This window comes from Lactuca virosa, chromosome 2 (genome assembly GCF_052849685.1).
Source record: "Lactuca virosa cultivar CGN04683 chromosome 2, Lactuca_virosa_CGN04683_v6, whole genome shotgun sequence".
Taxonomy (NCBI): Eukaryota; Viridiplantae; Streptophyta; class Magnoliopsida; order Asterales; family Asteraceae; genus Lactuca; species Lactuca virosa.
Window position 1 is genome coordinate 190209923 of NC_136427.1, and position 72089 is coordinate 190282011.

The 72089-nt window shown below is 38.0% G+C and overlaps 3 protein-coding genes and 1 long non-coding RNA gene across 5 annotated transcripts; 1 reads left to right on the plus strand and 3 right to left on the minus strand.

Moving 5' to 3' along the window:
• Window positions 1-23668: 23668 nt before the first annotated feature.
• LOC145158074 (uncharacterized) lies at window positions 23669-26956 on the minus strand. Its single transcript, XM_079077020.1, has 8 exons — window positions 26773-26956; window positions 26587-26679; window positions 25180-25301; window positions 24817-25074; window positions 24529-24639; window positions 24341-24439; window positions 24005-24262; window positions 23669-23899 (listed from the first exon to the last, which is right to left on the minus strand). The coding sequence occupies exons 3-8, from the start codon at window positions 25252-25254 to the stop codon at window positions 23783-23785; spliced, it is 918 nt and encodes a 305-aa protein (XP_078933146.1). The 5' UTR covers window positions 25255-25301; window positions 26587-26679; window positions 26773-26956; the 3' UTR covers window positions 23669-23782.
• Window positions 26957-31229: 4273 nt separating this feature from the next.
• LOC145156685 (uncharacterized) lies at window positions 31230-32600 on the plus strand. The gene is made up of 3 exons (XR_013736857.1): window positions 31230-31365; window positions 32024-32164; window positions 32278-32600. It is a non-coding gene; the product is annotated as an uncharacterized LOC145156685 (long non-coding RNA).
• A 10222-nt stretch (window positions 32601-42822) lies between these two features.
• On the minus strand, window positions 42823-43341 carry LOC145158075 (uncharacterized). Its single transcript, XM_079077022.1, has one exon. It carries the CDS (start codon window positions 43339-43341, stop codon window positions 42823-42825), a length of 519 nt encoding a protein of 172 aa, XP_078933148.1.
• Window positions 43342-53813: 10472 nt separating this feature from the next.
• Window positions 53814-56102, minus strand: LOC145156686 (uncharacterized). 2 transcript variants are annotated; one of them, XM_079075967.1, is made up of 2 exons: window positions 55938-56102; window positions 53814-55105 (listed from the first exon to the last, which is right to left on the minus strand). In XM_079075967.1, the coding sequence occupies exon 2, from the start codon at window positions 55094-55096 to the stop codon at window positions 53945-53947; it is 1152 nt and encodes a 383-aa protein (XP_078932093.1). In that variant the 5' UTR covers window positions 55097-55105; window positions 55938-56102; the 3' UTR covers window positions 53814-53944. The 2 variants fall into 2 exon arrangements, with proteins under 2 accessions (XP_078932093.1, XP_078932094.1); XM_079075968.1 differs by having other exon boundaries at window positions 55933-56102.
• Window positions 56103-72089: the final 15987 nt, after the last annotated feature.

Genomic DNA, 72089 nt, shown 5'->3' on the forward strand with positions numbered 1-72089 from the left:
ATCAATGACATCAGCCAGGAGATACCCTCTCGTACTCAACGCGATCATCCGATCGAAAATGTCATTGGCCAGCTGGGTGAGGGTGTTAGAACAAGAAGTCAGAGTGGAGATGTTAATACATGTCTCTATTCTTGCTTTATCTCTCAAATTGAGCCAAAGAATGTTGAAATGGCTTTGAATGAGCCCAGTTGGGTAGAGGCTATACACGAAGAGTTAAATCAATTTGAAAAACTCGGGGTTTGGACGCTGGTTGAACTACCTAAGGGCAAAAAGTATCTTGACACACGATGGGTATATCACAATAAGCAGGATGATTCCGGAATCATAGTGCGCAATAAGGCGAGATTGGTGGTTCGTGGGTTCAGACAGATCGAGGGTCTTGACTACACTGAGGTTTATCCTCCGGTGGCTCGCTTGGAGGCTATCTGTATCTTCCTTGCATACACTTCCTACATGAACTTCACTGTTTACCAGATGGATGTCAAGACAGCCTTCTTGTATGGCAAAGTGAAGGAAGAAATCTACGTTGATCAACCCCCTGGGTTTGTTAACTCGAAGTTTCCCAATCATGTCTACAAGTTGGACAAGGCGTTGTATGGGTTACATCAAGCTCCTCGAGCGTGGTATGCAACTCTCACAAAGCACTTGCTCGAACATGAATATTCTCGCGGCACTATCGATCAAAGTTTGTTCATCAAGCATGTGGATAATGATCAGATTCTAGTCCAGATCTATGTTGACGACATTATCTTCGGGTCTACAAGTTCATAGCTTTGCAAAGAGTTCGAAGGAGTGATGAAAAAGAGGTTCGAAATAAGTTCTTCAGGCGAAATGACCATGTTTTGGGGCTTCAGGTCCAACAAAGATCAACCGGAATCCTGCTTCATCAAGCAAAGTATGTGGAGGATATACTTGAGAAGTTCGGGTTTCAAGACGCAAAACCTGCTTTGACGCCAATGGCCGAAAGACCCCTGCTGACTCCAGATACTGATGGCGAATTCGTAGATCAAACTCACTACAGATCAATGATCGGTTCGTTGATATATCTAACTACAAGCCGACCAGACATCATGTTTGCAGTTTGTCAATGCGTATGCTATCAGGCTAATCCTAAACTTTCACATCTTATTGTTGTCAAAAGAATCTTTCGATACCTCAAAGGCAACCCAAAATTGGGTCTTTGGTATCCGAAAAATTCTGAATTTGATTTATATGCATTTGTTGACAGTAATTATGGAGGCTGTGAGCTTGACAGAAAATCTACGTCCGGAGGGTGTCAATTCCTTGGTGACCGGCTAGTGTCTTGGCAGTGCAAGAAACAGCACACCGTCTCAACCTCAATAGCAGAAGCGGAATATGTTGCTGCCTCTGCTTGTTGCTCTCAAGTTATATGGATCCAACATCAGCTATTGGATTACGGTTTGAATTACTTAGAAACCCCTATATTCTGTGATAATGAGGCTGCAATTCAGATTACTAAAAATCCAGTCCAGCATTCAAAAACCAAGCACATTGACATCAAAATTCATTTCATCAGAGATTGTTATGATCGTTCACTCATTCGGCTGGAACAAGTTCCTACTGCTAATAATGTGGCGGATCTGTTCACAAAGCCGTTTAACAAAGCTCGATTCGATGTGCTTGTGAGCTTTTTGAAAATGATACGTTTTGAGGACTAATTTTTGTTTTAGATTAGTTTAAATTTGCGCATTTTAATTTCATTCTCTCCCATGCACAAATTTAGGGGGAGAAATAAACAAAAACCAAACAAAAATTTAAAAATTCAAAATCCAAAAACATTAGAAAATCAAAAAATCAAAAATATGTTGCTAATAGTTTTTGTTTGTAGGTGATGTGTTGGGAAGTGATATAATCATGTGATAAAAGGCAATCTGAATCTGTGTAAGGTACCAAAAGTTTGATTGTCTAAGCTCTGTGTTCGATGCGTTGGTAGGCACAAAGTTCTCAAAATAGACTTGACTAGGATCAGATGAACTTAAGAAATTTAGAGACCTGACAAATCTTGACCAAGATACTTCCATTTAGCCTGACAATACGACGCTTGGGTAGGTTGAGCAGAGAGATATACATGGGAATCTGCGGATACATTAAGTGGTCTATATCTAGAACTGTGGATTAACTTTTCCTCGATGTGCGGATTTTAACCTTAATTCCGGTATTGACGGGGCAACTCGGGAATTCCGATAAATTAGGTCTGTAGAAAGTTATTTTCTTTCTTTCTTACTGTCAGTCATATGTTACCTCCTCTGTGTGATTGAAAGATCCGACCTGGACTGCAACATATGCAACTCTGTCTCTCTACATCTTCTTCTATGCCATTCTTCCTACCTGTTAGTCATATACTGTCTCCTTTGTGTGATTAACAATCCGACCTGGTACACAATATATGCAACCTTTTACTTCTCAATCCCTCTAAACTCTAGTTAGTCATATGTTTCACTCTCTGCGTGATTAGAAGAGATCTAACCTGAGTGTACAACATATGCATTCTAAATCTGACTTCTTCCTTAATAATTGTCTGCTCATCTGAAGTAAGGAGTATTCCAGGAAGTCCTTGATTATTGGGGTATGTCAGGAAGATGGAAACACGTTCTAGTACAACTAAAAATTGAATATTTATAGGTTGTCTGTAGATCTCGCTGCTCAATTTAGGTGGACAACAATATCCTTGGTCGTCGTCAGCTGAATGGTCCTTAGGAAGTTTATCTAGGATCACAAGATCAAAATGTCTTGTCACTTATAGCATGTCAAAAATTTGTCACAATCTTTCGTGCTTAAGTGGACCACAATACCAGCGATCGACCAGACATGGACATGAAGGTAGAAATACCGATAAGCGGATTAAGGCTGTCTAACAACTTTAATCCCTATATCACAAAATATTATTAGTATTGGTAAATGAGAAATTAGTGTTGATTCATTTCAATTTCAATTTTAATTTTAAATTTTATTTTTATTATTTTATTTTATTTTGCTAAGAAAACCAGAAAATTTTTAATTTTTAATTTAGTTTAGTTTAAAAGTCTTAGATTTTATTTTATTTTATTTTATTTTATTTTTTATTTATTTTTAAGTTCTTGAAATTCATCAATTTTAAAAAGTGTATTGGGGTGTTGGGCTTGAGTTCATTTGGGTTGCAGCCCATTTTCAAGGGGAGTATATAAAGGGGGTTGGCCGGACTCACTTCCTCCCTTCAGTTTCTTGAGTACGGCCGCACACCCGAAAACGCTCTCTCTCTCTCTCTCTCTCTCTCTCTCTCTTGAACCATCAAAACTCGATTTTTCTTGAAATTAACCTCTCATCTATGTAAGTACGATCAAATCGATCCTCATATTGGTGTTCTTGAGCTTAATCGACAATGAATCCACAGTTTATTGAAAGAAAATTGAATTTCGACAGCATTGGAGCGTGTGCGGTCGCACACCCGTGTACGGTCGCACACTCCGTGTACGGTCGAACATTCCGTGTGCGGTCGCACACCCGTGTACGGTCGTACATCACGTGTGCGGTCACACACCACGTTTGCGGCTGGACCTTTGTGTACGGCTGTGCACCCAACTTTGCCCTAAAAATTTGAAATTTAACCTATGAAAACTTAATTTAATTGATTTTTGGAAAAACACTTGATGTTTATTGATGAATCTTTTTGTGTTTTTCTCAGCTCAATATGGCAAGACCCGAATTCACTAAAGTTCACAACTTAGCCATCTTCCTTGTTGATCCTCCAGAGGCTCACTCCGAGTTTCAATTCATAGTCAATGGATTAAGAAGATGTTGCCTGTCCCATGCTCTCATCACCAGTCCAATCATCTTTCAACAACTGGTTAAGGAATTTTGGAGAAGCGCAGTTGTGAAAAAGGACAATAAGGGTACAAAATTTCTTGAAGCCTCTGTACGTGGAAAGAAAGTCTTGGTTACCGAGCGGATCATTCGAGAAACTTTGCAGATCGGTGATAAGTCTGAATTCCCAATGGAGATTGATCTAGACAGGGCTCAAGAGATTCTGAACCAAATGCGTTATGAAGGAACATTCCCCCCCCCCCCCCTCCCCCACTCTCAAGAAGCTATTACCGCCGTGCTGGAAATATTTAGCTCATGTGTTTGTGGGTTGTATTTCTGGTCGGAGATCAGGAGCTAATGAAATATCTCTGGTCAACACCGGAGCGATTTCCGCTTTAGCCTCTGCGATAGACTTCAATTTCTCAAAGTTTGTCTTGCATGAGATGATTTTGAACATCGAAGGAAACAAAAGGGATAAGTTCTTCATGTACCCAAGATTCCTTCAAGTTATCTTCAATGTCAAGCACCCTGAAATCGAAAGAGGAGGAGAGACTCTGGATCTCAAGTCTATTGGCTCAAGTGCTTTTGGTCTAATGAAGCAAAATTGACCAGGAAAGGTTAATTTTGAAGGGAAATATCCACTGATGAAGTTTGGAATTTTTGCTGAAGAGAGTGAACAATCTGAATCCGATGCTCTTTCTAGCCCCGCGGAAACCGAGGAGATTGTTATCTCGGCCTCTGAACATGAAAACGAGGAAGGTCGTGTTTCCCCTGTCGCAATCGTGGAAGAGGAGCATGACCAACTGCGTGATGTGGAGGTTCAGAGTAACTTTGATGTAGAGGGTGGTGATGAAGAAAATGATGGTGATGATGATTTTCTCAAAGACATGGATTTCTCTGGCTTCGACAATGAAACAATCCCACTTAATCTTGATCTTGATCATGAAGACCTAGGTCCAAGTTCAGAGTTTCTTGACAGGTTCTTTTTCAATGACAATGAAGTTGTTCAAACAGCAACTGAGTCTAGGATTGCTGATGACGTTCTTAAAGCAATGCCTCCTACATCAAGATCGATGGGAGAATCTTCAAGCCATAAGGATGCAGTTTTAGGGATTCCTCCCTCTGATATAGCTATTCCTACATCTGTACCATCTTCTAGTGATCTGACATAGACACAGACCTTTCTGCCTCCTGTGAAAAGAAGGCGTCTTGATCCGAGGCAGGGAGTGCTTATTCAAGATCAAGCACCTCCAGCTCCATCCACAGTCGTCACCACAACAGTTACTGCACCACCCGTACTTACCCAACAAGGACCAAGATCTATGTATGAATCTGGAGGATCTTCAGCTGTCCCATAATACTCTCCCACAAGGCCTTCGCTAGATGAAGCCTCAATTAGGCTAGCAAGGCACTTGGCTCAACATAGTCTAGGACCTTCCTCACGTGGAAAAGGAATACCTATCGAGGAAGGTTGTTCATGGAATGTTGATTCTGATGTGCCCTCTCTCAAAGAAGAAATTGGCATTCTAAAACAACAAAATATTGAGAAGGACATTTTACTTGGAAAGCATGATGTCAGGATCGCTGAGCTTGAAGCAGAAAATGCATTGAAGTCAAAACAGATTTCCGAGTTGCAAACTAATCTTGGATTCGTGACTGCTTTCTACTTCAGCTTGAAGAACAAATTGTTTGAAGCCTTTGGTGACAAGTTCAAATCCTTGTTTCAACAGCCTCATGACATTGATGATCCTCCCACTGCTCCCGTTCAGGCTTCCGAAGACGAAATTCCTGTTGACCAACCTCCCTCAAGAAGAACAAGAATTGTCGATCGATTTGAAAAGGGGCCTGTAAATGACATTCCACGAATCAAAATCAAACATGGCCAAAGAACAGTCACAGCTGAGCAGAAGGAAGGCTTGCTTTTCTTAAAAAGTTCAAATGAGAATCGTAAAGCAGATGAACCTCAACTCATAGTGACTGATCTTAAAAGGAGAAAATTTGGTGATCAATATGGTGATCGTACAGGGATCAAGATGTGGGGCTATGATCATGAGCTTAAGTTGTGGGTGGTTAAGAGGAATTCTGGAAATCTAGAATACTACAAGAACATTCATGACTTCAACTCCTTGACGAAGGTTGATCTCTCTGAACTCTCAAGGGCTCCATTTCACAATCCTTCTCAAGATCCTAGTATTTCCAACTTCAAGCAGTTTTTGGATAGACATGTCAGGGATAACTTTCCAATGATGAAGACTGCAAAAGCGTTGGTTAGAAAGGACAAAGATATCATTGACCCTAAAACTAACCAACCTATGAAGATAATGTTATGGCCAACTACTAATCAAGTGAAGGAGATTCCAATTCCACAACACTTTAGTGATGGATATCTTGATGACATGGAATTTTGGGCCTATGATGATGAAACAACAACTGCTGCCATAAAGTTCAAAAGAAGAGAAGGAGTTCTGAGGCTCATTAGCGCTAAGGATCTCCTGAGATTCAGAGAGAGAGAGACATTCATACCTTGGCCTGTCATCAAATCATATGTAGAAGGGAGGTCATGGAAGCTGCTGCAAAAGAATTCACCGGAATGGTTGCCACGATCATCAATGAAAAACTTTAGATGGGATCTATGGGAAAATCTGACCTAAGGTTGTTCGAGAAACCAAGTGATTGAAGGCCATGTCTATGTTGGCTACAAACCAAGGGGGAGATTGATAGGTCATAATATAGTGGTTTGGGCTAGGCATCTATCTTGTAAAGGTCTTGTTAGGGTCTTGGGGTTAGTTACAGTGGTTGTATCTTTGTTGTGGCTATGTGCGGTCGGACACGTGTGTACGGCCGTACACACTGTGTGCGGCCGCATACACATGTGTGGCTGTACACTCATGTGCTGCTGGGTGTGCTATAAATAGTAGGTGTCTGTATCAGTCTTAGGTGACGTATGTGTGTGTTTTCCAAGGTGTATTTGACGTTTATATGATATAAATGTGTGCATGCTTGGATTGATTCTATCTTCTACTCCTTCTACACTCTGATTTATTGCAATATCATTTTATCACTGATTTGGATCTAAAGAATCAGGGACTAACAATTTTTTAATAGCATATCTTCTTTTTTACATTTTTTAGCTTTCTTCTTTTTTCGCCTTGAAGTGGATGCTACATCTTTTGGTTTTGTAGGATATGTTGATCTATTGTGGCCCTTTTCTGTACACATGGTACATCTCATAATTTTACCTGCTTTTGAAATAGTATGCCTTGCTTTCCCTCTCAGATTGATCCCTTTTTTCCTTTTAAGGGTTGGCCTTCCTGGTAACCTTCTTTTTTGGGGAGGCAATGGCTTCGTGTAGGGAACTTCAGGCTACATGGAACTACCATTAAGTGGATTAATGGTATGGATGTAACAAGTCAAGAACATGGTTGTAGTAAACCATGGTGCAATATAATCCTCTGCATTCCTGTTGAGGTATGAAATGGTTGCCAGTGCATGCACACATGGGATACCTGATACTTGCCAAGATCAACACCCACAAGTCCTATTGCTAAGGTCCACAACATATCCATCATTTCCAAGCCTAACCTCATATTTTGTATCCCAGAAGGTACAACTCCCCAAAATCTGTCCACAAAAATAATAAGGTTTATTAATTTCACATTTGTTAATAATACTTATAAAATAGAAGTTATAGCATACCGTTGATGTCTCTTTAACTTTGATATCTTTAATCTTATAGATGGACATATTTTTAAATTACCCCAACTTTGTCCCTCTAGCAACATTTTATACATCCTCTCCATTGAATAAATCTAAATCTCTTTCAACATGGTGAGGAGTGGTCTCTTCCTAGCAAGATCAATAACAAAGTTGAAACTTTCTAATATTCCATTCTCATAGGCATCACAAGCCCTGTCCACTTCAAAGAATGCACATCACCAACATTTAGGGTCCCTTTCCATGAGGTGTTCATACGCCATAGTGTAAAAAAATTTTATTTCATTCATTTCTGCCTCAATTTTAGGCTCAGTAGTACTTCCAACAGCATCCCAAAACAACTTCCTATATTGTTCACCTTTGAATATTTTCTTGAAGTCAGCATAAATGTGCCTAGCACATTGTCTATGCTTTTAGTGTTGGAACCTTTTCTTTGACGGCCTCTATTAATCCCTAAAAGAAAACATGAAATAGGGTTGAATAACAGATGACATAACAAAAAAAAATCAAATGAAACAAAACATAACACAAAATATACCTTGTGTTGGTATGATATGAGGTTCAGTCCATGATCAAGTCTCATTTCAATGTCATCCAGCAGGAGGTCAAGAAATCACTTCCATGTTTGCTTATTTTCAACTGCCACCACAGCCTGTAACATCCCATTTAAAATATAATAATGAAATAATAAACCCGAAACCCCGAGAAGTAATTTTTATTATTATTTAATCATTATTATAATCCAAAACCAAATAATAATTAGCTGGGAGTTGGTTTCGGGAAGCCAAATGACAAGATTTGAATCTCCAGGGCTTAAAGTTTAATTTTGGGACTTAATTTGTAAAGAATTTATTGAAATAGGAGCTAAAGAGTAACTTTTGGACCTATGTTAAAAAGATTTTGTAGAAAAAGGGGCTGTTGGGTAAGTATTGGACTGGATTTGAAAGAGATTTTAGAAGGCAGGGGCTAAATCGTAAATTTCAGATTTATTTTGAAAAGATTAATAGAAAGAGGGGCCATTGTTGTTATTATGTGGAGAAAGTTTCATGGGGCTCGGGGTATAAGACCCGTCACCCCGGTAAACCCTAACCCTAACTCAAAAGTTCACCCGTCATGCGTGAAGTCAGCCGCCACCCTCACAATGGACTTCCGCCGCCGTCAACCTTACATCTCCAGCACCGGCCGCCGCATAGTCGAGTTCGAACGCCAAGAGTCACCGTCGTTTGTTTGCTGCCGTTGTAGCACTACCGCGTCGCTTATGTTGGAGACGAAGCCACAGTGGAGTTTGTGTGGCCGTCGTTGCTGTTGTTCTGATCGTTTCCCTTCCTCCTCTGTCTTCCTGTCGACACACCACCACCATTACTCTCGTCGCCGGCGAAGGCAAGAGTTAGAACGATACTGTGGTCGTGGGAGGGACCGGTTGAACCGGCGGCTGTTGGGTCTCGGTGTTGTCGTCGCCGTCATGCGGCTGTTTCACCACCACTGCCACCTCTCTATGATTCCCCCATCTTCTGCCGCTATTAGTCGCCACTGCTGCCTCAATGATAGGTCTTCGTCCGATGACACCATTATTACCCCTTTAGCCACCGTTGTGGCCGCTAGGATTCCTCCTCTGTCTTCCTGTCGACACACCACCACCATTACTCTCGTCGCCGGCGAAGGCAAGAGTTAGAACGATACTGTGGTCGTGGGAGGGACCGGTTGAACCGGCGGCTGTTGGGTCTCGGTGTTGTCGTCGCCGTCATGCGGCTGTTTCACCACCACTGCCACCTCTCTATGATTCCCCCATCTTCTGCCGCTATTAGTCGCCACTGCTGCCTCAATGATAGGTCTTCGTCCGATGACACCATTATTACCCCTTTAGCCACCGTTGTGGCCGCTAGGATTGCTGCTGCTGTCACCGCGCACCACCAGTGGGTGGTTGCGTCCAGATTTCCGAGCAAGGGTGTGTGGATGTGTGATTCTGTTTCTAATGCACATGTGTGTGTGGTTTGGCCAAAAAACTAAGAAAAAGCCACCACCACCACCGCCGACCAACACACGGTGGTTGTGTGTGTGTGTTTATCTATTTGGTGTGTGTGTTTACTTTGGTATAAAGAACTGTAACATGTGATTACAAAGTAGAATAATGAAAAGAAACTCAAAAACCACCACCGTAAGGTGGCGGCTGCCGCCACCAACCGCCATGTTGGGTGGCGGTATACCTCGTTTGCATTTTGACTCGTTTGGGATGCTTGGACAAAATGGGCCCAATGAAACCCTAGTGGGCCCAATGAATCCCAATTGACCTGAAAGCCCAACAATTTGATTAATGGGCTAGTATTTGAGTTGCAAACCCTAACGCCTTGAAACCTTAATTTTGGGATTATCGGGACCGCACGAGAATTAATTATTAAATCTAAAATAATAATTAATAATCATTGGAAAATTAACCTAAGGCAATATTCGAATTAATGGATTAAGTCCTTAATGGGTTAAGTAAGAAACACTTAACCCTAATTATCATTTCATGTGGAAATCCTAATTTCACTTGGGCCTTGAGTTGGGCCTTTCTATTGGGATTTGGTGATTAGACTATTAATGCGCTTTCCAAGAATAAGTAAATGAACTAAATAATTGTATGGGTTTTCGGATAAGTCCCATGTGAGAGTCTTGGACCCAATTTGGAAAATTGGGCCATAGATGGGCCATAATTGGGCCTTTATGATTAAGAGAGATTGGGCCCTAGGAATGCCAAGTATTTGGACCAAAATAGGTGGTTGGGCCTTAAGTTAAGGCCCATGTCAAGGGTTGGGCCCAATTTGGAAAATTGGGTCATATGTTGGGTTTTGGCCCATTACTTGGTATTGGGCATTTGGAGTGTGAGTTGGACCTTAGGCTTGGAACCCACTTATTAATTGGGTATTGTTTTGATGTTGGCAGTTCGGGAATCTGTCAACAAGCAGCTAGAGTTTCATCTGCAGGACTTCAGCAGTGCTATGTCAGTTATCCTCACTATACTCAAGGGTCTAAGGCACCAAGGCCGGCCCTTTTGGATTGCTATCTTGATATGTTATATGCTATTATGATCTGTTAGATCAATATCCTGGTAGATAGGATGTTATATGTTTCTATGATCCGTTAGATCAGTATCCTGGTAGATAGGATGTGATATCCTGTTATGATCTCTTAGATCGGTTTGTCTGTCTATAGACTGTTAGGTGATTATCTGATATATGTGCACATGTTTGATTAGTGGTTGAGGCTTATCTGCTTTGTGCGAGAGCCAATAGACCTGGGCATTCCAACCCGATGGTTGTGGGCCGAGAGTATTCCATCCCGAGGATGATTTGACTCGTAGTATGTGGGCATTCCAACCAGATGGTTGTGGGCCGAGGGTATCCCATCCCGAGGATGACCGGACCCGTTATATATATATATATATATATATATATATATATATATATATATATATATATATATATATATATATATTGGCATTCCAACCTGGGGTATTCCATCCGAAGGGATGACTGGACCCGGAGGTTGATTAGGTCTGGGGTATTTTAACCCGATGGTTGATTGGACCTGACATATTTGTCATTGTACACGGTGATACTGGGCTGCTTCGTGCGTCAGTGAACAGACCTGGGGTATTCTATCCCGATGGATGATTGGACCCATAGTATGTTGGCATTCCAACTCGATGGTTGAGGGCATGGGGTATTCCAACCTAATGGTTGATTGGACCCATAGTATGCTGTTTTTGATTATATGTGTATTGTTGTGTGTATGAGTATTTTGGGGGAACTCACTAAGCTTTGTGCTTACGGTTTCATTTTATTGTTTCAAGTGTTTCAGATGACTCGACAAGGCGAAGGCGTGACCGTACACATCCTCATGTTTTGGACTTATGATTTCTGGGATACTCTGATATTAAACTATTTTGAAAACATTTTTTTAAATAACTAATGGCTTTTAGATGTTTGAAAAAGTTTTAAATTGGCTTGATTTTTATGGGTGTTACAAGTTGGTATCAGAGCCTTGGTTTGAGTGAATTGGACAAACACTCGTGTGAATCCAGTCTCAAATCGAGGAAGGATTTTCAAAATGATTTCTAAATGGTTTTCAAAATAAGTAAAGGAGGATGCAGAGTGTACGATCAGCCGGAGCCAATAAGTAGACCCCAAAATACCGTACGGTTATTTGATATTGTGATATGATAGAACAACATGCTGGTACTAGGCTAGGGATCTTCAGGAATTGCATGATATGATTGCCTGATTACATGATTCCTGCTAGCCTAGAGTTTTCCTTATATGAAATTGACATCATTACTGTAATTGCACATTGTATGCATCATAAGTTATACATAATTAAGATCTTATAGGCTGAGAATATTTGGTTTAGCTTTATTTCTTGTTCCTTGTTTGGTTGTGGGCTTAGAGTAGGACCGAGTATTCGGATGTCTATGGGGTCCAACGTTATGTATGGCTAGCATACACTAGTGCTGCAGGGTTGGTGGAAGTTTCATGGATGGGTGAGTTGTGTGAGGCCGGTAGGTCAGTTGTTAGACAGTTAGCCTTCCTCTAGGAGTGAGGATTGAGCGCTCGCCATGATCATGTATATTGTTAGGCCATTATGATGATACTTGAGACAAATATGGGTAGGTGTGGAAGGTAGTATGGGCCCATACTACTGAAAGCACAGGACCCATACGCATAGCAAGAAAGTCACAACTGTTGGATTAGATGTGTAAGTCCATAACTATATTGGGTATGTACTTGACCCGGTTGGCATGGTCCATTTGGGTTGCATGGCATTGCAACATTTGGATAGACTAAATAAGAGAAAGGACACTTAAGGTTTATTAATATATTATAAGTTCTAATATATTAATAATATTATTTAATTAGTATTGATCAAGAATTAGTTTAGAATTAATTAAGTGATCAAAAGGAGACTAATTATATATATGGGGTTGATTGTGTAAATCATCTATTCTTATATAGTGGGCTAATGATCCATGGTTTATTGAATTGGGCTAAAACCCATAAGGTGCTCCATGGATAGTCCATAGAGGTTATGAACCCATGGATCATGGAATATGAAAAGCCATGCACATTAGGGTTTACATGGAGTAACCCTACATGTGGCACACTATATAAGAAGCTCTATGGCTATCAAAATCAGCCACTAAGTGAAGATTAAGAGGGCTAGCCGATTTTGAGTGTTAGTGAACTTCTCTCAAAGTTATTCTAAGTGTTGTGGTGTTGTGTGAGACATTTGAGGCATCACACTTGAGGTGCTAGGCTCACAAGGTTCTCAAGGAATCCAAGCAACAAGAAAGGTATGTTCTTCTATTAGCATTTATGTTTTAAAGTTCCCAATGCCATGCTAGTTAGGTTAAGAACCTTGGAAAATCAAATTTGCATGTATCTTAGTAATACATAGATCCAAGGTTTCTAGGGTTGCATGTACACCTTAGGAGTGTTAGAATGCTCAAAACCCTTCAACAACCCCTAGGGTTGGGTTGGGAGTTGGTCCCCAGTCATTATATGGATTATCAGAGATCTTTCTGGTGTCTTACCAGAATGGTGGTTACGAGACGTCTTGAGACCGGATCCAGGTTATGATCGGGAGCTGGCATCCAGGATAGGCCAGCATTTTCAGAGGACCGTGTCAGTGAGATCATCCAGGAGGAGGTGATTGGGGTTGTCCGGGGACAGTTTCCGGAGATGCTTGGGTCTATTAAGACCGCCATAGTTGAGTATTTCGACGAGCGCTATGCAGCCATTGTCGAGACGGTTGTCGCGACACCTATAGCAGCTGTAACGACGGCAAGGGGAGGAGTTTGGCGACAGTAGGTTGTATTCCAGCTCGGGGTAAGCTAGTCGCAGGGGTTGGCGACAGTATTTCAGCGCTGGTGAGCGCGGGTGAGTCGATGAGGCATGAGTAACTTTTGGACCTATGTTGAAAAGGTTTATTGAAACAGGACTTAATTTGTAAAGAATTTATTGAAACAGGGGCTAAAGAGTAACTTTTGGACCTATGTTCAAAAGGTTTTGTAAAAGGAGGGGTTGTTGGGTAAGTATTGGACTGGATTTGAAAGAGATTTCAGAAGGCAGGGGCTAAATCGTAAATTTCATATTTATTTTGAAAAGATTAATAGAGCGAGGGGCCATTGTTGTTATTACGGGGAGAAGTTTCATAGGGCTCGGGGTATAAGACCCGTCACACCGGTAAACCCTAACCCTAACTCAAAAGTTTACCTGTCATGCGTAAAGTCAGTCGCCACCCTCACAATAGACCTCCGCCACCGTCAACCTTGTATCTCCAGCACCGGCCGCTGCTTAGTCGAGTTCGAGCGCCAAGAGTCACCGTCGTTCGTTTGCTGTCGTTGTAGCACCACCGCGTCGCTTATGTTGGAGACGAAGCCACAATGGAGTGTGTGGGGCCGCCGTTGCTGCTGTTCCGATCGTTTCCCTCCCTCCTCTATCTTCCTGTCGACGCACCACCACCATTACTTTCTTCGCCGGCGAAGGCGAGAGTTAGAATGATACTGTGGTCGTGGGAGGGACCGGTTGAACCGGCGGCTGTTGGGTCTCGGTGTTGCCGTCGCCGTCATGCGGCTGTTTCACCGCCGCTGCCACCTCTTCGTGATTCCGCCATCTTCTGCCTCTATTATTCGCCATTGCTACCTCAACAACGGGTCTTCGTCCGATGACACCATTATTACCCCTTTAGCCACCGTTGTGGCCGCTAGGATTGCTGCTGCCGTCACCGTGCACTACAAGTGGGTGGTTGCGTCCAGATTTCTGAGCAAGGGTGTGTGGATATGTGATTCTGTTTCTAATGTGCATGTGTGCGTGTGGTTTGGCCGGAAAACTAAGAAAAAGCCACCGCCACCACCGTGAGGTGGTGGCTGCCACCATGCACCACCGTCGGCCACCACAAGGTGGTTGTGTGTATTTATCTATTTAGTGTGTGTGTTTATTTTGGTATAACGCACTGTAATATGTAATTAGAAAGTAGAATAATGAAAAGAAACTCAAAAACCACCCCCGTAAGGTGGTGGTTGCCGCCTCCTACCGTCACCAACCGCCGTGTTGGGTGGCAGTGTACCTCGTTTGCGTTTTGACTCGTTTGGGGATGCTTGGAGAAAATGGTCCAATGAAACCCTAGTGGGCCCAATGAAACCCTAATGGGCCCAATGAAGCTCAATTTACCTGAAAGCCCAACCATTTGATTAATAGGCTAGCATTTGAGTTGGAAATCCTAATTATGGTTTGGAAAACCCTAATACCTTGAAACCCTAATTTTGGCATTGATCGGGACCGCACAAGAATTAATTATTAAACCTAAAATAATAATTAATAATCATTGGCAAATTAACCTAAGACAATATTGGACTTAATGGATTAAGTCCTTAATGGGTTAAGTAAGAAACACTTAACCCTAATCGTCATTTCATGTGGAAACCCTAATTTCACTTGGGCCTTGAGTTGGGCCTTGAGTTGGGCCTTTCTATTGGGATTTGGTGATTGGACTATTAATGGGCTTTCCAAGAATAAGTAAATGGACTAAATAATTGTATGGGTTTTAGGATAAGGCCCATGTGAGAGTCTTGGGCCCAATATGGAAAATTGGGCCATAGATGGGCATAATCGGGCCTGTATGATTAAGAGAGATTGGGCCATTGGAATGCCAAGTATTTGGACCAAAATAGGTGGTTGGGCCTTAAGGTAAGGCCCATGTGAAGGGTTGGGCCCAATTTGGAAAATTGGGCCATATGTTGGGTTTTGGCCTATTACTTGGCTATTGGGCCTTTGGAGTGTGAGTTGGACCTTAGGCTTGGAACCCACTTATTAATTTGGTATTGTTTGATGTTGGCAGTTTGGGAATCTGTCAACCAATAGCTGGAGTTTCATCTGCGGGACTTCAACAGTGCCAGGTGAGTTATCCTCACTATACTCAAGGGTCTAAGGCACCAAGGTCGACCCTTTTGGATTTCTATCTTGATATGTTATATGTTGTTATGATCCGTTAGATCAGTATCCTGGTAGATAGGATGTTATATGTTGCTATGATCCGTTAGATCAGTATCCTGGTAGATAGGATGAGCTATGTTGTTATGATTTGTTAGATCCGTTTGTCTGTCTATAGACTGTTATGTGATTATCTGATATATATGCACATGTTTGATTAGTGGTTGAGGCTTATCTGCTTTGTGCGAGAGCCAATAGACCTGGGCATTCCAACCCGATGGTTGTGGGCCGTGAGTATTCCATCCCGAGGATGATTGGACTCGTAGTATGTGGGCATTCCAACCAGATGGTTGTGGGCCGAGGGTATCCCATCCCGAGGATGACTGGACCCGTTATATATATATATATATATATATATATATATATATATATATATATATATATATATTGGCATTCCAACCTGGGGTATTCCATCCGGAGGGATGACTGGACCCGGAGGTTGATTGGGCCTGGGGTATTCCAACCCGATGGTTGATTGGACCCGACATATTTGTCATTGTACACAGTGAGACTGGGCTGCTTCGTGCGTCAGTCAACAGACCTGGGGTATTCCATCCCGATGGATGATTGGACCCATAGTATGTTGGCATTCCAACCAGATGGTTGAGGGCCTGGGGTATTCCAACCCTATGGTTGATTGGACCCATAGTATGCTATTTGTGATTATATGTGTATTGTTGTGTGTATGGGTTTTTTGGGGGAACTCACTAAGCTTTGTGCTTACGGTTTCAGTTTATTGTTTCAGGTGCTTCAGATGACTCAGCAAGGTGAAGGCGTGACCGTACACAACCTCATGTTTTGGACTTATGGTTTCTGGGATACTCTGATATTAAACTATTTTGAAAACATTTTGTAATAACTAATGGCTTTTGGATGTTTGAAAAAGTCTTAAATTGGCTTGATTTTTATGGGTGTTACACAGCCCATGCAATAGGGAAGATGTGGTGGTTTGTATCCCTACCCATAGCTGCTAACAATTGACCTCTACATATACCCTTTAAAAAACAACCATCTACCCCGATTACCCTCCTACATGCTACAATCCACCCATCTTTCACATCCTTAAAACAAACATACATTTTAGAAAAGTAAGTGGTGGAATCAGGCATAACATCCACATCTATCTTTACTTTTGAACCAGGATTTGTCCTCATTATTCTTCTCCATAACTCCATACTTTACCATAATGTTCTATCAAACTACCCTCTATCTCATCCAAAGCATATCTCCTAGCATTTCTACATTGAGTCACACTAACAATCAAGTTAAACTTTGTACTTACCTTGGCTTTCATTTTCCTTATGCTTATTTTGGGGTTCTTTAAAAACTGATTCTTAAAATGTTTTCCAATCCATTTATATGTTACAACTGAACCAAGTTTGAAGACTCTTAAACAATTATGGTCATCAATTAAGGACTTAATCTGGAAAGACCTTTCACTACTCATCCAGGAAGCCCACGGTCTAAAAGGACAAGAGGGGTTCTTGTTATCTTTACAACATCTTACTAACAACCTTTGGCTATCGTTTTTCTCATAATAAAGGTTGTAGCCATTCTTCACTGCATAGTAAGTCACACAAATTTTCAATTCCAGAGGGTTAGAGAATCTCATACCTAGAATTGGCACCATTTCTGGTTCTCATTATGGATAGAGTACACTGGTTTGTCATCTCCATTGTTGGTTTCAACCTCATCATTTGTATCCTTACAAATACCTGACACACGGTGCAAAAATTCATCACCAATAGTCTTGTCAAGAGAAGGAATGTAGTCATCTGCTTCATGCTCATATGGAATATCATCAGAAAGTTGTGAATCGTTGTCATCATCCAGGTCTTGCTCAGGATAATTCCCTTCATCATCTTCTACTACTTCCATTTCAGCCCAATCAAGTACATGTTCATTTTTGTGGTCTATATACACATTCACTCTTACACCATTTTCATCACTATAATTTGTTTCAATAAACTCAAAGTAGTTAGCATCATTCCCAACTCTCCTAATACCCTCTGCCAATGGTTCATTTCTAGTGCAGTAATATACATTATCGCAACTGCCTTCAATCTACTTTTCAACGAACAAAATAAACTTTTTGAGATCCATTGCACTATAATCGTCATCACAGATTGAAACAACAACATCGTTTAAGTACACTAATAGTTTTGGTGCGAACAAACCATTTTAATGTACATAAATTGTCAAATACTTACGTCGTTTGGAATCGGAGGCCATCTTCTTCACTATAACACTCGCATTCACCGGTTCTCTTCAATTTCGTAATCGTAATCTTCGATTGAACTGTTGTCTTCAATTTCACTATGAACCCTAAGTTTAAGGAGAAAGGGGGTGAAAAAGAAACGGAGATGAAATGTGTTCAAAGTCCACATAATACGACATGTCATCCGTAATTAAACGTTATAAAATAAGGAAATCGGCAAAACAGGCGATAATTGGTCGTGAGGGTTTTGGTGAGCAGAAATAATAAGTTCAATGGTATAATAAGGACAAAAAAAAAGATAAGGGACCAAATAAGAATAAGTCCAACACATTGTTACCCTCCTAAGTCGTTTTCCCTTTTATTATCCATTTTATTCTTTGTTGTATTCCACAACTTTAAAGTTAATACCTTAAGCACTCAGTTTACCTTCACCATTTAGCATACAATTAGATCAGATTAATTCCATCACCCATCACTATCGATTTTTAAAAATAGTAATATCAATGTTAATGCTCCATTATCACCATCATCGTCAGTGTCTTATTTGTACAATACAAATACTTCATTATCAAACATTATATTTATTCCCATTCTAGCCCTACAACTAATGTTGTTGGTCGTCAACATCCGATTCTCCAATCACGAGATCATGGATTACTCGGTTAATTTGGTTTCCACGGAGAGTTACTAGGGGTAAAAGACAGTTCTTGATGGGTTTCGAGCAATACATCAATCCTATGGTGTACATGCAAACCCTAATAGCTTTGGATCTAGTTTGTCTAATGAACATGCAATTGATAATCCAAAGCCATAAACCCTAGATCTAATAAACTATAACTGAAATTAGGGTTTAGATCTTACCTTTGATTGTTATATAGCAATAACAATCAATCCTTGGCTTCAGAAAGCTTAGTGCCTCAAGTGTTGCACCTCTAATGGAGTCACAAACACCACTAAGCAACTTGGATGAAGAGGGAGGAGAGAGGAGGCACCAAAAACGGCTGGAAACCCTGAAGGAACACTTAGCCACGTTTTTGGGTCTCAAGGGTTCTTTAAATAGGTAGGCAATTAAGGTTATCTAACATGGAAACCCTAATTTGACTACTTAAGCCCTAAGCAGCCCATGGACCCCTTCTGGAACATGCCTTGGACGATTTCTAATGGGCTTCCCCATAGAATTCGTCCAACCTGTTATTCCAAGGTGATCCATAGCCCAATTATGTAATTATCTTATAATTACACAATAAGTCCCTTAAGTTTAATTAATCTCTTTTAGCCACAAAATTAATTCTTAATTAATTCTTGACTAATATTAATTAAACAATATGATTTCTCCTTTAATTCATCCTACATATTGCGATGGTGAAGGCAACCCAAAAGGACCATGCTCATAATCGGGTCAAGTACATACCAAAATAGTTATGGACTTAGACACTAATCCAACAGTCTCCCACTTGGATAAGTCTAATAACTATTTTGCATAACTTCAGAATCTGATCAGCAATCGTAGCTTTCAAAAGCCGCTGTCAACTCTGATCTTATCAGATACGCGTGTCCTTTAGATAAGGGATTATATAATCCTCCATTCTCAAGATATCGTATAGACACAAGACATTAATTTGATCATTCTCTCTATACTGTTTCCCGGCTTTCGATTTATGACGACTGATAACAGACTACAATTGAACACATCAACTTAGTCCCGGCTTGGCCAAGCGCTTAGGGTGTCATCACTAAATCATCGAGGGGCCCACAGATATCGCTTTTATCCCACTTTGGGTAAAAGGAATGGATAAACTTCGACTCAAATGCTCTCTTGCATTTACTGATCGAATCACACACAACAATAAGTTTTATAACACCAAGTTACTGGTGCGTTTTCTTATTATCAATGCGCAACCGACCAACAAATAACAACTCACATGTCTCGGTTTCAAGAATATACAATGTTATCGTCTCACAATTACTCATGATAAAACAAGTGATTTAAGTGAGCGTGGGTTTGATCCAATACTCTAATCTTATTAAAGCACTCATGAACTCTGCAGCAAACTTGTGCTATGTCTAAACACTTAGACAATCTACAGACAGATTCATGACAGTCTTCCTTCATACCTACTTCCAACGTATGACCGACTGTGGAGGTTCGAATAACCCAGTTATTCTGGAAGTTAAAACATGCAAAATGAAACACAACGATAATACTTAATCCTATATGGCCCCAAAACTTTTGAGCGTAAATAAAACACTTTTATTTAAACACCATAATGATTACTCATTATTCATTGCTTACTGTTTCAGAAAATCAACTTATTACTTGAATTACAACAATAATTGTCCCATGCTCCAAGCATGCACACTTTGTTTCCTATGGTCCATGCTTTGTGAAATAGATCAATTGAAAACTTTTCCAATGATGCTCATTTCACAATTCCTAATCCTTATCGTTAGTGTAAGAACACAAGGTTCTTGCCACTACTAGAATACGTTAGATTCTAACATTTTATGCAACGATACTTTCGCAAAGTCATAGCACAAAAGTCACCAGGACTTGGCTAATGAAATTACAAGGTCTCTATCAGAAATTGTTACAAACAATTCTATAGATGTGATGTCTCTCACTCAAAGTACATTCCTTTGAACATCTTTTTGCATAAAGTTTTCTAATCTAGACATAAATTCTCAATTTCCAACTCCCAATATGGAAACATTTCCATATTTGTCATATGACAACTCATTCTAAATAGAATCTTATCTATTCATAATAATGTCGATATGGTCCATCCAATACTATACTTCCAACTACTCACAAGCAACAAATCCTTGGCGAACCTTAGATCGTCATTTGATAGTTGTTTAATTATTTTAGTCAAATCCAGTTCTAGTCCTTTTTCCCTCTTAATGCCCTAGGCATTTGGAAAATTTTAGAATGGTCAAATATTATAGCATTTGCAATCGATCCTATACCCTAAGCGTATGGGACACGATGCATAATGTCTTACATAAAGATATGATACTTTATCAATCTTCTGCCATAATATTTTATGTGTCACGTTCTCACAATTCGAACTATGAAGAGGGATGCCGTAATCATAATCGAAATTTGAGAACACACTATGTATCCTTTGACTAAATTTATTAAAATTTCTTAATCTAAGCTTTAGATTTTGAAACGAAGTATAATATTCTCTCCCTTAATTATAGCAAAACAACTTTTCAACCCTTGCGACTTTGCAAAGTATAACTCTTGTTTTCTATAATTAATATTGCTAACTTGCAATACTTACCATAATAATCATGCTCCCACTAACATGATGATTATTTCCTTATTGGCATAACACTTATGCTCCCACTAGCTTTGACATGTATTCAGAAAACAGCTGAACTTCCAGAAAACAATGCTTATTGAATTCCTTAAGTTCATATTTCTAATACTAGATGCTTTGATAATCCTTTATCTAAGCTTCTTAAACTTATACACCTTTTCTTAGATAGCTTGTGTGTGTCTAAACAAATTTATAACTTATGTTACTAAGTCCCAAATGTTCAGACTAATTGCCAAATCTTACAATTCGAACTATGAAGAGGGATGCCGTAATCATAATCGAATTTGAGAATACAATTTACACAACTGCTATCTCCTTAAAATCTCTCTTAGTGAAAGCATTTCCTCACAACCATTTTCATTAGGAGGGAAACCTTATGACACTTAGATTTTATGATGTATGCGTTCCTATCCATGTAAATTTGTCATAACAACAATCATAAGACAATGTTTGTGACAAATCCATCTCATATGGACTGAACTTGTTCAATCTCAATTTCCTGCCTCATGGCAGCACGAGTGCCCACCATTGCTTCCAGGTTGTTAAGCAGCTCACCCTTACCTATCAATGTACTTTCCATTGATCAAGGTGCTTGCCTTTATGCATACAAATGAGAACTTATAGAACTCACATACATACTTAGCTCAACTGGAATGGCATAGAAACAAGATTACGTCAACACGAAAGGTTGCAAACCTCAAGTCGTGTGCTAGTGATTAACTTATCGGTTTATTCTTGATTTGTTTTTGAAACTTTTCAAGACAATTGAGACTCCCACTGACCTCTTGACATATATGATTCTCTTGTCAAGAAACATTTCTTGACAAACAAATATTCAAGAGTTAGTGTAGTTCATATCAAGACAAAACACTTCATCGGAAGTGTCACCGAAGGTCGTGCCATTTTAGGCACCATACAGCCACTTTTAAATTTAGTGGCTGTAACATATGAAAACCTGTGACCATAGCATAAAAGTGTGGCTATAGGGTAGAAATTTTTGTTGTTGTACACTATCATTTTATCCAATATTGTGGTCGTAAACACTTTTTAGACACACATTCTTTTTATTTTAGTGACTATCTTTCATGTAATGGTTACGTGAAATTATTTTTAGTGTGGCGTATTGCTATTAATTGGTCACACACAAAAATTTTCATTATGACTATAGACTATCGTTTAGAGACACAAAATTAAGCATAGCATGACCATGTTCATCAAATGGCCACATGAATTTATTATCACTATTACGTTTTGCTAATAAATTGTCACACAAAAAATTATTTGGTATGACTATTAATAATCTTTTAGACACACATAATTAAGCAACTCATCACCATGTTCCCAAAATGGTCACATGAATTTATGATTTTAATGACCAAAAGTATTTTAAAGACACATACTATTTTTTTTACTATGATTATCTTATAACTTACAGTCACATACGTATAATTTATCATGACTGTTGCTATCATTCAAACACATAAAAAGTTGTAAGTATGGCTATTTTATATCTTTTCGACATAGGAAATCAATTAAACATAACTGTAATTGATTTATAGAAACAAAAGTATATATAACAGTGGCCAATATTCACCTTATGAACATAACAATTTGTTTTAAGTGTGACCGATTTTATCATTTAGACATTAAAAAATTCCAGATTGTTACTATTGTTTTTATTGTAGTCACACATACATACTTAAACCATAGTTGTAAATGTCGTATAGTTATATAATGTTTTTACAACTGTGACTATTGTCGAACATACAGTCACATGAAGGTAGAAATAAGTGACAGATGTTATGATTTTGACACACAATTATCTACATTAATAATATTATTTAGTTTTTTGTCACGTATATTAAATTAAAACATGACTATAAAATCATTGTAGACACACAACTAATGTTTATTGTCCTTATTGTTTAGTATTTAGTCACACAAAATTTTGATAACCATAACATTTTTTATCCTTTAGACACACCTATAGTTTTCAATGTGGCTATTGCTCACAATTTAGATATCGCAAACTAATGCAATTGTAACCATTAGTGTTGTATCGACACACAATTTCATTTACCGTGACTACATTTACCCTATTGTCACATTAGTTTTATCTTATCATGTCGTTTTTTTTAAGATTTTGACTCACAAGTATTGTTTAAATATAACAATACATAAACTATTAGTCATATGATTATTAAATAAAGTGACATATGTATCTTTTCCGACACACAAATTTTCAATGTTGTATTTGTTTTACTTCTAGTCACACATGTTTAATAAAAAATGAATGTAAAACACTTGCAGACGCATATTGAGTTTCTATCATGACTATTGTTAGCCCTTTAGTCACACGACACATTTGTTGTGAAGTAACCATTATATACATTTTAGTGACAACAAAATAAAACATGACGATAAAATTATTAGACACATGGAATAAAAAAACAATGTTAAATAAACATAACCGTAAATGGACAATATGAAATGACAAGAAAATATCAATATTAATAATAATTCAAATAAAAGTTTCCATTCATAATTTCACTAGTTAAATGGTAAAAATCCTTGTAATCAAAACAAGTTTATTAAAAATGCTAAAGAAAGGAATAAAGAGTCATAATTAACCAAAAACTGGATTTCTTTAGTCTTCTTGAAAGTGCTCCTTGTATGCTTGCCAATGCTATCTCTCGTTATAATTTTTTTTTTTGCTTATTGGAGCTTTTATGTTCATGATCTTGAGTTAAACTTTTTCTTTGTTTCTTGGAGCTTTTATGTTCATCATCTTGAGTTGATCCCATTCGTGGTACCTGTAAAAACATTGAAAGAAATTTGAACAACTATTAATTTAAAAGACTAATTTAAAAAGGAAAAAAAAATAATAATGCATAAAGAAGTTAATAGAAGAAATAAACCTTTTCGTCACATTTGACAAGGTATTTTGGCCATGCAACAAAAGTTTTATGTGCATCCTCAACTAATTTGATATCACCGTTTGGATATGGTAAAAATGCAGCTCCCTTTATCACTTCATCAATTGAAACTTTATAGCAGTCGTCTTGAAGTGGAACTCCATGAATGGTTTGTCTTTCCGAAGATATGTAAACGGTACCAAAAGCAACATTACTTCTATTATTTGGATATTGTAGAATGCACTTTATTGTCTTCATTGTCTACAATGATTGCACATATTTAGATAAAAAAACAATAAACAAAAATTTATATTTTCATGTCAAAATACAAATACATACCTGTGAGAGTTTTGGTGAATGAGTATCTTTTGTTTTTGGATGTGAATTTGTAGTCGCACTCTTAGATTCAACAGTTATTTTGGTGGCTTTTGCCATTACCTAGAAAACAATAATTCAATATTATATTAAAATCAGAAAATACTGCAAAAAAATATTAAAATCAATGAATTTGTCAAATAATTACTTACTCGTGTAACTGTTTCATTTGTCGATGCTTTATTTATGATAGGTGTTTTCTCTATGATAGTATTAGTAATAGGAGTGGCATGAGATTCAATGTTCTTGTCCACTGAAAATACCTACAAAATTTAAGGAAAATGATCAATTTATATAATAAATGCATTTTGCAGAAACAGTAACAACTCACTTACTTATGTTGGAGACTGATTCAGATGAGATGGTAGATTAGGTATCATTATTCCTTGTGATTCAAGATGAGCTAAAACTAACTTTAGTGTATTATCTTGTTCTCTCACCTTTGTTGACAACGCCTTAAGTTCTTCATCTTTTTTCTGCAGCTCAAGTCTCTCATTCTGTAGTTCAAACTTTAGGTCCACAATTTGTTCTTTTGAAGATCCTTTGGTTCTAGGAATGTGGAAATATATGTTAGCAGTCACTCCTGTGCCAGCCCCTTTTAAGAATCCACCATTTTCCTTGCCAAAGACTAGTGTCATGACATCCATCCCAGGATCAAGCTTCACATCTCCATCTTTGATTTGTTTTTCATGTTCCATCTATACACAAAAATATATCAAAATAATGTCTTCAATAGTTATTTAACAAGTCTAATATTTATTATAGTAATAAAACAATAAAGGAGAAAGTTTTAATGAACTTACTAGTTTTTCTGCCATGACTTTAACATTAGCATCTTCCAATTCGTCTGCTTTGTTTTCACGTCCTTTACACCACATTAATGACCGGGGGGTATTTCGTCTTTGGCAAGTACTTTATTATTAACCTAGTAATCATATACAACAAAATGCAAAAATACTATCAACATGAACCAAAAGAAGCAAATAAAGTAAAAAAAAAAATACATTCTATTAATCTTACTACAAGCATTATCATAAGCAAACCTATATTTTAAATAAAAAATTAATTTGCAATTGATGGACTTTGCTAGATCTATCGTAACAAATACTCAATAAATACACAATGAATGGAATAAAAAGCACCTTTGATTTCATAACCTCATTATTTCAAGAGGGATGGACTCTCCCAAGAATAATCTTGATAATTTTCGGGGAAATAAAAGAAAAAAAAATTATAAAAAAAAATGATCCATTAATTTGTTGGTAAATGTTGGCCTTCTTGGACCACCTGATGTAAAATATGACATTTTTTCCAGGTGGTTAGTGTCGACAGTTTTGAACATGTTTGCAAAAGACCGGATACATAACAATTGTGCACATGACAATTTTGATTACACTTCTTATGTGTAAACTATCTTACTTATAATGATCTGTATAAACAATAAAACATATCAGCTGTCATGATATGAACTTTATACAAAATATAATGACATTTATATCCATCTAAAATCAAATTAAAACATGTCATAAATTTTAAATTTACCATTTCACTAGAATCTCTTGTTATGAAAAGTCATATGCTAGTTATATTGTAATTTGCAAATAAATATCAATTTACTCGTGATAACTAGTTTGTCGACATACAAAAATATGAATATTATATATGTAACAAACCATTTAATGTATCAATCATTGAGCTATCGTGAAATAATCACATATTTGTAACGCATCAAAATCTGTGTTCTTTAATTGTGCTCATACTGCTGGTGAATTGGTTTTCCTAGTGACATTGGTTTTCCATTCCTACCTGCCGACAATTTTTCCCTCCTTAAAAAAATATTTTTTTGTCATCTAATAAAGATTTATTAAGCATGTACATATGCTTATAAAAAAAATATTTTCCAACTGTTGTCTACTTTAAATGGATTAACATAAAAGCCCATATCAAACAAAACGAAACTCACGTTTATACAAGTCTATATGAATCTTTACAAATTAAAATCAAATGTTTAATTTTATGTATAAAACATTATATATAATGTATTATAAACTTCTTCAAATTTCTAACAAACCAAATGTATCCTTTATTTTTAATAACTCAATTCCAATTTTACCCTTTGATAACTCTTTTACATCTTTTTTATACTTTCAGAGCTTCCCTAAAAACAAACACATATAAAAATACACAATCCAATCAAAGATAGAACTTACCAGTTTCTCTCTTAGAGCCGTATATCCTCCTCGTCCCATCCGGTGATTATAATTCGACTTCGAACGCGCTACGATCGCCTTTCTCGACGTATCCTTCCAAAAAAAAATTCACAGATCTTATAAGTATTTTTTACCTTAATAAAATATAAAATAAAAGTGATAATGAATATAAAAAATGAATTTAACCTTGAATTTGTCTGACTGTGTGTGTTCAACGAACTTGTCCCAGTGATCTTGGCTAAGAATTATTGTACGGTATCGTTTAGGAATTCTTTTAAGCTTGGCGGTATTCCCTAAGTTGGGCTCTATGTACTTTGCATACAAATTTCTTCTAAAATTCCGTAGAAGCATACCAAGCCGATTCATTATATATTTTCTTCGACTATCCTCAATTTCATAAAAACGTTGAATACAAGTAGCTAGTATGTTAGTTATTGAATGAAATTGCATTGGAGAATAACAATAACATATGAGTTGCATATAAAAAAGTATTATTTACCGTTATCTCTTCCCATAGTTTTTCCTTGACTTCTTTTGTTACCTTCTTCCAATTGAAAACACTAACTCCTGCCCTTTCCCGTACTAAGTCTCCCAGATAACTAGGTAACTGTGATCTATACTTCCCTGCAAACCTTCCAAATTCATCAAACTTTACACGTTTTTTTCTTCCACCAGAATTTGTATGTTCGGTCCGTAACTTTGGCAATCGAGTCAATCCCCTCTTCCTTGTTTTCTTTGTAGTCTCTGTATTGCTATCAGAATCGCTGGAAGTGTAATCCGATGTGTCTTCGTGTTCTGAATCATCTAGATCAGATCCATCATTTTGGTCCTCCTCCTCCATTTCCAATATAGGCACATCTTCAATCAATGTGTTTTCTCCTTCCATAATACTTAATTAAACATGAAAAATAACATATAAGTTAGTGTAATCAGATTAGTATTTCATTAAAGAATATGATACCATACAATAATATTTAACATAAATTATTGATTTAGGCTTTTCATCGAACAGTTGGTGTGCAATAAGCACACCTGGTGTTCAAAAAAATTATTTTTTGTTATGGCATAATTTGGAACAATATACTACCAATAACATTTTTAATCAACTGAAAGACAAACTTAATGTTAACATTCATAGAGACTTACAACTGAATAAAGAACGATTTAGGTAGAAGAACACCTGTAGTACAGCTGATTTTCTTTCACAATGGAGAAGACGATAAAAATTATTGAATAAATCAATCCTCTTTATAGAGATGAAATTAATATATTCCTAATTTCAAGGATGATACCTAATATCTCGACATTACCTTTCTCAAATCGATTTGATATGGTTTTGGCGGTGAGAAAGATGAAGACTTCCCGCCTTGATTTTGGAGAGTAAACACATTCTTGAAATTTTCTTGTGATCCTTTCTGAACCCTAAAACGGTTTTGGAGGCGAAAAAGCGTATTGATATTAGTTTCTAATTGATCCTAGATTTCATCATATCCTCCTCAAACGATTTGAAGCTGTATCAACATTGGCATTTACCAAATTAAATAAAAATTACATTTTGGTCCTTGTAAAATGTGAAGAAAATCTCAAACTTTACGTGCATATTGTGTTGGCAACATTTTTTTGACAAATTAAATGAAAAATATTAACTATTTTTTCTTTTTGTTAATTTTTTTGCTAAAGATAAATATTATATTCATTATTTAATTAGTCTAAGTATATATAGCTATTATTATATATAAAATATAAATATATAATTTATTTAATATATAATATAATAGTAAGGTTCGATTCGGTTTTTGCGGTTCATGAATATATAAAAACCGCACCGTGTCGAAAAATTTTGGTTTTTGCAAAATTATAAGCATAAAGCCATAATCCCAAATGGCCGATAAATAATAAGTCCTTAGTCGTAAGTTGTAGGTCATAATCTCATATGCACTAAAGTTACAGGTCATTAGCTTTCAGTGGATATGTTGATTATCTGTAGTAATCTAATAGGTGGCGGTGTCAGGTGATGGGTGGGGGTGGTAGTGGCGGTGGCGATGGTAGGTGGTGGTTGCAGGCGGTGGTAGTAATGGTTGGTGTTTGTGGTGGTGGAGGTAGGCGGTGGTGACGACATTGGTAGGTGGTGGTGGAGGTGGTAGGTGGTGGTGGTGGTGGTGGTGGTGGTGGTGGTTGGTAGTGGAGACTGTAGTTGTGGTGGCGGTGGTAGTGGTAACGATGGTGGTGGCAGGTGACGGGTAGGGGTGGTAGTGGCGGTGGTGGTGGCGATGGTAGGTGGTGGTTGTAGGTGGTGGTGGTGGTAGTAATGGTTGGTGTTTGTGGTGGTGGTGGTGGAGGTAGGTGGTGGAGGTAGGTGGTGGCGATGGTAGTGGTAGGTGGTGGTGGCGATGGTAGGTGGTGGTTGCAGGTGGTGGTGGTGGTAGTAATGGTTGGTGTTTGTGGTGGTGGTGGTGGAGGTAGGTGGTAGTGATGGCAGTGGTAGGTGGTGGTGGAGGTGGTAGGTGGTGGTGGTGGTGGTAGTGGTTGGTGGTGGAGACTGTAGTTGTGGTGGCGGCGGTAGTGGTAACGATGGTGGTGGCGATGGTGGTAGTAGTAGTGGTGGCGATGGTGGTAGCGGTGACAAGTGGTGGCGGTGGGTGGTGGCAGTGACGGCAGGTGATTGTGGTGTTTGTTAATACCCATATATCCATAACTCCCCTTTGGCCTTATGTAGTGGTGTTTGTTAATAATCATAAATACAAAAACTATTTGTAAAAATAATAAAATCCTTTTAACCAAATGTAAAATAAGCATAAAGGCACAATCCCAAATGACCGATAAACAATAAGTCATTAGCCTTAAGTTGTAGGTCATAATCTCATATGCCCTAAAGTCGCAGGTCATTAGCTTTCAGTGGATATCTTCATTATCTTTAGTAATCCAATAGGTGGTGGTCGCAGGTGACGGGTGTGGTGGTAGTGGCGGTGGTGGCGGCGATGGTAGGTAGTGGTTGCAGGTGGTGTTGGTGGTAGTAATGGTTGGTGTTTGTGGTGGAGGTAGGTGGTTGCGATGGCAGTGGTAGGTGGTGGTGGAGGTGGTAAGTGGTGGTGGTGGTGGTGGTTTGTGGTGGAGACTGTAGTTGTGGTGGCGGCGGTGGTTGTGGCGATGGTGGTAGTAGTGGTGGTGACGATGGTGGTAGCGGTGACAGGTGGTGGCGGTGGGTGGTGGCAGTGACGGCAGGTGATTGTGGTGTTTGTTAATACCCATGTAGTAGTGGTGGTGACGGTGGTTGTAGTGGTGGTGGTTGTAGGTGGTGACGGTTGGTGGTGGTGGTTGTAGGTGGTGGTGGCGGTAGTTATGGCAGTGGTGGTGTTGGAGACGGTAGTTATGGTGATGGCGGTAGGTGGTGGTGGTGGTGGTGGCGATGGCGGTGGAGGTGGTGGTGGCGGTAGTTATGGCAGTGGTGGTGGTGGAGACGGTAGTTGTGGTGGTGGCGATGGTGGTAGCGGTGGTGGTGGCGATGGTGGTAGCGGTGACAAGTGGTGGTGGTTGTGGCGGTGGTAGGTGGTGGTGGCAGGTGGTGGTGAAGGTAGGTGGTGGTGGTGATGGTGGTGGAGACGGTAGTTGTGGTGGTGGCGGTAGCGGTAACGGTAGTGGTGGTGGGTGGTGGGAATTAATTTTTTTTACCGTATTTATCCTTTACAATTTTTTTTTTTTTTTTTGTAATAATACCATTTTGATTTACATATTAATTAATCATATAGATTTATATTTCTCATTTTTCGTTTTCTTAATTTGGTTACCTAATATTTTATATCTTATTTAGATTTTAAAAAATATCTTGCTTCAACTATATTACAGTTTACAACATACATTTCTCACTGATGAGTTACAAACTGTTAACAACTTAAAAAAAAAAAACGCAATTCTTCTTTATGAACCCATTAAAACTCATGTAACCATGAGTCTCAAAGAAATTACCAACAAAATCATGGCCTGATCATCCTTATCAAATAGTATGCAATTCAAATTCTGCTTTTTCCCCTTACTAAAAGCAAAATTTATAAACAAACAAATAATAAATAAACCGTCGCTTCTTAAATTAAATATATTATAAGGGCAACAAAGATTCATAATGTGTAAATTGAATGTATTGTTGGATTAATCAGTTTGGTCAAATGATTCAAAAGCAATTTTTATATCTAGGGGTATTTTAGGAAATTTATCAAATAGTTGGTGTTCGTCAGAAAAAATAATTGTTTCAACATCAATTCATCTTCACCACCAGCCAAAGATTCATAAAAAATATTATAAACAAATAAAACATTAAAAAACAAATAAAATTTCAAGATAAAAGATGGTCGCATAAAAAGTAAAATACCACGATTACAATCCAAACTCTTAACCCCAATTTCAAATGTCAAAGTCAAATTAGGACAAACTAAAATTAAATTGGAGATAAGATGAAGTGATGCTTTGTTCGGCTGAGCAGATAAGAAATTAGGAACAGACAAAGTAAAATTAAACTGCTTTACCAATACTATTTTATAAAAATGTATTTATCCTTATTTTTTATTTTATTAAATACACCACTCCGGTCAAAATGTCAACTTAATATACTAATTAACACTTTGACGTTTGCTGTAGTTTCACCATCCCATTAACCCTACAAAGTAAAGGATTTCCATATCTTCACTGGGTTTGATTGGGTACTCGTCTAATTGATTGCAACTGGAATCGAAAGACTATAACGAAAAAACAACAGACTCCACTCTCTGCGACTACATATAACTCCTGGTAATTTTTTTTAAACAGCTAAACATTATTCCTGGTACTCCGATTTTTACTTTAATTTTGTGTTTTTAAATTAAGATCATGAGAATGAATGACATAATTTTCATTGGAAATTCCTTATTCACCCTCCATTTTCAATTAGTTTCTGCAATTTTTCACCATTGCTATCAATTCTAAACCCGATAAGTTCATAGATAATTAGGTTTTCTGATTGGTGCTATGTTGTTTTTAGATCAGTAGATTTTATTCTTATGAACACACATTATGTATATAGAGTACATGTAACCAATAAAGTATTTAATGGTGTTGGAATTAATTCAGTTAATTCTTAATTTTAGAATAAGATTTATGCAGTAATCAAGTCACTTGATAATGTTAGAATGACACTCAAAACCAAGAAGGAAATATGAACAAGAGATTAATAGGGACAAAAACTTGACAATCAAATTACTTGATTCTTGAAAATGGAAACTTCACAGTGGACAAAATAACGAACAGGGGAGGAACACTAGACTAATATTGACCCATATTTTTTGAATTATCCAACAATTGCTCCTATTTTAATGTAGTCCAATTTGTATTGATTTTACTTTTCATACCATACTGAATGTTCAATGTCGTATCAAATTTTACAAGTTGGGATGAATATCTTTTACACCAGGTCCTTACAAAAAGATGGACAAGTCTTGGATGGGAACTGATAGACACAAAAAGCCTTACATCGATGGAGTTGCAGCATTTTTGGATTATGCTGTCCGCAATTTTTGGATCATCAACATGACCATTGGGGTTATTTTTCTCGGTATGATCAGTTGGTAAAACAGTAGTTTGCTTATTTGCAACTTAGTATTTCAAGTTTTTTCTAATTTATCGTTTTTAGTGTTAAATTACTGATTTTCCCTTGTGCCTATGCAGGTCTTTACAGCCCCGGTAACCTCCTTCCACATACCCTTCAACCTCTCAAAGTTCATGCATTAAAGGTTATAATTTGCGCTTTGTTGTCTGGTGCTCGATACCCCAAAGTTAGTTGCCTGAATGAGAAAAAAGGTTTCTTCGAAATTTGCTCGAACTAGTGTATTCTAGTTGGCGGTTGCTATTGGTTCTCCCCTAAAAAAATGTCAATTGGTTGATGTTTTTTTTGAAAGAGGAGAATTGGTTGATGTTTATTAATTAGAATTAGAACCCTTTGTCTCATTTGTGTTTTGACCCAAAAGTGACAATAATACCTTTATTGCTAAACTATTTTTTTTAACAAAAATGTGGATTAGTGATGGATAACTCTAATTATAAGAGTGTACTTTATTTTCTCTCCTTGTAATTGTACTATTCCCACTTCTTTGTTGGCATTTTAATTTAATATAATTTATTTTCTATTCAAATTCTCTGAATTTATATTATTTATTTAATCAATGATCAATTAAACCATCACTATATTTACTTTGACTATTTTTGCAAAAAATGTTTAGAATTCAACTATTAAACATTGAGTATCAGTGGCAAAAAAATACTTAGGGTCACATGTTTTTTTTTCTGTTATCATAACAAAATATTCACTTTTCGACACACATAAGAATTAAACAGTAACCATGAAATACTAATAGTCGTATGTTTCTTCTTTTTTCACGACGATTGTTTACTTTTAGTCGCACGTAAAAATTAAACCATAACCATACAACACTTGTAGTTCAAGGTTCTTTTTTCATTAAACCTTAACCATATAATACTTATAGTCATTGTTTTTTTTTTCCTTAAAACATGGTCGTAGAATAATAAAGGTCACATGTTTTTTTTATGATTATTAATATTTTTTACTTATAATCACATGTATGAAATGAATAAATGTCCACAAAATAATAACCGTCATATATATATATATATATATATATATATATATATATATATATATATATATATATATATATATATATATATATATATATTTCTTTTATCAAGACTATTATTAACTATTAAACATGCATAAGAGATTAAATCATGACTATGCGTTCTAAAAATTGGCAATAAAATACTCATAGTCACATGTTTTGTATTTAATCATAGTAATTTTTTTTATTTTTTTTTATTTACACACCTAATAATTTAATCAGTGACCGTTAAATACTTACAATCAATTTTTTTTCTTTTACAATGACTATCTTTTACTTTTATACATACACCAAATTGTAAAAAGTAACAATAAATTACTTATAGTTACAAGTATTTAATTTTTTCATGAATATAATATACATTTTAGCTACACATAACATGTTTAACTGTGACTATAACATACTTATACTTATACATTTTTTTCTTTTATCGTGACAAATGTTTATTTTTAGACACACATAATAGACTAAACATGACCATAAAATACTTATAGTTACTTGTTTGGTTTCTCTTAATCAATGTGTAATAAACGCTACCATATGAACACACAAATAATTAATGTAGCCATATATTACCTTTTAGTTATGTTTCATTCAAATGTCAATATCTGCTCCATGATATAGCCACATAAACATTTGTTTCATGCGACCATATAATAATCTATTGTCTCTTATAAAAACCATCACAAAGTTTTTCCGTATATCTAACAAACATGTGGCGGATGGTGACATTTGGCCTCATTGTTCCAGTGTGGCTAATAATTGTCACATTTGTTATGTTTAAACGTGTCTAAAGGTTTCAACTATATTACTAATGGTTATGAAATACAACTTAAAATGTCATTAAAACAATGGCAGAATTTTAGCAATAACCTTTAGACACAATTTTAGTTAAAAGTGTGGCTGGGCGGTTTTGGCAAAAGTGTGACCATAGGTCATTTTTGTACTAGTGAGACGTGTCACTCAATTCACAATCTTGGAGTATAACTCTAAGACTTGATATTGGAATGAAGTATGATTGACTTCTTGATTTAACCATTTCCACAATTCTCGATTCCTCTTCTTAGACATACAAATGCACTAAGACTCACTTAGAGGATCAATTGAGATATGGTTCTTAATCATTAAGACTTATCATAAAACACAATAAAAGGTACTCTCCCTTCTTAGAATGGAGAAACTTTTATCTTTCTGCCTACTTGATTCTTCTTTATTCGCTCTGCTATTCATTGAACCTCTTTCAATCAACTCAGAATTACACTTAATCTTATAAGTATAATCATATTTACTAAACTTTAGTAAATCATGACGAATATCTTTATCACTCTTGTGGTGGACTTGATCAACGTACAACCTAGTGTACTCGATCTCTTAGTCCTTCACTTGACACTTTGTCAAAGATTTAGTCTAATTTCCAAATATGAAGTTTCTCATTCATCACGCAATGCATGTTCAATGATTCCAAGTTTCTGTCCAAATGAAACTTGGGCGATGAGAAACTCTCCCTATTTGGTAAATTCTCGACATTTCCACAAATAACAAAATCAAGAATCACATCCAATTCAACATTGCTAAAATTAGAAATACCTAAACATCCATTTTCACATATGCCGTTGCAAGGATAAATAAATAAGACGAAATCAAAATTCATTTTATTGCGGAAAAACTTGTCCTTACAATGCAATTCAAATGAAAACTATGTTATTTCAATTTCCTAAGCAATCTATTCTAACTCCAAATAGTAGCTCAAGAACCCAATCTTCAAGAATGCGATCGAAATCCATCTCTTCATGATCAGATTCAGCTCACTTCTTCCCTTAAGTTTCCTTTCTTTTCTTCGATCCTACAAAACATCAAAATGTAATCTTATCACGTCATGTACTTAGAATCTAGAATAGGAACTTAAAAGAGTTAGATAGTGGATTTTACCTGAAGTAGAGCCAAATCCCTTGACTCTCCCATCTCTTAGATCTCTCAGGTAGTTTGGGCAGCTTCGTCTCCAATGCCCCTTTTCTTGGAAATAAAATCAAATGGACTCCTTTGGCAAATCACATGGGACAATCTCATACTTAGTCCTTTCTGGACTTCCAATGTTGCCAATGTCCATTGAAGTTTGGGAGTTTGATTCACCAGACAAATTTGCTTGATCAGCACGCCAAATCATTGCTGATTCAGCAGCTATAAGCAAATAAGTGAGATCAATGAGGGTCACGTCGTGTTCCATTATATAGTACTCTCTTACGAACTCACTATATGATTCAGGAAGCGACTGAAGAACCCAGTCAACAGCCAACTCACCTGAAATCTCGACACCCAACATCCTTAACCTATCAATGTGTGACTTCATCTCTAAGACGTGTGCACACACAGGTTTCCCATCTTCTTGTTTACTTGCCAAAAGGGCTTGAGTGAGCTTGAACTTTTCAAGCCTTCGAACTTGTGGGTCAGGGAGAATAATTGGAGGAGATGGAGGAAGTGAAGCATGACCTCTGGTTCCTCGATCATATCGTGGAATATCATCTTCATTTGGAAAACTTGTTCCATGGGATTTGGGAAGACCATTGTTAGATTCACACATCTACAAAACGGGAGAAATTCAAGTTAGTTGATAAGGATCCTTGATGTAACACCCAAATGAAACATCAAGGCTAGGATCCAACACAATATTCTACAACCTAGAAGAGGGATGCCGTAATCTAGTTGCAGAATATTTGAAGGTAGGTAAATGACGATTTACCAATTCCCACCATGAAAAACAAAAATGAAGTTTAAGTTTTAAATGAATTGAAACTCCTAGATCTTTTGAGATTCATTGAACTTCTCAATGACATGTTTAATCTCGATTATGCCCTTTAGGTTTGCGACTGGGATGCCGAGGATCACAAACAAGGTGTGAATAACCGTGCGAATCACGTGGTGCACTCAATGCTACTATCACCTAATCAATGTGCCGGTTAGCCATACACGCTCCATTGATCTATGATAAACATCGAGCCACCCTTCGCCACCAAAGTCAATCCCAAATTAGTGTGCCGGTTAACCACACACGCTCCACTAACGTTTGACAAGGGTACGAAGTGTAATTCCATGGATTAGCATACAATTTCACATTTTGCCTAAAGTAACTATGATTTGGGAATTTGAAAAACATTTAGTTACTTTGTACTTCATTATACTTATAATGGAAGGTTTCTGTCCTATCCTACCCGTTCGGCTAACGACCCTCCACTAGTCAAGAGTGCGGTGGGTAAGAGTGGATACCCATTCAATCGCCATTTTATAGGCAATTTCCTTAAACACCCCTTATAGACCAGCTTCATGAATGAAGCCTACTAACGGTAAGACTGACTCTTTACTCATATATATATATATATATATATATATATATATATATATATATATATATATATATATATATATATATATATATATATATATATATATAATGTTAGACTTTTAATGTTACATATATATAGTATATGGTGTATTTTACACTTTTAAAATACTAGGTGGTTTTATTAACTTTCTCTTTTAATTAAACTTTTAATTAACTTAACAAAACCATAAGGGTGTAATTTGAACTTTTCAAAATGCGAGGGTTTTAGAATTTAACATTTCAAAATCAAACTTTTAATCAACATTTAAATTCCAAAACTTGAGGGCAAGTTTTGAAACTTTTCAAAACATTTGGGATTAGAATTTAAATATTTCAAAATTAACTTTTAATCAAAAATTTAAATTCCAAAACTTGAGGGCAAGTTTTGAAACTTTTCAAAACTATTAGGGTTTAACTATTTAAATTTCAAAACCAAAACATTTAAGTTCAAATTTAAACCATGAAACCTTAAGGGGAAATTGAAACTTTTTCACAAGATAATTCAAATCAAATTACAAATAATCAATATTTATCTAATAAAACAAAAGATTATCTAAATTTTGACAATTATCTTCTATTTTGGCAAGGATAATCTCCAAATATTGATAAAAATCGGATTTTATTAATAAAAAACGTTTTAGGTAATTATCCACAGCCAAAACAGGTCAAAATCCCGCAAAATCAGCATTCTGTGTCTCAGACTCGTCGAGTCAGGCTTGGACTCGTCGAGTTCACTATGGACTCGGCGAGTCACCCAGTTGACTCGGCGAGTCAAGTCGAAAAAACCCAAAAATTTTGATTTTCAGCCAATTTTCGATCAAATAAGCATCAAATTCACTAACAAACAGCCCTAGGCTCTGATACCACTGATGGGTTTCAAGCAATACATCAATCCTATGTTGTACATGCAAACCCTAATAGCTTTGGATCTAGTTTGTCTAATGAACATGCAATTGATAATCCAAATCCATAAACCCTAGATCTAATAAACTATAACTGAAATTAGGGTTTAGATCTTACCTTTGATTGTTATATAGCAATAACAATCAATCCTTGGCTTTAGAAAGCTTAGTGCCTCAAGTGTTGCACCTCTAATGGAGTCACAAACACCACTAAGCAACTTGGATGAAGAGGGAGGAGAGAGGAGGCACCAAAATTAATTCTTAATTAATTCTTACTAATATCAATTAAACATTATGATTTCTCCTTTAATATATTATTCATCCTACATATTGCTATGGTGAAGGCAACACAAAAGGACCATGCTCATAATCGGGTCAAGTACATAACAAAATAGTTATGGACTTAGACACTAATCCAACAGTTCTACCCTTGACCCTTGTCTTCGTTGGAGGTCATCAAGCTTGTTGCAGTTCTTATTTTGATGGGAGCTGCCATTTTGAGTATGGTAGTACTGTTGGTGTGTATGATTATCATAATAACTTGACAAATTAGAAGACTGATTCTCACGAGGAATTAGGTAGGCATTATGCATGGTAAGGAAAAAGGGTATTATGGTGATGTAAACAGACCCTGCTTAATTCAAGAGTACAAGAATGGAGACCAGAGAAAACGAGAACAAGAAGAAACAAAGGAAAGGGTATTTTCGTCCAACTTTCAACTTGGGTTTTTTCACTTCAAAAAAACTTGCGTAAACACCAAAAAAGAAGTTCCTATTTATACTAGAAAAGAAAAAACAAAACTAACTGATGTGTTTATCTCTAAATTGCAGGAAAGATGATAATGACTAAAGAAACTCAAAGAAAAGTAAAATAAGAGATAAATCTTCTAATCTTCTGGATTATTCCAACATTTCCCCCCGTTAATCCAGAAGTGGTTACTTGCTTCACTCCTAGCAAGTCTCTCATCTCTTCAAACTTGGTTCTTGACATCGACTTCGTGAGAATATCTGCCCGTTGCTTATTAATGTTCACATGTTGAATTGTGACTTCTTCATTCTCAACACATTCTCTTATATAATGGAATCTTGTATCGATATGTTTACTCCTCCCATGAAACACATGATTCTTTACCAGATCAAGAGCAGATTTGTTGTCAATGTACAATACCGGTGGCTTGATGTTACAATTTGTTATCTCGCTAAGCAACCTTCTGATCCAAATTCCTTGACACGTTGATGTGGTAGCTGCCATGAACTCGGCTTCACAGGTAGAAAGAGAAACACACCATTGCTTTTGTGATGCCCATGTAACTAAATTTTCTGTAACATCCCAAGTCCAGGTATATCTTGTAAAACCTTGATCTTTTGAGCTCTTGTCCATATTGGCCCTTATTAGAGAAAAGGTGGTAAACGAGTACGCAAGGCGTACTAGAGTGTACGCCCAGCGTACTCGAATGCGTACATGTGACATGGAGGCCACCTAGTACGCTGGGCGTACCAGAGGGTACGCTGGGCCTACTAGGCCCAGAATGAAACCCTAATTGTTAGTGAGCTCCCTATTTAAAGGACATGATGACCTCATTCCTGGGCACCATTCCCAGACACCAAACCCTCCTAACCCTAAATCTTCGTCCTTATAGCTGGAGAGTGCATTTGGGAGCTTGTGAGTGTAATTTTGTTTCTTGAAGTAGAGAAGGAGCTTGGAAAAGAAGGAGTGAGAGCCCCAGGAGTTTGGATCTGAGCCTAGCTGTGTGGAAAGCTTCACAAAAAGGTATAATCTTCAAGCTTTCTCATTCTATGGTTTGGTTCATTCATATGGAGTATTTTAGGGTTTTGGTCCCAAAAGATGGAGACTTTATGATATAACGAGCTCCAGAGACCTTGATCTACCCCTTTTCAGTGTATTTTGTGGAGTAGAGTCATAAAAATCCAATCTTGGACTTTAGGAGTGAGCCATGCATGAGTTATGAGCTTCATAAGGAAAGGGGATGGGTGTTTTGAGTGTTTGTGACCTAATCAGCCATGCAAAGGCTTAAAGTCATTGACTTTATGGATTAAGAGACATTAGGGAGTCCAGATCTGAGATATGAGCCCATGTCTTAACTGATTAAGACCAAAAATGTGAGGAGAGTGAAATTGGGACGTACGTTGGGCGTAATCCCAGTACGCGCAATGTAGGGGTCGAGCATCCCCGAAGCCTGCATGGCAGCCGAGTACACCCATCGTAGAGAGTTGGTACGCGCAGCGTACTCCCTGTCGTTGACTTTCGGTTGACTTTTAGGGTTTGGTCAACATGTGGTCTATTAAGCCCATGGAGGGGTAAAATGGTCTTTTACCTTTCTGTGAGTGCATGGAAGGGTTAGCCTAGCCTTGTGAGAGCCGTTATTAATTAGGGATAATTATTGTGTGTGTTAGGCGGAGGCTAGACCGGTGATTCGAGTTCAAGATTATCTGAGTCCTTGCGAGGTGAGTCTTCTCACTATACTTTACCTAGAGTAGTAACTATGTGTGACCAGAGGGTCTTATGTACTTGCTTGAGTTATGCATTTTTGTGTGATATGTATTGTATGCTATATTATGTGTTACTTAGACCAGACCGGATGGTCCAACGAACTATGAGACGGGAGGGTTCTCAACCAGACCGGACCAGAGGATCCAACGAGCCATGAGACTGGAGAGTCCCAACCAGATCAGACCGGAGGGTCCAACGAGCTGTGGGACTGGACGGTCCCACTGAGACACATTGACCGGAGGGTCTTACAGAGCTATAGCCTCGAGTGGCTAGTTATTTGTGTGTGGTATTTTGGGGAACTCACTAAGCTTCGTGCTTACCGTGTTATGTGTTATGTATTTCAGGTACCTCCGACGATCGCGGGAAGGGACCGGCTTGATTGTACACACACACACACACACCTGAGCTGGAGTTATGTTTATTGTGGATCCTGGATTTGTGAAAAACTAATTTGAAATATGTTTTGACATTGAGACTTAAAGTTTTGGAGAAATGTGATATGTAATTTACGGTGTTTTAAAAATGAAAAATTGGTTGAAAATTTTACGTCGTTACATTTTCATTGAGGTAGAATGCCATTCCGCCTGTGCTTCTTCTATCATTCACATCTCTCACATAGTCATTATCCGTGTAACTGGTAATAATGACTTCACCACTACCTCTTGCATAAATCAGACCATAATCCACTGTCCCTTTCACATATCTCAGAATATGCTTCACAGCCTTCAAGTGTTGAACTGTGGGTCTCTCCATGAACCTGCTTACCAACCCGACAGCAAAGGAGATATTAGGTCGGGTATGGGTTAAGTACCTTAGTGCACCAACCACACTCCTATATTCAGTAGCATATACCTGGCTTCCATTTTCATCCTTGGTTAGTTCCAATTTAGGCTCCATGGGGTATTTACACGCATTGCAGTCCTTCATACCTGTTTTCTTAAGTATTGTTTTAGCATAAGCTGCTTGTTTCAATGTGATTCCACCTTCTTGTTGATGGACTTCAATTCCAAGATAATATGACAACTTTCCCAGATCACTCATCTCAAATTCCTTATTCATTTGATCCTTAAATTTCTTTATCTCTGTATCACAATTTCCAGTGACAATAAGATCGTCAACATATACCCCTACAATCAGAAGCTTTCCATCTTTGTTTCTTGTGTAAACAACATATTCATTCATGCATCTTTTGAAGCCTAGCCTCTTAAGACACATATCCAGTTTTGCATTCCAAGCTCTAGGAGCTTGGCAGAGCACGTAAAGTGCTTTGGAAAACTTGTATACCTTATTTGGCTGATCACGGTTTACAAATCCTTCTGGTTGGACCACATAAAATTCTTTTTCCAATTCTCCATATAAAAATGCATATTTAACATCTAAGTGGTGTACAATCCACCCGTTTTTACCTGAAAGGGCAAGTAGAATTCTTATTGTTTCAAGTCGTGCAACGGGTGCAAACACTTCATCATAATCTATCTCGTGCTTCTGTACATAGCCCTTCGCTACTAGTCTGGCCTTGTGCTTTAACACATTACCGTTTGGGTCCCTTTTTAGTTTATAAACCCATTTGAGTTCGATGGGTTTACGACCTGGTGGTAGGTCGACGAGGTTCCAGGTATGATTTCTTTCAATTGTGTCTAACTCACTTTTCATCGCCTTGACCCAATTTTCATCCTTTGTAGCCACTGAATATAATGTGGGTTCGTCCACATTTTGCAAAAATAAAAGCTCGTTAAAATCATTTTAAATATCAGTTAACAAGCGATACTTTTCTGGACAATCTCTTCCTGTCGAGTTTGTTAAGGAAACACTTGGACCAACCGTGTTATCTGATTCCATGGGTGTAGAGAGAGATTCTGGAGTGTTCATTGGCTGGTGCTGCTCATGCGAGGGGATTTGGGTCGAGTCTTCGGTTGCACTCTCAGGGTGCAATGGTGTGGAATGTTGATTTTCTGAATCACCATTGTGGCCTAGTGATTTGTACCCTTCAAGGACAAAAGTGGCTCCTCTACTTGTCTGATACTTTTCTGTTTCATTCCATGACCACCATTTATTTTCTTCAAATTTTACATCTATGCTTACATACACTTTTCCGGTATCTGGGTCAAGTAATCGGTAGGCTTTACTCCCTGGTTCACAGCCTAAGTGCACCAACTTCATGCTACGGTTATCGAGTTTCCATAAGTGACCGCTTGCTACCCTTGTGTGAGCAATACATCCAAACACCCTTAAGTGTTAAAGGTGGGGTTTTCTTCCTGACCATGCCTCATATGGAGTTCTATCTTTAAGTGCTTTCGTGGACACCCGATTAAGTACATAGACAGCGTGTCGTACCGCTTCTCCCCATAAATTTCCAGGTACATGCTCTTCAAAATACTTCTCGCCATCTCAATCACAGTACGATTTATTCTCTCCACGACACCGTTTTGTTGTGGGGAGTATGGTGCTGTGAAGTGACGATTTAGACCCGTCTCGTCACAGTAAGCCATGAATTGATTCGAGCGAAATTCCCCACCGCGATCAGTTCTAAAGACCTTGATTTTTTCACCTGTTTCATTTTCAACGAGTATGCGAAAATTTTTGAAAGCACTGAATGCTTCATCTTTTATTTTTATCATAAAGACCCACATAATATGACTGTAGTCATCGACTAATAGAAGAAAATACCGATTACCAGAAGGTGTGGGCGGTGATATTGGACAACAAAGGTCACCATGCACAAATTCAAGTCTTTTCCCAGCCCTATAGTTGGTTTGTGTTGGGTAGGGGTTTCGAGTTTGCTTCCCAACTAAACAACCCTCACACAGCTGAGTGGGTGATCTATTTTAGGTAACCCATGAACCATTTCTTTATATTTCATTAGTTTTATAGCAGGAAAATTCACGTGACCAAGGCGTGCATGCCATAGCCATGATGGCTTATCTAAATTTGCTAACAAGTATACAAGTCCAGAATCATTCAAGATAATTTTGTACAAGCGATTTTGAGAGCGTTTTACCTTCATATGTAATTTCCCGTTCCTGTCATGAATCCACAGAAAAAAGCCACGCATCAACACTTCATATCCATCCTCTACGAGTTGTCCCAAGCTTATGATATTGCTACATAAGCTCGGGATGTAGTACACCGCTTGTAGCAATCGTTGTTCACCATTTTTGCATTGAAACAAGATCGAACCTTTACCTTCTATACACACCTTCGAACCATCCCCAAACTTTACGTGTCCTCGGACACTAATGTCAAGCTCAAGAAACTTCTCTTTCTCGCCCGTCATATGGTTGCTTGCGCCATTGTCCAAGTACCACATGTTGGACCTATTGAAGTCATCACTAACAGATCTCAACTTTGGAGTTACTTTTTCCTCATTTAAGAACACATCTTCACACGATTTGATTGTAGTAGTAGTGCCGGCTCATCATCGTCATCTACTTGTGCTAGGTTAGCTTCTTGATTTTGATTGGCCTCTTGATTTCTTTCTCGTCGTGGATTTTTGCACTCGGCAGCATAGTGATCGTATTCTTGGCAGTTATAGCATTGAATCTTGCTTTTATCACGATTCTGGAATGAACCACGACCTCCTCCTCGTTCTTGGGAAGTACCACCTCCCCGACGGCCTCCCCGGTTTTTATGGTTGCCACCTGTAACACCCATAAAATTTGAGCCAAATTAAAACATTTTAATTCATTCAAAAACCATTAAGTTCATACATCTCGTTTTCAAAATAGTTTAAACATCAGGGTATCCCCCAGAACCATATCACATAAATCATAAAACATGAGGAGCGGTACGATCACGCCTTCGCCTTGCCACGATCTCCTGAAGTACCTGAAACAATACACTGAACTGTAAGCCCGAAAGCTTAATGAGTTACCCCAAAAATACCAACCACACATAAACATACTCATAACATATCACAAATAGAACAGCCACACACATCGGGTCTACTGTGTGACTGGTCCGCCCGCACCGGGCCTTCAGTCCACCTGGTCCACCCTCCGAGTCTAGCCATGTACATCGAGTCTACAATGTGATTGGTCCGCCCGCACCAGGCCTTCAATCCACCTGGTCCACTCTCTGAGTGTACAGTATGACTGGTCCACCCACACCGGGCCTTCAGTCGGCCTGGTCCACTCTCCGACCCTCGGCACGTTTGGTCCGCCCTCTTGGGGCCTTCAGCCTATCCGGACCGCTCGCTGGGCCTTCGGAATATCCGGTCCGCCCTGGGTATGTTGGCCTACAACACAAAGCAGGACCCGCCTCAACCCAACCCCCGTCAAACAACCATGTGCACATAAACAATTAATCGCGTAACAAATCCTTAACCAGACAACAGTCTAACAGATCACATAGCATATCAACATCCTAACCCGGATTCCGACCTAACCGGTCACTAGCATAACATTAACCCTATATACTGGGTACCGACCTTAACCATGTCACTAACGTAACATTACCCTAATTACCGGGTACCGACCTTAACCAGGTCACTAACATAACACCATCCCAAATACCAGGATGCAGATCTAGCAAAGCAATAACATAACAACAATACCCGGATTTCCATCCGATAAAGGACCGGCCTTGGTGCCGTAGACCCTGTCGATATAGTGAGGATAACTCACCTCAAATGAAGAACCGAACCACGGAAGTACACACCCGAAGCACTGCTCCAAACTCCAACACCTATTGCCATCAATGGACCATTGACATAAATAACCAATTACCATAACACCCTTGAAGGTCAAAGTCAAAGTCCAGGCCAAAGTCAACTTCCTGACTGACCCTACTCGTCGAGTCAACCCGTTGACTCGTCGAGTCCTCATGCTCTGAAAACTCTTAGTACACGACTCAACTCGCCGAGTCACCCCAAGACTCGTCGGGTCCAACGATCTCCGAGTCCCATCTTGTCCAACTCACTGAGTCACCCCTCGACTCACTGATCTGCGTCTTAACCAGAAGAGGTTGGGGTTCTGTAACCAGACTCGCCGAGTCCATGAACAGAATCGCCGAGTCCAAGGCAATCTTCAACAGACTCGTCGAGTTGTTCTTCCAACTCGCCGAGTCCATGCACATGTTCATACAACTCGTCGAGTACACCCATGTGACTCGCCGAGTCTCTCCGGTTCTCAATCCATACAGTGGCTTTTCGAGCCATGCAGGGGCTCAAATCCATAGATCTACTCTTCTACAGCCTAACCCTCACATAAAGTTGCAAACTTTACGTGAAACCAAGGAGATATAAGCCCAAAACACTCTAGGGCTAGGGTTAAGGACTAGGGGGCTTCACCAACAACTCTTAGACAGGAGCTTTATGACATTCTAGGCCATCACAAGTCTAGATCTGAAGTAGCAACCTCAGATCTAAGCCTCTAACTCGAAATAGCTCACAATCAAGCTAAGGAACTCCAAATCAACCACCAAGGATGAACCAAAAAGGAAATAGCTTAAGATAGTGGCTCCTTACCTCTAAGATGTGCCCAAACTGATGTAGATTCCAGATCTACTCAAGCCCCTTGATGCTAGCCTCTAATTTCTCAAGCTCCTTCCACCAAATTCCTCTTCCAAGCTCCAATCTCCTCAACAATGGAGTCTCACACGAAAATTAGGGTTTCTGGATCTCAAAAGGGTAGCAAAGAGGTTGAGGGTGGGTTATAATGTGCTTTATATAGGGCACAACCCCCGGGATTAGGGTTTTCTCTCTACAGCACCAACTCGTCGAGTCCAAGCCGCCGACCCGGCGAGTTGGCCACTTAACCCGCGACAGATTCCCGCTCCGACTCGGCGAGTAAGCATGCCTACTCGTCGAGTCCCGTTCCTTAGTTTACACTTTAAGTCCTTCAATAGCACCTCTAGAATTTGGGGTGTTACAACTCTCCCCCACTTAAATTAGGCTTCGTCCTCGAAGCCTACTGCAGTATACGCCTCAGAACAAACCCCTTGCACTGCAGTCTCCGACTTCTCAATCAACTCATGCTCTTACTAACCCTACTTCTGCATCTCCTTTAAAATGGCTTATTCTCACATGGCATCCTTGCCACTACTCCAAGCCGATCATCGGCCTTTCAACTCAATAGCACCACGAATCACCCGATAATACTAACCCTTCTTATCAGGAACACACCTTTGCGCTGCGAAGCTAGATACCACAAACACCCACTGAGCTCTGCCAAGACACTAATCCATCTTCCTTCGCCCAAAATTGGTGATAACCCTGATAACATGCAACCTGGAACGAATCCTGTTCCGCCCTCTGGTTCTATCCCTTACGCGCTGACAGGATATTGCATCCCTCAGCTCCTATAACCCATCAACCAAACATATCGTGTAACCGCTCGTACCTGGCCCAATCAGCCTTGGGCTGAAATACCAAACACACCAGGTCCAATCAATCATAGGGTCCGGTCATCCTCATGATGGAATACCCCAGATTAAAATACTTTCACATACATAACTCAAGCCTACAACCATACTCATAACTAAGGACCTTGTCCTTGCGTCACCCTCGAACCCTTCGGTTCGACACAACGGAGTGCAACCCACTCACACCTCCCTATCACGATCTCTAGGTCCTTGACCCCCGACTGTAATATCCTTATACAGTCCTCAGCACCGGTCCAGACTACTCCCGAGTCTGTTAACCTGCTGTCTCACCTTCCTCTGTCCCACTCTCCAATCTGGAACCACTATCTTCCTCCTCTTCCAAGGAGACTGAATACATGCCTGCGTATCATCCAATATTGCCGCAACCTCAACGGGCATCCAACCTGTATGTGCTTCCATATATCTGGTACAATCCCAGTGCTTACCACCAATAACCGAAGCACTTTCGATCATCCTTTTACTCTGCTGCCTTCCTCTCAGAGGACCCATACTCCTTCCGGAGCTACATACCTTTCCTTTCCAAGAAGTCTACTCAACAACCTTTACCGCACCTATAAGTGTCACTGAGCTAAACTCCACTCTACACTATCCATGTAGAGTAACTGCTATCCTCGAACTCCCATATACTCCGAATCCGATCATATAACTAACTAGGCCCATGCACGGCCTCCAGCCAACTCCATCATCATGATCAATACTTGGGGCTAGACCATATCGATTACGATTGCATGGCGACACAGTCACTCATTCTCCGCATACAGATCTACTAACACATACAGAGTCTTCAGCATGACTGGACCGCCTTACCAGGCCTTCAGCCTATCTGGACCACTCTCAGAACCTTCAGCATGTCTGGACCGCCCTCCTGGGCCTTCAGCCTATCTGGACCGTTCCCCGAGCCTTCGGCCTGACTGGTACGCCTTCCCGCCTTCAGTCTATCCGGACCGCTCAAAACTATCATACGTCACCCTGAACCATCCTTCCCGGGAATCTCTCCCATGCAGTCTGTTCTAGCCCTCTTGGGGTTCCGAACTTCAGTTCTGTTCCCGGAATCCTTTCCGTGGCCTAAACCCAGGCCTCACATCGACCAACTACCTTACCTGAAACCATGGTTTGTTCCCTACCCCACTTGTCTACCACTTGCTCCAATCATGCCACACTCTCGGCTAACAACACTGATAAATCTAAGCAGCTAACCACCCTGGATACTTGCTGTTTTACCGAAGAAGTTCCAATTCTCCCCACTTAGTGTACCAACTACTAACTTCCGCTGACAAACCGGCATAACTCGATCGAACTTACTTGATAAAGTTCCCCCTCTTCCCCCGGAACTAAATCCCTACGGAGTGAGCAACCTCCACATGTCACTCTCCCGACATCGCACATCCCGAACTCCAAGGAAGTTCGAATCTCAACTGAACACTTCTCGCAACGCAGTTGCTATTCCTAGCAACGAGATCGTATATCCAATCTTCCGATCACCTATCCTCTTGGATGCTAACCGACTACAACCCCTAACTACTAAGATCCTCAAGTGTCCAACCTGATGGCAATGATAATAAATCCTCATATCCTGCACCGAGGCCGACTGACGGCAATCCCTCGCATGATGCCCCTCTCTCCCGCACTTGCGACACGCACCACCGGATCGGCAAACTCCGGCATGACCCTTCCCACACTTCTCACAAGTGTGGCTGCTCTGACCTCCAACCCTAGAGTCAATGGTTTTGGACCGTTTCGGCGCCGGCTACGACTGCACCGGGGCCTGCCTCTGCTTCTCGTAACTGCAACTCCATCTCTAACTCCGGCCGCCTGGCGGCCTCCTGCAGCTATAACAAGGTATCACACCTCTGCGTGGACACAAACTGCCTGATGTCCCTCTTGAGCACACTCAGATATCGGGACATCTGAGCCTGCTCCAAAGCAAACTTCGGGCAAAACATCGCCCTCTCAGTGAACCTCCTGGTGATCTCCGTCACCGACTCTGAATCCTGCTTCAGCTCCAGGAACTCCTGAACCAATCTCTCTCTCTCAACCCGTGGAACATAACGAGTGCTGAACATCTCCCGCTTAATCCCGCATACTGTAACAAGTACAAAACACCTCACTGATCCCAAGTAGCTGCTGCTTTCTGCTCCTCAGAATACGTCCCAATAGCAAGTCTCCACCAATCCTTCGCCCCGGACCTTAGCAGGTTCAGAGCGTGCCTGACCTTCTGGTCAGTAGAACATGAACATGTGAAGCAACATCCCTTCACGTCATATGGTACCCTATGGCTATAACCGGGTCCCGAACCCTATCAAAAGTCGGGGCTTCGTATCATCGAAGTCCCGATACTAGAAAGCCTAACTGGCTCCTCCCCCTGCCGTTGTTACAGCTGCTATAGCTGCCACGACAATCGTCTCTGCACTAGCTGCATAGCGCTCGTCGAAATACTCGACCATAATGGTATTGATAGACCCAAACATCTCCGCCAACTGTCCCCGAACAATCTCAATCACCTCATCCCGGATGATCCCACTGACGCGATCCTCTAACAATGCTGGCCTATCCTAGCTGCCAACTCCCGATCCTAACCTGGATCCGGTCTCAAGACGTCTCGTAACCACCATTCTGGTAAGACACCAGAAAGATCTCTGATAATGCATAATATAACAGGGGACCAACTCCTTACCCAACCCTAGGGGTTGTGACTTCCTTGCTACGCGTATGGGTCCTGTGCTTTCAGTAGTACGGGCCCATACTACCTTCCACACCTACCCATATTTGTCTCAAGTATCATCACAACGCCCTAACAATGTACATAACATAGCGAGCGCTCAATCCTCACTCCTAGAGGAATGCTAAATATCTCATAACTGGCCTCCCGGCCTCACACAACCCACCTATCCATGAAACTTCCACCAACCCTGCAACAATAGTGTATGCTAGCCATACATAACGCTGGACCCTATAGACTTTCGAATATCCAATCCTACCCTAAGCTCCCAATCAGACAAGAACAGAACATAAGGCCAAATCAAACATTCTCAGGCTATAAGATCTTAATTATGTATAACCGTGATGCATACACAAGACAACTACAGTAATGATGTCAATTTCACATAAAGGAAACCCTAGGCTAGCAGGCATCATGTAATCAGGCAATTCTATCATGCAATTCCTGAAGATCCCTAGCCTAGTACTAGCATTCTGTTCTAACATATCACATAATCAAATAACTTGTATGGTATTTTGGGGTCTACTTACTGGCTCTGGCTGATCGTACCCTCTGCGTCCTCCTTTACTTATTTCGAAAAAACCTTTTGAAAACCATTTTGAAAATCCCTCCTTGATTTGAGACTGGATTCACACGAATGTTCCTCCAATTCACTGAAACCAAGGCTCTGATACCAACTTGTAGCACCCATAAAATTTGAGCCAAATTAAAACATTTTAATTCATTCAAAAACCATTAAGTTCATACATCTCGTTTTCAAAATAGTTTAAACATCAGAGTATCCCCCAGAACCATATCACATAAATCATAAAAATGAGGAGCGGTACGATCACGCCTTCGCCTTGCCACGATCTCCTGAAGTACCTGAAACAATACACTGAACTGTAAGCCCGAAAGGTTAGTGAGTTACCCCCAAAATACCAACCACACATAAACATACTCATAACATATCACAAATAGAACAACCACGCACATCGGGTCTACTGTGTGACTGGTCCGCCCGCACCGGGCCTTCAGTCCACCTGGTCCACCCTCCGAGTCTAGCCATGTACATCGAGTCTACAGTGTGATTGGTCCGCCCGCACCGGGCCTTCAATCCACCTGGTCCACTCTCTGAGTCTACAATATGACTGGTCCGCCCACACCGGGCCTTCAGTCGGCCTGGTCCACTCTCCGAGCCTCGGCACGTCTGGTCCGCCCTCTTGGGGCCTTCAGCCTATCCGGACCGCTCGCTGGGCCTTCGGAATATCCGGTCCGCCCTGGGTATGTTGGCCTACAACACAAAGCAGGACCCGCCTCAACCCAACCCCCGTCAAACAACCATGTGCACATAAACAATTAATCGCGTAACAAATCCTTAACCAGACAACAGTCTAACAGATCACATAGCATATCAACATCCTAACCCGGATTCCGACCTAACCGGTCACTAGCATAACATTAACCCTATATACCGGGTACCGACCTTAACCAGGTCACTAACGTAACATTACCCTAATTACCGGGTACCGACCTTAACCAGGTCACTAACATAACACCATCCCAAATACCAGGATGCAGATCTAGCAAAGCAATAACATAACAACAATACCCGGATTTCCATTCGATAAAGGGTCGGCCTTGGTGCCGTAGACCCTGTCGATATAGTGAGGATAACTCACCTGAAATGAAGAACCGAACCACGGAAGCACACACCCGAAGCACTGCTCCAAACTCCAACACCTATTGCCATCAATGGACCATTGACATAAATAACCAATTACCATAACACCCTTGAAGGTCAAAGTCAAAGTCCAGGCCAAAGTCAACTTCCTGACTGACCCTACTCGCCGAGTCAACCCGTTGACTCGTCGAGTCCTCATGCTCTGAAAACTCTTAGTACACGACTCAACTCGCCGAGTCACCCCAAGACTCGTCGAGTCCAACGATCTCCGAGTCCCATCCTGTCCAACTCACTGAGTCACCCCTCGACTCACTGATCTGCATCTTAACCAGAAGAGGTTGGGGTTCTACAACCAGACTCGCCGAGTCCAAGGCAATCTTCAACAGACTCGCCGAGTTGTTCTTCCAACTCGCCGAGTCCATGCACATGTTCATACAACTCGTCGAGTACACCCATGTGACTCGCCGAGTCTCTCCAGTTCTCAATCCATACAGTGGCTTTTCGAGCCATGCAGGGGCTCAAATCCATAGATCCACTCTTCTACAGCCTAACCCTCACATAAAGTTGCAAACTTTACGTGAAACCAAGGAGATATAAGCCCAAAACACTCTAGGGCTAGGGTTAAGGACTAGGGGGCTTCACCAACAACTCTTAGACAGGAGCTTTATGATATTCTAGGCCATCACAAGTCTAGATCTGAAGTAGCAACCTCAGATCTAAGCCTCTAACTCGAAATAGCTCACAATCAAGCTAAGGAACTCCAAATCAACCACCAAGGATGAACCAAAAAGGAAATAGCTTAAGATAATGGCTCCTTACCTCTGAGATGTGCCCAAACTGATGTAGATTCCAGATCTACTCAAGCCCCTTGATGCTAGCCTCTAATTTCTCAAGCTCCTTCCACCAAATTCCTCTTCCAAGCTCCAATCTCCTCAACAATGGAGTCTCACACGAAAATTAGGGTTTTTAGATCTCAAAAGGGTAGTAGCAAAGAGGCTGAGGGTGGGTTATAATGTGCTTTATATAGGGCACAACCCCCGGGATTAGGGTTTTCTCTCTACAGCACCAACTCGTCGAGTCCAAGCCGCCGACTCGGCGAGTTGGCCACTTAACCCGCGACAGATTCCCGCTCCGACTCGGCGAGTAAGCATGCCTACTCGTCGAGTCCCTTTCCTTAGTTTAAACTTTAATTCCTTTAATAGCACCTCTGGAATTTGGGGTGTTACACCACCTCTTCCACAACCTCTACCACGGCTACGCTCAAGCCACTCCTGATGGGTTAGTAACAACTCTTGTCCTTCTTCAACTTGTTTCTTTGATCTGCCGAGCCATTCTAGGTGAGTAAGTAATAACTTTCTATCGCCGGTTTCGGTCTGACTACGCACCCTTTCTTCATGAGCTTTTAATCTCCCAATTACCTCCTCAACCGTCATTGTTTCAAGATCCGCAAACTGCTCAATTGTCGAGGCAATTTGCTAAAACTTACCTGGTACAGCACGAAGCAGTTTTTTCACAACATATACCTCATCCATGGTTTCTCCCAAGGCCCGGATGTTCCCAACTATGTCATTTATCTTCATCGAAAAATCATCTATAGTTTCTGTTTCCTTCATGTTCAGGATTTCAAATTCCGTCTTTAGAGTTTGGACTTTCGTAATCTTTACCATGTCTGCACCCATGTACATAACCTTCAATGTTTCTCATGCTTCCTTCGCTGTTTGCTTCTCCGCAATTGACAGCAACAGGTCTTCCGGAATTCCATGATAGATGGTGGCGAGTGCCATCTTATCTTTCTTCACGCCAACCGGGTTTTGGGGATTCTTTGGATCCACAACATCCCACACTTCTTGAGCCTGCATAAAGACTTTCATCTTTATAGCCCAGGCTGCATAGTTGCTTCTGGATAGCATAGGGTACTGAATCTTCGATCCTTCCATGGTGGGGCTTTATTATTGAAGCCTGGTAGGTCTTTGGTAAGTAGGCTCTGATACCAAATGTAAACAGATCCTGCTTAATTCAAGAGTACAAGAATGGAGAACAAAGAAAACAGAGAACAAGAAGAAACAAAGGAAAGGGTATTTTCGTCCAACTTTCAGCTTGGGTTTTTTCACTTCAAAAAAACTTACGTAAACACCAAAAAAGAGGTTCCTATTTATACTAGAAAAGAAAAAACAAAACTATATGTGCTTATCTCTAAATTGCAGGAAAGATGATAATGACTAAAGAAACTCAAAAAAAAAAGTAAAATAAGAGATAAATCTTCTAATCTTCTGGATTATTCCAACAGGGGATTCATTAGACTCCAATATATATCTTGAGGAAATCAAGAAGCTCATTAGCATAGATCTTTGCACTAGTATTATTGACAACAATCTCAACTTTTTCTGTTGATGAAACCAAGGAAGTACTAGTAGAAAAAAGTATGCAGTACCAATCATTAATGCACCAACTATGGAAGCTGAACTTTCGTCATCATCTTTCTCAACATGATCATTCATGATCTCAACTACTAGGGAAGTATGTGTTTGTAAAAATTTGTGGGGTTTTTCCCACTATTATTCCTTTTCTTTTTAATATTATTCCCTTTAGGGCAGTAAAAACGGTAAATAATTGTTCCTTTAATTCATTTCTTCAATTCATTTCTTTCTTTTTTGCAATTGAAAATTTTCAGTTTTATTGTCAACTGATGCATGCATCATGTCAAAACCATATAGAGTCTAGCTACTAAACCACCTTGTAAAATTTATACACGAATTAACAAAGTAACACTTGGTATGTTTTTCATTCACCTTTTTTCGATTTGTGATCCATAAATTTTGCTTATTTTTCCTCTTATAATAAATTAAATTGTGACTATTGTTTAGCTTGCTCATTTAATAGTATCTTTTAACTGGGTTGATCTGTATCCTAACCGCACTCTTCTCAAGAAAAAGTTTATCGTGTGTGTGTAGTGTGTTGGATTTCATGTTTCAAGACTTAGTTTGTCATGCTTGTCAAAACCTTATTCATATGCTGCTTCTTAAGAATCATTAATTACAATGTAAAGAGATATACAGTACATCAAATCCCATCATTAATGGATAAGAGCAAGAGTTACTTTGCATCAAACAAGAGAAATAATATGCATCATCTTTCATACAACAACTTTCAATTCTGAATCTTTTGCTGAGGTTTGATCCCAGCATGAAGCACTAAACCATCATGAGGTTGAAGGACGATGTTTAGCTTTTCCATCGTACCCTTGTTCAAATCAAAACTATATAAGTCATTATTATACCTAGAAGACTTGAAGATGACAAATCTGTTTCCTACAACCCCACAGATAGGGTATAGACTAGCAGCTGTGTATCCTTTATCAAGGTACCACCTTGGAATTGTAATCGATTGAAACTTTTGCCATATCATCTTGTCAAAGTCTGTCAGCCTCCAAATGTCAGTTTTTGCAGCTTTTGCCCATGAAACTCGAGTTATAAGGCAAAGGAAACCCCCCATCTCAAAAAGTGTATAATGGTTGCCAGCTGTGCTATGATGGGATTGAGGTACACTCATTAACACTGTTTTCTCTTTCACCGTGTCCATGGACACCATGTAGTCAGAAGAAGAAAGTTCCCAATGTAAGTACCTTGCTTGGACACAAACCGGCTCTCCCTTATAGTCCTGCCAAATCTCCATTGTAGGAGGGAGCTCCATCCTTTTCCAATATGAGGAAGAAAGGCCAGAGACAACATCTTTGCCCAAGACAAGTACATGGCATTGTATTGGTGGGCCCATATACACGTGCAAGACTTTGTATATTCCCTTGATTGCATCAAAGGTTAGTACCACTGCACATTTGTTTTCAGAGTGCCCTCTACAAGGTGCATGACACGGTGGAAGTATGGATCCTACCTTGTTGACTATATTGAAAGCGATGATAGATTTTTCTCCATAGGGACCAACTATCAGAATAAACTCATCACACCAAGACTTTATAGGGCCTATGGAGTGCATGTCAAGACTATGCTCTTTCACTTCTATACCTTCTCCTTCTACCCTTATTTCAACATGGCGTGATGGATAACATCCTATTGGCCTTTGGATGATGAAAGAAGCATGATCTAGCAATATGTTGTTAGTAATTATATCAAACCATTGTGTGCAGACTTTCTTAGAATGATAGCGAAGGACATTATCAGGAAGTCTTTTAAGGATATCTAACAGTAAGTCATCTGGAAGCAAGTCAAACCCCCCGACCTTTCCCTTTGTTTTCGTCTCTTCATATTCAGACTCTTTCCTGGACTCTGTCAAAGCCGACTCCATCAAGTACTCCTATTTCAAAATAGTACATTATTACGTTTTCTTCTAAACATGAGAGAAGAATGTTGTGTTAATCGGTTCACTAACCACATGTTCACGTGATATGCATGACTAGAATTAGTAGCAATTTTTAGTTGGATAATTCATGTGTAGTTGGATAATTTATAGAGGCACGTTGGGAATTGTTCTAACCCTTTAATGGGTCTTTAGCTTAGGGGAGTAGTTTATTATTATTTTTGCCTATTCCAAGGTATGTAAGGCTATATATATAGGCTTCTATCATATGAATACACTAAGTTTTTTCCGCAACTTTCTTACTTTTCTTTAATATTTTCTTCATACCTACAAGTTGTTTTACTTTCTGTTCAGCAAGTTTATTTTTCATTTCATATTCGTGAGATTTGAGGCTCTCTAAAACTAACAAAGAATACAACTATGATTTGATCAATACAACTACGATTTTGATCAAGAAAAGTAACAGTAAACACAACTAGATACAAGACCCAAAACTTTCGATTTGATTAACTAGACACAAGACCCAACATTTTCGATTTGATTAACCAGACACAAGACCCAAAATTTTCGATTGAATCAAGAAACAAACGCGTATGAAATCAGCCGCAAGTAAAAATGTGATTAAGAATTCTTAAAAATGCCAAGAACTAAGAAATACACCCATCAAGAATATTGAGACAAGAGATGACAGAAATACTAGAACGTAAGAACAATATCATGAATTCTATCAAGAACAATAGAAATACACGCAAAGAGATGACAGAAATACCAGAACGTAAGAACAATATCATGAATTCTATCAAGAACAATAGAAATACACGCACATTACCTGTAGGCAGCACTTCAATTCCAAATATAGTTGATTTCTGGGAGATATCAGTAGAAAATGAGATTTTTTCTACGATTCAATCGAGCGCGAAGCAAACAGAGGGTTCTTTCGATTTGATTTTTGACTGTTCGCAATGTGGCACCATGGGAGAGAACAGGGGTTGATTGGATAATACGGAGTATCTTTTAAATTGTTGTAATAACTGGGGTTTTAAACTAAAAAGAGGGGAAGACGCTCGAACCCTTCGTCAAAGTGACGTCATATTTCCATATATATCATTAATCATTAATTGTACTTTTATTTTTATATTTTTTAATTTAATTGATCACAGAATTAATTAATATTAATACATACATATTAAAAAGCATCAAACTTTAAGGAACAATAAAGTTTATATACAGCAGTTTTCAAAATTTATAGTTTTCGTCCTTCATTACTTGTATTCTATGAATTTAACCCTTTTTTAATTTTAAATTTTTGACTTTTTCTGTGTGCATGTGTGCTGTTGTGTGCCTAAATTCAGCGGTATCCTTCAAATGTTGTGAAAATACCGGGTATAATCAATTTTTGGAGGGCAATTTCAAATTTTAGACATGAAAAATGACTTTTTTAGGCATAGACATGCATAGGGGTGTCAATTTATGACACGACACGACAAAAATACACGAAACGAAACGAAATCAGGACGAAATCAAAATTCGAATTCGTGTTTGTGTCGTTTTCGTGTCAATATTAAAAAACACAATGTCGTGTCGTGTCGTGTTCGTGTTCATAAATTGACACGATTAAGCATGTGGTTGTCATGTTTTTCGTGTTTGTCGTTTTTGTCGTGTTATATATCTTTAAGTGTGAACGGAATACACTAATAGTTATGTAATATTATATTTGTCGTGTCGTGTCGTGTTGTCGTGTTTTAATTGGTTCGTTTTCGTGTTAATGAAAAAAAACACGACATCGTGTCGTGTCGTGTTCGTGTTATACAAAACCTTTTCGTGTCTTGTCGTGTCAGACAAAACACGACACGACTGCCCGATTTGACAGCCCTAGACATGCATTCCGAGGAGGGACCTCTGCGGAGCTCCGCGGAACGAAGATTCCTCCGCGGAGAGGGGTACTTTCGTAATTTGATCATCTCCTCTTTGACAAAAACGGTCCCCCCCTTCTTTCGTCCCCCACTGGTCCCCTAACTTCCTCTTGATTTTGAACGTATCTCTGCTTCGACTTCATATCCGATTTATTTCCAGCGACGACTTGAAATCCGGCGGCGACAACATAAGACGACGTCATTTTCCGGCGAAATCGACTTCAAACAGCAAAATCCGGCACCGATGGAGGGTAATTTCCCCAATATTTTTGTCGATGGATACGGCTCCCGGGTATTTCTCACATTCCCCTCTTTTGATTAATGTCGTATCGTATGTATTTATGATTCAAATGTTACAAAATTCCACTTGATTACCGTGAATATATACAGATTTAGATTTTGTAGATGTTAGGATTAACAGGGGGCATTCGAATTTTGGGAAGATCCATTTCGCGGAGGTGTACGTCATTCCGCAGAGGATCCTCCGCGAATTGATGCATTCCCTCCGCGGAATGAATAAAACCACCAAAAAAACAGCCTACGCGGAGGTGTAGGTCACTCCGTAGAGGGGTCTCCGCGGAACGACCTCTAGCCTCTACGGAATGACATGAAACTGCTTTTTCCACCATTTTTTTCTACCCTTTTATATGAACTTATTTATTATTATATAAAAAGTACGTTGTTATTTATTTCATAAACGGATTTAGAAAAGTAATTTTGAAACCTTGTTTTTTATTTTCAATTACTAACGTTTTATATGATATTAAATGTATGTGTTTTGTAGCACGATGATCTCAATCAAAAAGCAGATTTAACTTTATAAGGCGTGGTGGGTACGATCATTAAAGACTATTTTTCGCCCCTAACACAATCACAACGAGTATTATTTGAAGCTTCACCGTTTGAAAAATTCTTAGGAATGCATATCCCCCATGGTGACCCCTTACTTGTGCATTTGATGATGTTGCATAAAGTAAGGTCTCAACAAATGTTTGAAATGGGGAGGTTTCTTTTTGAGATAGAGGGATTTTGGTGAAACTGAATATATTTTGATTTGTGGTTTAAAAGTTGGCCTTATGTGGATTTACTCTATGACGAAAGAGGCCGGTCAAATTTAAATATTCGCGCTCGGTTGTTCCCAAACATTAATGATGCACGTTTGCGCTTGAAAGATTTAGAAGACTACATTATGTCTATGAATTATTTGTTACTTCAGGATGAAGATGTTGTAATGCTTATCCAACTTGTTTTTATGTTGCAAGGTCTCCACGGACGGGGCGTTAAAACGGGCATTCTCGCGGCAGTATACAAGCTTGCTGATAATATAGAGGATTGGAACAGGTATTACATTTAAAGATTGTGTATACATACAATAATAATTATAATAAATAAATTGAAAATTGCAGGTTTGCATGGGATACGTATTTTCAGACGTATACATCGGGCTTTGATGCGTGGAATGTTTGAGAAAATAGAAAAATTTAGACTATTCAAGCAGGCCAATCCCGAATCCAAGAAAGTACACAAGTATACCGTTGCCGGTTTTATGCTTCCGTTTAAGGTTAGTTTCTAATGCATTTAAATAGTTATCATACTTTTGTTTTTTATATAATAATAACATTGAACTTCGGTTTGTAGTATATGATACCGTTATATTTTCATTTTTATACAGTAATAGCATGATACTTACCTTTTTTTCCATAGATATGGATTTTGGAGCCGTTCCCAGAGGCAACCCAGTTTTATATACGCATGTCGACAGAATTGTCACAGATGAGGTCGTGGAGAAGTAAAACACCGTTATCTTGGCTTCAATGTCGTCGAATAATCAACATGTCTGTGGTATGCTTTTTATATTAAGGATTATATATAATTACAAATTCCAATGTTTTTTCATGTTAAACTAACAATCTGATTTTTGCAGCCTAACAACCAACCTAATTCTGTCGTGGCAAACCCGACGGAGTTGATGTTGTTGTTTTATATTCGCTACGTCAATTGGACTCTTAACCATGAAGAGTCTCCCCCACGACAACATAGTCCGGTTTCACATAGTCCACCTGTTGTTGCCTCGCCTCCTCGAAGAAAGAAGTACAAGTCGGAAATATCTTCAACTGAATCTGTCACAAATGCTTCTTCTTCCCAACAGCCTGAAGTAGAAAGAACTTATATGTCAAGCGACACATAAACAAGGTCGGTAAAGAAGAAGAAGACGAGCACAAAGGCATTAGTGAAGCGTCTACTAGGCGTTGTGGCTGACTTAACTTCTAAAGTAGACCGTGTATTACAGAAAAAAGATGAACCAGATACAGGGTTTGGAGAGGAGGAGGAGATGGTAAATGAAGAGGAGGAAAAAACATTTTACCATGGTACAGAGTTGGACTATGATGATATATCTACACATGGTTTGGAGGGGGAAGTTGGGCGTACACCTACGCATGTTGAGCCGTCACCGGACATGGGTGAACATCACAAAAAAACAGTGACTCCTATTGTTAGGCCGCAACGAAAGAGGGGTGTTGCATGGTATCAGCGGACGCCGTTCACAGTGGTACAAAACTCATATTTTAAATGTGGTTTATTTATAAAATATTATGTTATTGATAATAATTTAACATGTTAATTTTTTAGATGCAATCCACACCAAAATTGAAGAAAATCACCAAAACAAGGAAAAAAAGCAATGGAGAGTCCTGAAAAAGCAAATGAAGAAATTGTGAATGAAGAGAGTAATGATGTTTCAAATCATCTCATGTTGGACAATCTTCATGCTGCTAGTACGTTGAGTTTTTGGAAAGAATGGAATATGATATCTTCCAACCTCAACACTAAACACAGGCTGTATATACTCCCACTAGATGTGAAGTTTTGGTCGAGGTTACTTGCAGTTGCTGACTTTGGGTGGTTAATTTCTTCGGTAATATTCGTTAAATTTTAACTATTTTTTAGACGATAATTTATATAAATAGTTGTAACATTTTTATCTTAAAATGTACAGCATATTGCGATATGGGGTGCATTGATCATGGAAAGACGGCCGTCGAACGCAAGGTGGACGATATACCCTCAAGAACTCAATTTGCAACCCGGAAAATCATTTTTTAGGAATGTAGCAAATGGTATTGTAGGCCATCCTAAATGGAAGGATGTGGATATGGTTAGTTAAGTTTGATATATATATATATATATATATATATATATATATATATATATATATATATATATATATATATATATATATATATATATATGGGAAGGGTTATTTGGAAAACAAAAAAACCCTAAAAATAATAAAAATGCATAAAAAAAATTCTTAGAGATTACAAAACTTTTTTTTTATTTTTTTATAAAAAAATCGCAGGTTTTTTAATAAATTCGCTGAAAAAAATCATTTTTTTTTAAAAAAATTTCAGCGAATTTATTTAAAAACATGCGATTTTTTCATAAAAAAATTCAAAAAAAAAAGTTTTGTGATCTTTAAGTATTTTTTTATGCATTTTTATGATTTTTAGGGTTTTTTGTTTTCCATAGAACCTAAACCTATATATATATATATATATATATATATATATATATATATATATATATATATATATATATATATATATATATATATATATATACTAGCCGTTTACCCGCGCCAAGCGCCGGGTGCGAATGTGGCAGTGATGATGCTTAATGGTGATTCTAGTGGTTACTGTTGTCTCTTTTCAATAGGTTTGTTTTTTGGTGAATGCATTTGTATGATGGTGTAAAAGACGGTGCAACCATTTAATTAAAATCAAAACTTTGTTGTTGATTTAACTTGTCCTTTGATTTTTTTTCTATATTGTAGATTGTTGAAAAGCAGATAACAAACGTTTTGACAGCTACAATGATATTGAACAAAAATAATAATACAACATGTTTAATGTCTTCAATAACTAACAAACATGTCTTATAAGTTAATATAAATTCAAGTTAATGCTAAAGACGAACTTTCAAAACAATATGACTTGTAAAATAAAAACCAGATTGAATTAAATCGGATGATAATTAATAAATTTGAGTCAAAAATAAAAAACATTTAAAATCGTCCTAATCCTATTGGCAACAGATTACACTAATCATATTAACAAATAACCAATTAAAAACCAAAGAAAGTAGCCCAAATCCTTTTGTTCTTCAATTCTGTATCAAGATTCACACTAATACTCAGAGACTAATTTCTAAAAGTATTCTAATCCTATCAACAAAGAAATACTAAAAACCAAGCAAAGTGCACCATCACTAAAGAACCATTTTAAAAAATAACTTTTTTAATATCAATAACCTATACAAAAACATAGCTAGCGAAACCGAAAAAAAATACAAGAAAGAAAAATAGATGAACACAATCAAGAAATCAATTGTAAATATTACAAAGCCTCATAGCCAGTGATTTAGCATTATCAACATTAGCCAAAAAATCAACCCCAATTTGAAAATCTGAACATGTAAGAACCTTGCAAATAAAACTTTATCTAGTTATCATTACACATCCTAGCATAAGAGATCAGCAAGATTACAAGCAACACCCAAATCAACTTGAAATTGCAAATACCATCTTCAGGGGTAAAATCGTCCAACTTTGATCAAAAGTAGGTTACACATCAGCAGCTCAAGATAACATCATCAATCAAACTCTCATCAAGGGCAAAACCGTCCAGTTTAGGCTCTAAGTATAAATACAAAACTCATAAATTTTTACCAACATATAAAATCAAAATCATAAAACCAGAAAATTTACCCGGATTCATCTTTCCATACTTCTCGAACTGCCCCAGACCATGCACACACGATTCCACTTGACAATTTACCGGCTATGCATTTAGAATTCTCGAAAGAAAAGAAACAAAACACAAATAATACGTTTTTTGTTTTTGATTTCATATTTAGAATTTCAGATTTAAGAGTTTGGGAATGCAAGCAAAGAACAAAAAATGTAGCTTCTTAAAGCAATAATTTTTTTACTTTTGCTTGCAAGACTCAAGACAATCTATTTCTGATTGGGCGTGATTATTGCGTGTGTTTGACTCCTTGTTTTCTAATTTTTACGCGTGATTGTTGAGCTGCATTTTGCCGCCTTCTGCCCCTTCTATTAGTCGATGCCTCATGCCTTTCTTAAAACCCGATCAAAGATTGTACATAAAAATAATATGCCCATAAGACATGGACTAATTTTTATGCACCCCTCACAGTGATGCCCTAGGCAGTGGCCCAGGTCGCTAGATCGCCCTACGCTTGGACCAACCCTGAATGAAATCATCAATTCTACAAAGAATGGACAGCAATTATGTAAAAAAAACAGCAATGGGGGTGAGAATATGCTTTAGAAAACATCTCACATTAACATTTGAAGACGACCTGAAGTAATAACATGCTAGCTGATTATGTAAATAACAAATATAACCTTAAGAAACTACCAGAGAACAAATTAGCAAATTTGGAATCCATATTTGACAAATGGAATATAAAAATCTGAATATTATGAATTTCATACGTTAGACATCAATATTTGTAACCAATTAGTTAAGATGTTAAAACTATGAATGAAAATATAAGATAATTAACAAAAATTATACATGTTGTTGGGTCTTCGGTAAGCGTTTTCTCCAAGAGGTTCCTCACTTGACAAAATCCAAAAAAGACAATAATGCCCTTTGTTCTTATTTTTGCACCATATTCAGAGCACCACACCAACTTTCCCATGCCTAGCAGAGTATGGATAACTTATATAGGCCGACCAACAACCATCACATATGACATTAACCAAAAAAAGACCACACTGCCCTTTATTTCTAACCCATTTGTTTTTTTTTCTGAACAAAATACCCAAAGATGTTACAAAATGAAAACCAACAAAAAATATATAGGAATAAAATGTAAACATACCTGATTGAGTTCCTAGGGTAGTAGGAAGTCATAAGCCTCCCAACTTAACTCACCATAAATTTGATCCATATGGTCTTTTTGTGGGGTTTCACTGAATAAGCCAAAAAATATACACAAAAAGCTTGCAACCTTAAAATCAAAATAACAAATATGTAAAGAGTTGTGTAACATTTATCAAAGAAAAATACCATTTTTGTTTAGAAGCTCTGATATTAGCCTCTAGACATCATGCAACATGATTATCATCATCTACAGATTCAGGGCAGGCTACTAAGCTTTGATTGGGCCTTACTTCAAAAAAAATCATATTTCCAGGAAATATAAATCAAAAAGTCAAAGAAAACATACCTTAATCCACCATCTGCACATTTACTTGTGCCAACCTGTATCATAAATCAAAGATGCAGGTAAGCATGTAAGTAATTTAGAAAACAAAAATGATTCAACCCCATCTTTTTAATTCATATGCATAAGAGAATGAAAACAAAGTTAAGAGCAAAAAACCCAAATTCTGGATCTGGGGGGGGGGGGGGGGGGGGAGACGACGCTTAAATCCTTAGGTTTCACCTGTTTTGGATCTATTTTGATACCAAAATAAAATGAAACAAAAAAAACATGAATTAATTTGAAGAACTTACAATGTTACATAGTGAATGGTGATCATCCATAAATTCTCTTTAGATCCTAGTGGAGGCAATTGGCGGCAGCTACGTGTAGTATGGAAGACATGGTGGCGCGATTGTTGTGGCCGTCGGCTGTTGGGTAGAGAAGAAACAGGGTGGAGGTGATATAGGGGAGTTTAAATCTAGAAATGGTGAAAAGGGGAGGAGGGAAAAGTGTACAATAAACCAAATTTATTCCGGAAAAATGAAAAGAAATCAATCGGTATTCAAGAATCAAACCAAAACCAAAAGGAAGACAAAGAAAATCAAAGATTTATTTTCGATTTTGTAGATAGTAATTATAAGAAGCGTAAATTGAAATCTAAAATAGGACAAAAAAACCCACCAATTGATGAAGATTGAAACAGGGTCAGGTCCTTTACCTGAATCGACGATGCAAGAGAGGGGCCAGCAACAAAACAGAAGAAATTGAACATGAAATCAAACAAAATCCAATGAGAGAGAGAGAGGGAGAGAGCACCTGGTGGCGGTGTCAATGAATCTTAGGCATCTTTTTGCTACTTCATTCCCAAGTTTTATCTCAAAAAACTTTTGAATCATTAAGTAATCTAATACAATAGTTGTTCCTGCAAAGGATGATAAATAAAAACCCATATCGAAAAAAATAACTCAAACCACCTCCCCCATGCCGAAGTAAGCCTTGGCGGAGAGTAAAATCAATCGCAACTGCGTTCTTGGCGGAGAGGGAAAGCAGCGGCGGCGCGTGAGTGTTGGTGGAGGTCACTGGTTAGGTAAGAGAGTGGTGGTGGTGGTTTTGTTAACACATAATGGAGAACATTGAGACGATGATGCGAAGGAACTAAAGAGGAATAGACATACAGGGTTCGAATTGATTAGGGTTTCTTATGGTGAGAGAGATAGATCAAACCTGAAGAGATGGATCGCGGATGAAAATCATATTGTCTGTTCTTGAAGATGCACAACAAACAAACATACAAATGTCAGATTTCTAAAATAAAAGAACAAAACCACATGGATCTTTCATTGACAACATAATCAAGCCTCCTGTTTCTTTTATGGTGGATATAGATGGTAAAATCGAGCATTCTCACTTGACCAACATTCTCACTTGACCGATTCAGTTGGCAAAATATGTGGAATACCCGTTCATCTTTGACCAATTCAAAATGTGCTTAATGTTACCGAGTTCTTACTTATCCTTATATACTCAAATTGACCGGATTAGATTTCAAAGCATAAAATCATTGTACATGAAGAAATAAGGGATTGTACCTCTTAAAATTCAGCCTTTGACCAAATTTGCGTAATAAGTAATAAAGATATAATATTACTGAATTTACGACTATTTAATTTTTTTTGTTTGTAGGTTCTATTCCCTATTAGTGTCCATTAGTTTTTGGCAGTGCTACATTTAGATACCTGGAAAGTACACATTTATGATTCAGCACGATCTATGAATTTCTTCTCAAAGTACTTGACTGGTGGAGAATTCACAAGTTTTGGGATAGTATTATCTCAGAGCTAGTTGTCATTGAGTACTGGAACGATTTCCCTGATGGACACAAAGACAACGCAATTGTGGAGTTTATTGATATTGTAGACGTGCCACAACAGGAATATATTCTTGATAGAGGGGATTGTGGAGTATTTGTATTGATGTTTATGGAAATGATTGTTTCGGGGGTACCGGTGAAGATTGATAAGCCATGTAGAGATGTGGGATTTCTCTATAGAAATAGGATGACAAATATTATTTGGGATACTATATAACTTGATTTTAGGAACTTTGTATATATTAATATGAAATACTTGCTTTTAGTAATTTTGTTTAATATAAATATGTGTTTTATTTATTTTTGTTATTATATATGTTTCATGGAGTGCCGAGTCACTTCTGCGGACTGTCATTTCACTATAAAACGACTCAAAAATGTGTATCATTTCATCTAATCTATGTCACGTCATCTACTTTGTATCTTTTACAATGGGTTCAAAACCATGGACCGTTGAGGAGTATTTGCTTCTAACTTGTTCATATATTAATATCTACGAGAACAACAGTTTGGATGATAGAATGTTTTGGCTCCTTTTAACCAATACCTTCAACACTGATGCTGAAACCACCATAGAAAACCATCACATCAAAATGGTATGAAATGAAAACAGAAGTTGTGTTATTCAACGATCTTTATAAGAAGATTGAAGACGCACGTGTGAATGATATTGAGGAAGACATCTTGAAGGCGGCTAAAGAAGAATACAAATTCATTAGCAATGGAGAGAGTTTCGACTATGAAGCCCCTTGGAATATTTTGAAAAATCTCCCGTATTTTTAATTAGTACCGTGTTTTGTATTGCTTTATTTATTTGTAATATCGTTGAGTTTTTTTTGCGTTTTTATTGTGTTATTTATCCTTTATTTTTTGAAACATAATGCACCAACAAATATTACGATACATTCAAACAAAATAAACATTACAAATAACATAAAAACATTACACAAAAAAAAACAGAAAAATAAACATTACTAATAAGATGTACGACTAACAATAAAAACGCAAAGTTGTGAAAATGAGTTCAGTCAATGAGGTATTCAAAAAAAATTTCTCTACCTACCGATTTGTTTTTTCATAATCTGCAAAGAACCAATCCTAACACCTTCACGTGCATTAAGAAATATCAGTACAATCTTTTCCAAATTTGTTTTGTGGCATTGGGATGCGTGGTATGTAATCCTTTATAGTAAATTTTTTGTTATTTGAAGTTGTTATATGGCTAATATTCTTATCTTTACTTGCAGATTCGTATGTTTCTCACGTCTATGACACCAATCATATTCGTTGGTCACGTACCTCTAATTGGGACGTACGTAACATCCATGTCCATTATGGTTGCTTTAGATAGAAATCATGAACCCCTTCTCATAGCGTTTGCTTTGGGAACGATAAACTGTGACGAGTCATTATGGTTCATGAGGAGGCTTAAAGAATGTTTAGGTGACAATACGGAAGTTGGTTCATAAGCCATTTGTCTGATTCCATAGACTTTGCAGTTCAGAGAGTCTACCCTGATTCATATCATGGCTATTGTTGTAAAAATATAGCTGAGAAAATACGCGCTTCCACCGGAAACAATACAGTTGTAGAGCAGTTGTTCTGGAAGACTTGTAAAGCGTATAATATGTCTGATTTTTATGCATGTTTGAACAACTTACAAAATGAGGTGAATGGGATTGATAATGAATAGCTTGACAATATTCCCATTGCAAAATGGGTACAAGCTTTTTTCCCTAAAGTACGTTTCAATGTTAAATTCATTGATATTCCCGATGTTGTCAATTGGATAAGAACAAACAGGCATGAGTTACCAATAACAACAATCATTCAAATGGTCCATGACTCGATGCAAGGAGTGTATGTTCAAACGTGCTGTATTCGGAGGTAATTATACATTACGACATCATTCAAATGGTCAAATGATATGTTATTATACATTATGACATCATAACTTTTGTTTTATGATTCAGTCATTTCACAGGGGATTTTCATGGTCTTCTAACCCCTTATGCACTTAATGTGCTTCAAAAAATATTTGTCCACTCCGATGGTTGTAGGGTTAGGCATATTGTCGGCGACATATATGAAGTGAGTAAGTATTTAACCACTGTATCCGTGCAATTAGACCGTGATATTAGTAGTTGCGGGAAATGAAAAAATTACGGTATACCTTGTGAGCATGCTATAGCATCACTACAAAGGCTTGAAATTGTAGAAATACAGCAAATGGTAAATTTAAAGTTAACTGCCGCAGTTTATCGAAATTGTTTTCAAACTGAGACGATCAATCCTATTCCAACCCTTATGCATTGGGAAATACCAGTTGAAAGTGTTGTCGTCTTACCTCCATGACAATTCACTTGAACTGTAATGTATGGATCACAACGAATATTAGTTTGTATTCAGTTCTATGTTAACCTTACTTTTGGTCCATTGGCGTTGTTTAGTTTTTAATAAATAGTGTTTACCTTTTAATAAATAATTGTAATGTATGGATGACAACGACTTGACAAACAGTATGCGAACTGACTAACAGCTCTACGGACTGACAAAACAGCTCTACAGACTGAAAAGACAGCTCTGCGGACTGACAAACAGCTCTGTGGACTGACAAACAGCTCTGCGGACTGACAAACACCTCTCTGCGGAGTTGAAGGGTCTATATATTGTCATGGATGATCGTTGATTTTTTGGTAAAAAGTTACAAATTATTTTGAAATTTAATATGAGTTCATCTTCAAATTTCTATATTTTCTCGTGCAACAAACTTGATTGTTACTATTATGATCCGATCAACCCTTTTCTTGCCCCATCACCAAACATGAGAGAGTCGTATATGTCTGATGATACTTTGCAACAATTACAATGGGCTGAAGAACAAAAAAAAGATAAAGAGTCATCTCGGGCTCTCACTGAACGTCGTGACCTCATTGTGCCAGAGTGCAAAGAGGTTGAGCAAAGGATACAGATTAATAAAAAAAATCAAAGATCACGAGGAATGGATAAAAAAGACTAAGAAGACTATCAAAACGACTGAAAAATGGCCACCTGAGAAGGATGCAGAAATGATAGATCTTGGGCGGCAAAAGGACCGTTTTGAAGATAAAATAAGAATTAGGGACGACTATATAACAATGGAGAGAGAAAAGTATCCATTGCAATTCCCTTAAGTTAATTACTGTTGTTGTACGTTTATTATGTGTTTTTGGTTTGTTGTATGTATTATCTTCGAGTTTTAGTTATTACTCTACTAGTAATGATGCACCAATATAATCATATTATTACCCGTTTCAAAGTACACAATCAACGTCTTCCAAAACATAACATAATTAATTATAAATACAACATCAATCATTCAAATCAAACGTTGAAAAATAGTCTTCTCTTTGTGTCCCTTGCGTCCTGCACGTCTCTTGCGTCTCGTGCGTCTCTAACGTCTCGTGAGTCCCTTGTGTCCCTTGCGTCCCTTTCCCTTTTGTCTTACTACCTGACGTCGAGTTACTTTTTTTAGGATTCTTTTGCTTCATTGGGACCAATGTCGGACAAGTTACTGCATTATGGGTTGTACTATCATATCTACTACACCTTCTTACTATAGGTTCCTCACCTTGTGACGAGATACGATTTCTGTTTTTCGGTCTACCAGCTTGATGTGTATCCATTATCGGGGGTTTAACAACCATCATCTCAGCAGGAATCTCCCAATCATACGGTTATGGAAGGGGGTAAACCGCCTCCTCATACGAACTTCGGTACGTTTCCATTTTGTAAGCATCTATAGTCAGATGTCCAAAGTTAGTTTTTTTCAAGTGCTTTAAAACCATTATGACATGACCACGAGGCAAACCAGTTACTTCCCAATATTTGCATGTACAAGTCTCTTGCCTCAGATGAACTATGCCACCATGTTTGAAATCATGCACTTGATATATTGCATCTGAAACACCTGAAACGGACCATCATGTTGTACGCTCTTCATTTTTCCTAACTACTTTTCCAGCCCACTCCGTTAGCACTATTAAACGCTTCCCTGTAAAGAATATATATATATATATATATATATATATATATATATATATATATATATATATATATATATATATATATATATATATATGAATGAGAGGTTATATTGAGAACATGAAAAGGTTGAGAACGCGAGAACGATTGTAGACCACTCGTTACGTAACGACATTATAAGAAAATTACATTTTCATTTAATACAAATAAAATTGTTTGTTTGTAACTTCCATTTTCATTAATTAATTTCATTAATTTTGATGTAACATATCAAAAAAATTCTTTTATTATTTAATTAAAAACGTTGTGTTAATAAATTAAGTTCAACTCTCATTTACACACAAAAAAATCGCCATTATTAAGAATATATTATGCTAAATATATTTATGTATTTCTTTTTGGATAGAATAAAAATTAATAAAAAATATATAAATACATTTTTTATGCAGTAAGTAATAAAACATGACATGCATTCATAATTTTCCTTTTTATTCGTTAATGAATGAAAGTGTACAAAAAAATGTTTTTTTTTTTTTTAGAATTTATGATAATTGATTTTGATCTAGTTATGTTAATCTTTTTTTTTGGAACAGCAAATACAAATATATACTAAACTACTCCTAAATTATTCCATCTATGTCCACAATGAGACTTGAACCCTCAACTTCAAAGAGAAGGACAACATCGGATACCGTTGGACTAGTTATGTTAATCATGAATGATTATATAAATAAATAAACATTAAGCATTTTGATAGATTACAATCTTCATGCATTTACCTAAACAAATATATAATCATACAATTCTATTCATAAATGAATAAAATAACATTCACTTCTATTCATAATTTCATACTCTTGTTATGCTATTAAATGAATAAAACTAAATTCAGTTTTATTCATTAGTACATAATTGTTTTTGGTTTTGCTCTAATAGGTTTTTTTTCTTGTGTTGAATATCTCCACAATATCTTGACTTGGAATGAGTTGCTTTAACATGAACTTGTGTTTTTTGTTGGCTTCTAAAATTCACGTGCTTGTCAAACAAACAATATTGACACCTACAAAATTGCAGCAACCCTTTTATTTGATCAGTCTATAGTCTATATAAAAAGTTGCAATAAAATGTACATACAATAAAATATATATACTACATTCATGTATGAATAGAACTTAAAACCTATCAATAAATGAAATCTTGTATATAAGTAAATTCGTTAGTTATATGAATCCGCAATACATGTTATATTTATTAATGATTAAAGGTACCACTCAACTTAAATGAATCATGTTTGTATTTTCTATTCATTTACGATTGTAGTTATATTTATTAATGATTAAAGGTATCATTTAACGACATTTAAAAGACTAATCATCAAGATCACGAGAAAACCGACGTAACAGTGAATTTGGTATTTTGCTCCTGACAAGTTTTTCCCATTTTATTTTCATATGTTAACAATTATACTATATATGAATATAATAATAATAATAATAATAATAATAATAATAATAATAATAATAATAATAATAATAATAATAATAATAATTTTAATGAGTCACTAATGTTCGAAATTACTTCAAATCTTGCAAAGTATCAAGCCCAATAACATAAATGCATTTGATATTTTCAAGTTCCTCTTAATAAGTGTGTTCTAATTATTCATTATATGTGAAGTGCATTTTTTATTGCACAATTACATTGAATCCATGTCAGATGTGACATCTCTAAAGAGATGAAACTGGCTATATAGAATAGAGACTTCGAATAGAAAATTGCATCCCACATTAGTCGGACTACCAAATCATCTAGGGGAACAATTGAGAGCCTAATGCCTAAAGTATCTTATTAAACATATCTTACCTTCAATTGTGAAACTGCTTAGCTGTTTTATTGAAGGGTTCATCGGATAATCGAGTTTCTTCACCGACTGGGAAGCCTTAGCCTCCGTTCTATATAATAAGAAAATGATGAACCTTGTTTTTTACGGATCCAAAATCCGACCACCGTGATGCCTTCGTCACCGTAACTTGCACCGATGTCGGCTCTATGGCCTCCATCAACTTCTGATGTCGCAGAAGTAGTAGACAAGCATATTTTTTGTTCTAGTTTTCTTTTATCTCCGACTCACAATACCTCTTTTGTATATCTGTTGCACAATCTCTACCTTCTCTGGTTTGTTTCGATTAAACGAAAATGGTAGTTGTTGCTGGATATTAGGACTTGATGGAAACCGATACATAGAGAGGGGGAAGGAAGCGTGAATAGATGAACATGAAGGGTTGAAGACGGTGTATTACCGGTGGTTTGTAGATGGAGACAATCTTGTTCTAAAGCTTGAACAGGGGAGTAGAAGTTGGAGTAGATAAGCGCAGGTGGTGATGATGGTGATAGATTATGTGCCAAGGAACAAAGGTCGTCTCCCAAACACGCAGAAGTCATAACAAACTAAAGATATTAAGCCTAATTTAAGGAAATTAGATTTATGTTATTTTCTTATTCACACTTACCCTAATTAAGCCATTTGAATTTACCTCAATACCCTTTACGGTATTTTCTTATTTACATTTTGAGATATTTAGTTTTCATATTAACAGAAATGGCCCCTTACATATTAGCCCTATATCTAAGAAATTGGATGGTCATGATATTTTCTCGCGTTCTCAACCTTTGTCATGTTCTCAATTTAACTTACCTCTCTCTCTCTCTCTCTCTATATATATATATATATATATATATATATATATATATATATATATATATATATATATATATATATATAATTAACTTATTATTCGACATAATTAAATTCCAAATGAAAGTCATACCTCCATCGATGCGACGCTTGTTACACCATTCCTGTGAAAGACGACGCAAGAACTCAAGAAGGGGTATTATAGGCATCTTCCTTGCATCTACAGATAAATCATTCATG

Coding starts and splice junctions, on each gene's coding strand:
- LOC145158074 (XM_079077020.1), bottom strand. CDS start 25,254: ATGTGGTGTAAAGGACGTGAAAACAAAGCAGACGAATTGGAAGATGCT. Junction 24,263..24,340: donor ATTCACCAAAACTCTCACAG/GTATGTATTTGT, acceptor CAATCATTGTAG/ACAATGAAGACAATAAAGTG. Junction 23,900..24,004: donor TTGTCAAATGTGACGAAAAG/GTTTATTTCTTC, acceptor ATGTTTTTACAG/GTACCACGAATGGGATCAAC.
- LOC145156686 (XM_079075967.1), bottom strand. CDS start 55,096: ATGGAGTCGGCTTTGACAGAGTCCAGGAAAGAGTCTGAATATGAAGAG.
- LOC145158075 (XM_079077022.1), bottom strand. CDS start 43,341: ATGTGGTACTTGGACAATGGCGCAAGCAACCATATGACGGGCGAGAAA.